The sequence below is a fragment of the Dama dama genome, chromosome 26, assembly GCF_033118175.1.
Source record: "Dama dama isolate Ldn47 chromosome 26, ASM3311817v1, whole genome shotgun sequence".
Classification (NCBI taxonomy): Eukaryota; Metazoa; Chordata; class Mammalia; order Artiodactyla; family Cervidae; genus Dama; species Dama dama.
Window position 1 is genome coordinate 42787487 of NC_083706.1, and position 54072 is coordinate 42841558.

Below are 54072 nucleotides of genomic sequence, written 5' to 3' on the forward strand. Positions count from 1 at the left end.
TTGTATAGAAATAAATTCAGGGCTTATTCCTGAATCTTTTTCCTAGAGAAGGTGCTGTCAGGAGCATCCTAATCTTCTCTTTCAAAGATGCTGCTCTTGACTTAGAACTGGGTTGCTTTGTTGCTAGTTCTTTGAAGGCATAATCATAGGTACTTGGATTTTGCCAATTATTTTGATTTTTAGTCATCATCATCAAGTATTAGCATTAAAAGGAAAATATACAGATCTATTTGTTTTCTGTAACTGGTTGAAGAAACATTTAGATGGATTCAAATGCAAAGGTTGGGGAGAAAACAGTTCTTGCAGAGAAGGGTTAGTGTAGTGTATGTCATGATAAGGTCAGGGAAGCTGTCCAGTCTGGTTGTGGGAGAGCCACAAATGCCCTGAGTTAAATAATAAGAAAACTGAGTCATCTGTTTATTTTGTGTACTTATTTATTTTGCATTTTGAAAATAAATTTGGCCAATTAAGGTTTCAAAAACAGTTTCACACATTTTCTCTCAAAATCACAGTGCAAGAAAATAATCTGAATGGATTCATCAGAAGTTATGCATAAATATTCTGCAGACTCTTGTGTTGCTGAAAGTTTTGATATATGTTATACTGAGGTGCAATCGGAGAAATAATACACTTGATTGTGTTCTGCAGAGAATAGTTCCAGTAAGACAGTGGGCAGAGAGCAATTTAATAGTACTGTATTTCACTTTTTTTTTCAGGGGGTGGGGCAAAAATGTGTGTGCACTCAAGTTGAAGATAAAATTTCCTTTAACACTGAGGATGAAAGTAATATTAAGAGGAAGTAGTACATGCGGATAGATCCCAAAGCTTTTTTACTGCACACTCTTTTGAAGGATGTCCTATGGGTAATCTCTTAAGTTAGAAAAACGATATGCTTTTTTACATGCTAGAGTATAAGTCTAGGGTAGATACCACACCTGTGTTTACAGGCTTAACATATCAGTCAGAAAAGATGTATTTTGAGTGTCTCCTACTTTGTTTTTGTTAAAATGTTTATAGAAAATGCTTATTTTATAGTTGGTTGTTATTGAGACTATATTTCTTCAAGGATTCCCTATACTTTAGGAATTTTTTTGTTGTTTAAAACCTATTATTGTAGGCACGTGGGTTTCAAACTTTTTCAGTTGTGGGTCTAAGAAATACATTTTATTTATTTATTTTTTTAGAAATACATTTTATTAAGTGCTACCTGGTACACACATAATGGTGTGGTACCAGGTGGCTCAGTGGTAAAGAATCCACCTGTCAACGCAGGACACCACTGGTTCAATCCCTGGGTTGGTAAGATCCCATGGAGAAGGAAATGGCAACCCACTCCAGTATTCTTGCTTGGCGAACCCCATGGACCGAGGAGCCTGGCATGCCACAGTCCGTAGGGTTGCAAAGAGTTGGGCATGACTTGGCGACTAAATAACAATGATACACATATTTGTAAAGAAACAGTTTTTAGGAAATAGTACTTGTTATTTTGAGTATATTTTCTCCTGCATTTTCTAACCATTAGATTTTTTGTAAAAAATAGCTAATTATGGTGCCTTAAATTGATTTCGTAAATCACAAATGGATCAGGGTCCACAGTTTGAAAAACACTAGTATTTTAGTTTTTAGTATTAGTTGCTGTTACAAATTGCCCCAAATCTTAGTGGTTTAAAATAGTAAACATTTGTGTATCTCTGAACTTCCGTGGGTCAGGAATCTGAGAGTAGCTTAGTTTAGGTAGTTCTGGGTCAGGGTCTTCAGGAGGTGTGTTTGTGTTTTGCTTTAATGTCAAGGTGTTGACTGAGGACCTGCTTCCGAGGTGGTCTCACTCGAGCGGGTTAGTGCTGGGTGGTTCTCAGTTCTCTGTGGGGCTGCTTGTCCTGTCGACATGGTGGTGGTTGGCTTCCCCCAGAGCCAGGGACCCAAGCAAGGAGGAAACCACATCAACCCTGCCACAGGCTCTTAGTTAAAATCAAGTCACTTGGTTCAGCCCACAGCCAAAGGGAAGGGTATCAAAGAACTTATGACATTTTAATAATTACCGCAGTTCTATATTAGGGGAAAATGGATGAATTAGGATGGAACCAGAGTTCTTGTTGAAGTCGGTCTATAAGTAATTATAAAGTCAGGCTTTTCTCTGAGGGCATCTAGTCTCCTTCCTCACTCTTAAAATTTGAGAAAAGAGGCTCAAAGAAGTTAAGTGATTAGCCAAGTCCATTCAGTCTAGGAAAACTAAACAGGTTTTCTCTGACTTTTGTCATGAGAAAATAATAATCTGTGTTGACAGAGGTGAGAAGATTGGCTGCCTTAAAAAAAATCTTGCCTAAAAAGGTTATAGTGTAGAACTTCTGTTCTCTAAGTTTTCCACCTTGAACCCTCATATGTGATTGTGGTTATATTTTCAATTTATTTGGCCTTTGAATAATGCTTGATGTCTTTTATGAATTTGCAGGCTCCTCATACCAGTACCCCCATCCCAGCTGATTTTAGAGGAAACAGAAAATTTACTTATTAAGTGAATTGGAACTCCTTTACTGTTAGCTCTTGTGTTACTGACTGTGAGACTGTGCTGTGTAACTCTCCCAGTTAGCACATTTCCAGGACCTAAAAGAATGTTCAGACTAAAGGATGATGAGGGTGTGCATGTAAAGAAGATTATACTATGTTTTTCTGCTGTGACGTTTTCTTGGAAACTTTGGGCCTAGAAAGCTTTGTTCTAAAACTGGTTTTGGCTTACTGGTACAGGAGTCAGGTGAGTCCCTGAGGTTGCTAGTGTGAGTGAAGCCAGGAGAAATTACCAAGGCTTGCATTGATTTTTTTTTTTTTTTAATCCATTAGGTTTTTCTAATACATGGGGATATAGTAAATCATCTTACACTTTTGCTCTGACAGAATTGGATAGTGGCTTTTTTCTCCTTGGACTGCTTTCCAGTTTGTGTTCCCAGGACACCTGATGGTTCGCTTCTGCCCTGCAGCACTGATGGCGCATACTTCTGTCACCACTCTTCTTGGTGTCTGTTTACCGGTGTTGTACCCCCAGTCACACTGCAGGATCCTTACAGGGAGTTCCTTCCATACATACAGCTGGTGCTCAAGTACCTGCAGAACTGAATTTGTAGTTGAAGGGACCCACGGTGATAATTTCTCCCACCAGAACTGAATGAAAAATGTTTATTGCAGAAAGCTTCTGGATATAGGTGGTACGTATGGCTGGTGTATATGTCAGTCGCCGGCTCTGTTCTTTAGATCCCTACAGTTCAGTGGGGAGAATACAGTCATATACTTAATACGCAAGGTGCAAGGTGCTCTGCTGGTGCTGAACCTGAATCTTAAAGGGCGAGTGGATGTCTCCAAGAGAAGATACGGTTTTGTGAGATGTATGGGGTTGTGCATTCTTCAGTATACATCTGCCTGAATTGTTTTATGGTTGGCAAGTTGCCATCGTATTTTGATAAGTTGCTTCTTAGCAAGAGCATGCATGCTCTTGGTATATTATTTCTCTAGAGCTTCGCTGTCCATTTCAATAACTCCTAGCTAAACGTGGCCATGTAGGTTAAGGTCACCATAACCACATGCGCTTCAATAGTCACATGGGGACAAAGGCTACCATATTGGACCACACAGATATTATTATTGAACATTTGTCACAGAAAGTTCTGTTGGACATTGCTGCTACAGAGTCATGTTCATCACGTTTACAGGAGAAAACTTAATAGCCACCTGACTTTGGGAGAGACAGTGATTGGTATTTATGAGTAGACAGAAGGGAGTATATGTTACTGTGGTTAAGAATATATAGACTTTGGAGTCAGATCTGGGTTGGAATCCTACTCTGTCCCTTATGCTGCTTGGCCTTTGTTGTGTTATGCATTTAATGTCTGAGCCTTAGTTTTTTGTTTTGTTAAAATAGGGATGATATACAGGATTGTGTGAGTGTAAAAAAAATGTCTGTAAGGGGACTTTGCACAATGCCTTATTAATAAGTGATAGGACCAGTAATAAGTTTTTAAATAATCACTGATTTGAAAAAATTTTGAGTTATGTTACAGTAAAAGTAACTTTTTGCCCCCCTTTTGGTGTACAGGTCTGTGAAGTTTGTGTATGTCTACGTTTGTGTAAAAACAATCAGGATACAGGAGAGTTCTCTCTTTTGGAAACTCCCCACACAGTCCTTCTACATGCTAACCTCCTCCAATCTTCCTCCTCCCTGGCAGCACTGATTTCTCCTTCATCACTCTTTTGTCTTTTTCTAGTATGTTATATAAATGGAATCATGTAATATGTAGTCTTTTGAGACTGATTTCAGCCAGCTGCATGAGTCATAAAAAGTTGTAACATGTATTAATAGTACAACTGATTTTTAAAGATGTTGGTTTTGGTTTTGAAATGTTTCTTTTAAAAAAAAATGCGAGTCTGAATTTTTGCTTATAGAATTGTTGTCTGACTGGAGTTTTTATGTTTGAAAGTGAAATGATGAAATTTATAGGGAAAAACTGCTGTCCCAGTTGGTGACAACTGTATGTGTATCATCTTGTTTATGGAGGTGGTTGTTCAGGGGAAGTTTTTTTAAAGATCGGTAGAGTTGCAGCACAGTCCTAATTTGAGAAAAAGTGGCTGTTAAAACATCATTAATTTACAAAATGTGGTGTGGAAGGTAGGTAACAGCTGGCTGCTTTGCCCAGGCCTTCCCCAGCTTAAGGCTGAAAGCCTGGCTGCCTCCCAGAATCCCCCAGGGCCAGGGAACACAGGATCTAAAAGGGTCACATGAAGAAAATTTGAGGTTTACAGCTCCGATTTCATTAGTGAACCATCAGGTGTTTGATACTAACTTACGCCCTACAGCAGGCATGTGGGGTCTTGGCTTCCCCACTGGGGATCAGACCTGTGTGGGAGGACCGCCAGGGAAGTCCCAGCTCTGAACTTTTCTGTTAGTGGTGTTTTAAAAAACTGTTGACAAGCAGATTTGCAAGTCTCATGTATAGGAGCTACATTAAAAGTCAGATTTTATACTTACCCACAGTCTTCTGTTTGGAGTTTTTCAATTCACATAGTGAGGTCTAAATCTGAAGTAAAATTTGAAGTTCTTCTGTTTATGTAGCTGTTGTGTTCCCCTTTCTTAGTTTTTCATACCATCTCTTCTGTAGATTCATAGGTTAAGCAGATTGCTTAGTTGTTACCTGCTGGCTTCATGGAAGTGGAAGTAGGGCCCTTAATGTCTTACCACTGTATATGGGACTGGGTGAATTTGTGAAAGGACTATCTTTGTAAGCTTTGCAGTCTTGCATGCATGCTTTCCAGCCTGTTGTTATAAGGGGATGTTGAAACATTTTGTTTTTAAGGAAATGTTTAAATCTGTTTTAAGTAAATGTTTTGTTTCAAATTGTGCAAAAGGAATAAAAATGTGGCCTTTGAAAAGTTCTGTTTTGTTAAGCCTCTGGGAGGAAAGCTCCCCTGAGGAAAGGGGATTTGGAATAGTGACCTTATCTATTCCTTAAAAAATGGCAATTCAGAAGCAATGGAGGGAGTCAAAAGTAAAAACAGATTTGGATTGGAAGTATTCATAAAACCTTCCTCTATTTCTCATCTTTAACCACCTTCTCCCAACACACATCTCTCTTTCACACACACACTTGATAAAGGCAGGAGATAGCATGAGAAAATGGGTTGGATTGGAGAAAGAATGAAGTCTTCTGAGATTCGGTTACTTAAAATCTGTCTATAAACCTGAGTAGAAATTTATAACTAGGCTCTAACTTTGTGGCTCTGAGTTGAGCAAGCCTTAGGATTTCTTCCTTGGAGTTGTAAAAAAAAAAAATTTCCCAGCAGCAACCTGGTTCTGATTGTGGAACACAGGAATCACTCATTGTGAAAACATGAGGACCCTATTTGGGAAAACTGCTCTTAAGGGGTAGACAACAATTAAAAATAATATGGTTAATTTTTGTCAGAAATTTAGAAATAATACCGCCTGGTCTATGTAAGATGTGTAGAGTTTAAAAGGTCTCTTTGGGCTTGCATTGAAGAGGCAGTTTATTTTAAACAGTGGAAATACCGCTTTATATTTAAATGAACCACTTTAGGTGGAGGCAGCATGCACTTAAGTCTTAGACAAGTTCCTTAACCAAGGATTCCAAGGAGGATGCTGGGGCTTTGATTCAGTCTTCATTTAATCTCAGAGTCTTATGTGGGTTTTCACGCAGATGTACTCACTGTTAGCTCTGTTACCCTATGAAGCAGTGCTGCTGGTACACCCATTTTACAGGTGAGGAAGAGGCCCAGACAGGCTCTGTGATTTGCCCAGCATGATACTCTACTAGGTGGTGTGGCGGAAGGATTCAAACCCGGGTGAGTCTTAACCACCGTGCTTTTGTGACAGAAATTTGGTACCATTTTGAGGAGTGCTTCTGGAGCCACTGACGAATATTATCAATATTTTTTAGGCTCTCAGTATTCTAGTATAATCTCATAGACATTTTGTTGTGAGAGAAGCTGTGATCTTCAAACACTGTTTTGCTTGTATTAAACCTAAAATAATTTAAAAACTTTGATAATAAGTTGACGCTTTTATCATAAATTTAAATACTTGAAAAGATATAATTTCTGACATGAATATTGATATTTTAAAAATACTATTATAAGTCATATAATAAAGTAATATACATAGATTATAACATCAATCCTTAATGTGTTAGTGGAATGTAATACCATAATGATGTCCATCATGATCCATTTAAACAGAAGTAAATGATTAAATGTTCCTTTTTCTTGAAAGACTATTTGTGTTATATTTCCTCCACAAAATATTACCCTAATTTTTATGCTTGAAGGTTTGTTATCTGGTTTTTTGTAACATATCTGTGTATACATTGAAGTGTTAAATTTTAATCTGCCATGACCATAATGCACTAAATGTTCCTGCTGTCTTTGTTGTTAACTAAAATTTTATTACATAGTTGACTGAAACAAATTGTACACATGGATACTTAAGGGAAAGTTTTTATTGGAAATGTCCTCTTAATGGGGGATGGAGGAGTGGATAACATGGTTTCCATTAAAGAAAGTTCTGTTGACCAGTATTTCAAATTGTCCTTGTTTGGCTTTTTCTTTCTTTCTTTCTTTCTTTTTTTCAGTGAAATCATGAGTTTATTTAAAACAATCATAAACAGTTTCTACATTCTGTCTTTTCCTCCCAGTGTCTGTCTCTCTCTGTGGTTACAGTGAAATGGAAATGAATCTCTTTATAAGACTTAACATTTGAAACAAATCATTTTAGTATTTTGCATTTCGATTGAAACAAGAAAGAGTATAGAGATAACCCAGTCAATGTTTTTTCAAAAACACCTTGTTTGACTTTCTAAAGAATTTTTAAATGCAGGTTGACGATGATGGTTTAATCACTAAGTCCTGTCCAGACTCCTGCAGTACCAGGGACTGTAGCCCACTAGGCTCCTCTGTCCATGGCATTTCCCAGGCAAGAATACTGGAGTGGGTTGCCATCTCCTTATTTACAGAATCTTTCCTGACCCAGGATCGAACCCACGTCTCCTGCACTGCAGGTGGATTCTTTACTGCTGAGCCACCAGGGAAGTCCTTAAATGCAGGTTAAATATACTTAAAGGTTTTAAAATATAGTGGATCAAATTAAAATGAAGATGGGTGAGATGCATTCTGTACATTGTGAGATGGGAAAATGGAGAGCAGGCTCAATAAACTGCAAAGGTGCAACATTTTTATGAAAGTACTTATGTGTGGAACTTGATCTAGAAAGCAGTTCTTGAACTATCTATGCCCACATGTTGCTTGGAAAGTCCTTGGGTACCCCTGGCATAGGCACCTGGTGGTACTCAAGACTGATACCTGCAGCATGCTGAGACACACCAGCATGGGCAACTCCACATTGCTCCAGCAAATACACATCACTCATCAGTGAGGGGACAGACACGCGTATGTTCCCTTGGCTGCATATGTGTAGCAGTAAGCTGTAAAGTGACAGTGTCCCAAGTTAGAACATTAATACTCTGGAGATGTATATAACATGAAAAAAACATGAAATTCATGTGGTGGAGAGGGTAGTAGGGCAGGGGGAATATGCATAAAAATAAGCTGAAGATAAAAAAGACTATCAAATCAAGAGAGCATATAAATATTAAAATCTTTGTACCTGGTATTTTAAATCCCCCTGAAGTGTGAGAAAAAGTTCCTCTGTGGGAAGGATATTTTGACTTGACTTGGTAGTGAAAGGATGGAAAGTATGGATTAATGAAAAAAGCCAGTGAGCAGACTCATTATGCCACATAAAAACAGGATACAAAGTTAATTTCTGCCATTAAAGCCTATCTCCTACATTTCAGAACTGGAGTTTTTGTTATGTTTTCTTAGGGCCAAGATTGGGACTCCCTGGGGGTAGGTTAGGAGCAATGCCCAAATTTCCCAGATACCGAGATTATCCAAAGTTCTTTAAAATATAAAATGAACATTATCCTTTCAAATTACCAGTGTTATAGACCCAGATGCTGGGTTCTTCATAGTTTTTATTCAAGCAGCAATACTAGAAACTGAAAAAGATCATTGTAACAATTCCTTGATTTAAGAAAAATACCTATTAAAAGATATCTCAGCAGATGAACACTTAATGTTTGATTGTAGAACTCATCTCTTGCAACAATACTTTTTTCCTTTGGTCATCACTTAATCAGAAAAAAGACTCGTCCCAGTTCAAACAGTACCTTACAAATAAAAAGAAGTATTATGACAAATCACTGGTACAAACTTAAGATGACTTTTCAGATTGTGATTAATGAAAAATGCTCCTGAAGTAAGAACAACTTCTGTCTATCCCACTGGGCAAGCGGCACATCTGAGGCTTAAGCGCTCGCTGCTGAGCTGTACATTACACATTTACCAGAACTCTCTAAATGCCATCTCTTAGAATGAGGGAATTTCCTGGCAATCCAGTGGTTACAATTTGGCACTTTCACTGCCGTGGCCCATTTTCACTCCCTGGTCAGGGAACTAAGATCCCACAAGCCACACAGCATGGCCAGATAAAATGGGGAACTTTTACAAAAGTCATACTTTAATGCATTTTCAAAATACTACCACAGTCACTTGTAACTTGCCTCACTTGCAAACAGACTTAAGTATTTAGGACAGTCATGTTCTTTCCTGCTATTATCTTCTGTCAAGTTACCATCATAAAAGTTGTAATTTACCTCTATGGTAATAAGGATGACAATCATCCATTCCAGGCGGAGTGCCCTCTTCTCAGTCAGGTGATTTCGCATCAGATCTGTTAGCTCCATGCAGTGCTGAAGCTTTTCATTCATGACCTGCAGCAGGAAACATCTCAGAAAGTACCCTGTGTATTTAAACGAACTCACTGAACAGTTGCCTGCTTCACATTTCCGAGTTTCAAACAGGTATGTGGTGAGAAATCGTCCCTTGAATTCCTGCACCTCAGCTCTCTCTCCAAAGGCAACCTGCCAGTGCTACCTGTCTCCTTTCTGTGAATCCACTGGGACATTTTGTAATTTACAGATGTGACTGCAAAAAATACTTGGCATACCAAAGCTCTTATATTCGTAATATTTTGATGGAAAATCTGAAAGTTTTTGAGCCCTAGTTTTTCATCACTGCTCTTGGTAAATTTTAAGCAGTTAATAAAAGCAAACTTGAAATACGATTCTTTTACTATGGCCTTAAGATGGCAAAAACAATGATTACCCTCTACAATACTAAAACTGTTCTCAAGTCCCACTGTCAAAAATTCCCAAACACAAAACTTGACCTGCTACACATCACCGCTAGATGGCACTGCTCTTAACGCTTAAGTGCAGAGGCTCTAGGTTCTGCCTTCTGGTGTCCCTGGATGGTTGAGGGGGGTTTGTAGAAAACAGAATCTTGTATTAAAGACTTACTTTATTACTTACTGTATTAAGTAAGTAATGCTTACTTAATACTTCTGTATTAAGACTTGTCAGTCTGACCACTGACAAGGTATACTTCCTTAATCTCTCTATCTCACTTTTCCTTTGGAAATTACAGTCTGGAAGACAAATGTTTAACAATAGATTCTGCATTCCCCTCGATAATTTCTGAGCTATGTATGCTGAGCGTGCAGGTATGGTCGGTGGAAATTTGAGACAAACCACAGATGCATGTCTGGGTTGACTGAAATGTGCCAGTGCACCATATTTACCATGATTCTGCACAGAACATTAAACTGTGAGCGCGAGCCCCAGAGAAGGAAATGGCAACCCACTCCAGTGTTCTTGCCTGGAAAATTCCATGGAAAGCGGAGCCTGGTGAGCTACAGCCCATGGGGTCACAGAGAGGAGGACGCAGCAGCACTGTGACAGTGAACACCTGGAACCACGCTGGTAACACGTGTTTCCAGACTCCTCCGGCACCCCGCAGTTACCAAGTTGTATACATGTTTAGAACAGTGCCTCCTCCTTCCTCTTCCTATTGCTACTGACTGTCTGATCTTGGTCTATAAATATGCTCAGCCTTAAGCTTGCTTCTCTTTTCAAAATGCTGACCCAACCCTCTTCTATTTTCCTTCAACTCTGACTAAAGACATTTTCTTCCTCTACTTCCTCAGCACCCAATTTAGCCCTTAGAAGTTGTAGATATTACCTCAACTCCCCTGAAACTTCCAGATGTCTCGTCAGTAACTTTAACACCCTTTCTTGGTTAGATTACAAGACCTCAATTAACTCAAGTGTTTGACAACACCTGGAAACACACTTCCTTCTGGCTTTTCTCGTCTAGTGACCAAATTCTGCCTCCGACATCCTTCTTTTCTGAGACTTCTCAGACCTCCCCTTAAATGTGGATGACATTTCCCAGAGTCCTGATCTTGTCCCTCCTGCCTTCCATCTCTGCACTCTGCACGATCGTGCCCAGATGGTCTGTGGAGACGTCTCCTGGACTTGGGTCGTTTCCATCCCACCACCACTGCTTCTGTGATACACATGAGCCAACTGCATTCAAGTCAAAGACTCAGAAATTCTGTTTATTTCAGAAGAAAACTATCATTAACAAAAAACGGAAAATCTGCATGATGTGAAATGGTGTTGGCTACACAGAGTTGAGCCTGATGCTTGGGAAAGTGTGAGTTTACACATCATAGGGCCAGTCACGAGCCATGAAAGCCAAAATAGAGAGTTTCTCTTCAACACGGAACAGAAGTGTTACTTGCTTCCATGCTTCCATGTTATTTCAGGGTCCACATGTTACCTAAGTTCATCTCTTATACAAGTGTATGTATCCCACATTTTAAGAAAGACTGATTGAAGAAAAACTTTTTTGATAAGTCCCAAATGTAAGTGGTTAATCCCGATTTCTCTTCTGCCCAAATTTCTTGCTTTACTGTTACTTATTTCTTTGGATGCTGGAGACAAACATCTTTATTAAAGATATCACCAAAATTTTGGCAAACATTTCAAAACCTGTTTGTAAACACAATGCTTCCCTTTTAAACTGCTCTGCCCGAATTTCTGTCTATAAAACACCATCTTATCGGTTTCCTTCTTGTGTCTTAAATTTAGCATTTCTCAAACTCCGAGTTTTTAAAAAGTAGCATGAACTCTTTTCATTTTGACTGCACCAGGTCTTTGTGGCAGCGCTCAGACGTGCTTCAGTTTCAGCGTGCGCACAGCCTTCTCTTGTTGGCAGAACACGGGCTCAGGTGCTGTATCTCGTGGGCTTACTTGCCCTGCAACATGTAGGATCTTAGCTCCCCGACCAGGAATCAAACCCGTGTCCCCTGCAGAGGAAGCTCAGTCTTAACCACTGGACCTCTAGGGAAGTCCTTTAGCTTCTAAAGAAAAATTAAAGTGGACTTCCGGGGACTGCTGGTAATATGGGAGGAATGGTTTGTCCCCTCAAATTCATGCTGAAGCCTTAACCTCCAGTGTGATGGCATCCAGAGATGAGGTCTTTGTCATTATCTTTAGATGGAGTTTAAATTAACATCCTTGTAAGAAGAGGCAGACACACTAGACTGTGCTCTCTCCTTGCCTCGAGAAACTACACTGGGAAGGTGGGAAGGGGGTTCTTACCAGCAACCAAACCTGCACACATCACTAGACCAGTACGAGGTGGTGCGTGAACTGCTGCCCCTAAGAAAGTGTGTTAGTCGCTCAGTTGTGTCTGACTCTGCAACCCCAACGACTGTAGCCCTCCAGGCTCCTCTGTCCATGGAATTCTCCAGGCAAGAACACTGGAGTGGGTTGCCATTCCCTTCTCCAGGGGATCTTCCCAACCCAGGGATCAAACCTGGGTCTCCCTCATTGCAGGCAGATTCTTTACCATCTAAGCCACCAGGGAAGCCCCCAAGGAATGCGAACAAGGTACTGCAGAAGCAGAGAGGCAGGTGGTGCCAGATTTAAGCACACTTTTATTTTTATTTATTTATTTTTTACTCTTTTATTTTTATTCTTCAGGACACTACCCGAATTATCTTCCACTTGTTTATAGCACTGATTAAGTGCAATGCATACATTCTCCTGGATACTTGGTTAAGAATTCAGAAATCAGCATTATAGCTTCATAGAGCTCGCATAAAAATTTTTTTCTTAAAAATACCATGGAATGGACATGTTCTGGGACTTTCCCAGTAGTGGGACTGAGGGGACCCTGCCCACCTGCTCCTGGGCTGCAGAGTCGACTTCCCTACACTGGGCATGGAGGAAGCCTAGCCACTCGGAGGAGTGCTGTCCCCGGTAAGCCCCACCATGTGCCCTCTTAGCACATCCACTGCGGCTGCTTGGTGAAGACTCAGTGGCACTTTCTCCAGGGTTCCCCTTCCTACGTGGCTCTCTGATCATCTTCCAGCTAGTTGATTTCGTCACTTCACATCTATGTTCATGATTGATCCTGTGTTGACATTTCTCATCTTCAGCTGTGACTTTCACGTTGAATGTAGTGTTCATCCCAAGTTCCTAAAAGACATTCCTGTCTTTCTGCTTCTCCTCCTCTGGGCCACACACGCAGGATGTTTCCTGCTCAAACCACCTTCATTGTTAGTGACTGTGATCCTAGGCTCTTTTCCTGTACTCCTGTCCACAAGGGACATGCGAAGGACACTGAAGGCATCACTAGCAAAGGATACCAAGATGTGAGGAAGGAAACAGAAAGAAGGGCTGCGGGTAGGATGTCTGAGTTCACACTTGCCATGCAGCTGGTTTACCTTAGTTATTGCTCAGCAACTGTTACTGACCCAACTCAGCACTACAGGCTGGTTATCAAAAAAGGTCTACATTTGCTTGATGGCAATAATCTGTACACTTCATCCCAACAGTCAGGGTTCCACCAAACATCTTCATTCCAAGAGAAAAAGGGGAGACATCCAAGAGCCGTAACTCTTGAGCACTTTCAAATTTGTCCCCAGTAAGTATGGCTTCTGAGCAAGGTTGATGCTTTTGTTTAATGGCATTAAAGAATTCTCACAAGAGGCTTTATTTCCAAATTTTCCTTGAGGCATAATTTACATACAATAAAGCGCCCTTGTCTCCATTCTAAGTGTATACATTTTGAAGACTTCTGACAGATATACAACCATGGAAGTATTGAAACGACATTTCCATCACCCCAAGTCCCTGTGCCCCTTTGAAATCTACAGCTCCAGGGAACCACTGATCTATTTTCTATAACTACAGGTTAGCCTTTCTAGAATTTCCTATAAATATAGTAGCATGTATTCTGTTGTGTCTAGATTTTTCTCACTCAGCATAATGATCCTGATATTCATCCATGCTGTTGCATGGATCGGTAATTGTTTTTTAACTGCTGAGTGGTATTCCACTGTATGGCTATCCCGCAGTTTCTTTATCCATTCCTATTATCCACTCCTATCCATTCCTATCCACCTATTAGTGGCCATTTGATTGTTTTCAGTTTTTGGCTATTATGACTAAAGCTCCTATGAAGATGCAGGTACAAATCAATGTGAGCACATATGTTTTCATTTCTCGTGAATAAATACTCAGGAGCAAATCACTGGATCATACAGTAACACAACAATTAAATTTCTGAGGAACTGCTGGGCTGTTTTGGAAAGTGGTTGTACCAAAGTATATTCTCACAAGTCACATATGAAACTTCCACTTGCTCCACATCCCTCTTGACACATGGGATCATCAGTCCTTTTAATTTTAGTCATTCTAATGTGTGTGTAGTGACAAGGCACTGTACATTTAATTTGCACTTCCCTAACAGACAATAACATCGAGCATCTTCTCACAATCATTTGACCATTCACATATGTTGTGAGATGTCAGTTCAAATCTTTTTTGCCCATTTAAAAACCCAAGTTGTCTTTTTGAGTGGGAAGAATTCTGGACAAGTCTTTTGTCAGGCTATATATTGAGAATATTTCCTTCTAGCCTGTGGGAGGAAATATTCTCAATATATTTGTGATCTGCCTTTTCATATTATTTTTTAATTAAAAAAGTATTTATTTATTTGGCTGCACCTGGACTTAGCTGGGGCATTGGGGATTATCAGTCTTCATTGAGGCAAGAGGGATTTTCAGTTGCAGCATGCAAACTCTAGTTGTAGCATGTGGAGTCGAGTTCCCTGACCAGGGATCCAACCCAGACCCCCTGCATGGGCAGCATGGAGTCTTAGCCACTGGACCACCAGGGAAGTCCCTGCCCTTTCATATTCTAAACAGTGTCTTTCGAAGACCAGTAGTTTTAGTTTTGATGAAGTTCAACTTATCAAATTCTTTCTGTAAGGGTCATGATTTTTTTTTTTTTTTTTGGTCCTAACAAATCTTTGCCTTCCCCAAGGTCATGAGGCCTTTTCCCCTATATTTTCTTACTGAGCTTTTATAATTTTACCTTTCATATTTAAAGGTCTCTAATTCATTTAGAAATGGTGTGAAGACAAAACTAGGGCTCATTTTTTTTTTTACAATGGCTATCCAATTGTTCTAGCACCATTTATTGAAAAGATTAGGAAAAAAAGAGAAGATAGCCTCAAAGACTCATTGGAGTATAACTAAAGATCTGAGATTCATGTCACAGAGATAGAGCAGATTTCCCCTCAGAAATCATGAAGGCCAGAAGAAAGTGGGACAGTAATTTTTAGGTGTTGAAAGAAAAGAATTGTCACTTGGAATCCTTCATCTAGGGAAAAAAAGATGCTTCAGGAATGAAGGGGAAGTCTAGATATTCTCAGATGAAGGAAAACTAAAGAGATTATGCTTTCACAGACTTACCCTGAAAGAATGGCTATAGAATGTTCTTGGAATAGAAAGCAAACAATAGAAAAAGAAATCTTAGAACATCATTGAAGGAAAAAAAGGAACAAAGGAAAGAATAAAATATGGGTAAATATGAGAGAATTTCCTTCTCCTCTTGAGTCTTCTGAATTATGCTGATGGTCGAAGCAAAAGCTAACACATTGATGAAGTTCTCAAAGTGGAGAGCAGAGGGATATACACGTCCTACAGTTTCCCTACTTGATTTAATCTGGTGAAATGTCGAAAAGGGTGGATTGTGATAAAGGTATGCATAATGGATTACCTAGAGAAACTACCAATTATCTATGCAGAGAGATATACTAAAAAATGATACAGATGAATCAAAATGGAATCCCCTCCAAATGTCTAGGTAGCTCATAGGAAGGCAGGGGTTGATACAGACAATGACTTGGAGGGATCTCAAGGGTGTTACACTCATTGAAAAAAGCCCATTTTAAAAGACACACAGTGCGGTTCTATTTATATAACAATCCCAAAATGACAAAATTACAGAGCTGGGGAATAGATTAGTCACTGCCCAGGGTTAGGGATGGTGGGGGAGGGACGGTCGTGTTACTATAAGGGGACAAGCACAAGGAAGATCTTTGTGGTGACAGGACAGACCTGTATCCAGACCTTGTGGTTACCTGGATCTACACGTGATTAAATGTCACAGAACTACACGCACACACGATACCAGCGTCCAGTGTGTTTTCTCCTCTCTCCCCCATGTGGTTTACCTCCGTCATGACCACCTCCACCCACATCCATCATTCCATCAGTTGCCTCTCTCAACTCTGCCTCCATGCTTCTCAACGCTCTTGTGACTGTTCTCTTGCTACTGTACCCTCCACGTTGTCTCAAACGTGGCTCCTCCCCCTCCCCCCAACCTTTCTACGTCTGCCATCTTTCTACCTGTTGCCCAGAAAGCACCAGTCATCCTTACTCTTCTCTCTCCCTGCCCTCCCCATGACAACCACTTCATCTGTCTTAAAGGATTCTTTTAAAAGTTTCATTCTTATTCTCGCTGTTGCCAGTAAAGTTCTGGACCTCACAAACTCTTGCTTGAAACTTGATGAGAAATTTCCTACTGGACTACTAGGCCTCCAGACCCTCACCAATCTCATCAAGCCTCTAGAGTAAAATTCAGAATATCCTTTGACGTGAAAGCTGAAAACTGTCTGTACGCAGGACAACGAGAGCGGGAAATCTAGAGATCTGTCTAGAAGTCAAAAGAGACATTTCTCCAAAAGCAGTTAAACATGTTTACTTAATTGAAAAATTCTCTTCACACTGGCATACAACTTAGAGGTGACATTGTGTCTTTCTCAGTAGAAGTGCAAAATACATACCTTGACTCTACGAGTGATGCTGAGGAACCGACAAGTTTTATCATAAAGCTCTTCCAGATTTTCTCTGTCCCAGTAGAAATCAGGGGTGATCAAGAAGTCTGAACTCAAGTTTATACGGTGTCTTAAAAAAAGGAAAATGATAACTTTTCATTTTCATCTTAAACTAAAAAAATCATGGTCTCTCTTTTCTTTCTTTTTTGAAGATATTTATTCATTGATTGGAGTGTAGTTAATTTACAATGTTGTGTTAGTTCCAAGTGTGCAGCAAAGTGATTCAGTTATACACATATAGATACATATATCTATATCTCTCTATATATATGTATATTCTCTTCCAGCACTTCTCCATTATAGGTTATTACAAGATATTGCGCATAGTTCCTAGGCTACACAGTAGGACCTTGTTGTTTACCTGTTTTATATACAGCAGCGTGTCTATGTTAGTCCCAAACTCCTAATTTATCTCCCCTCATCCTCACTGGTAACCATGAGTTTGTTTTCTATGTCTGTGAGTTTATTTCTGTTTTGTAAATATGTTTAATTTCTTACTTATATGGTGTTTTATAAAAACAGTTTTGAATGCTGATTCTTATAATACTTCTGAGAAACATGTAAACAAAAAAATTTCAAAATCTGCAACCAAATTATTTCAATATTTACACTGGCAGTCATGAAGTAGACAAAAGAAAGCCCAATGTGAAAAATTTTGAAGCTTTTTTTTTTCATTCAAGTTGGTTACAATATACACGCAAGTATCTGTGTGTGTGGATAGGTATTCACACGACTACAGGTTTCCTCAGTATCCTTCCAGTGTTTAATCAAACACTGGATAAACAAATCCTCTATTTCTACCCTTTTACATATGAAGCCTGAGCTTGTTTTTAAAAGAAAATTTACATTGTAGAAGTAACACATACTCTTCCACCATAAAAAAGAAAAACCCCGGAGAAGAATCCATAAAACACTGGTAAGGCCCTTTACCCTAACACCACAACTCAACTCCTTTAGGCCCTGACAACACTGCTGTTGTCCTTCCAGATCTGATTCTCTGCACACACACACGTGTGTGTGTGTGTGCACGCGCGCACACATGTGCACACACACCTACATGTCTGATAGTATGTATACATATCAATATACATATGAATATTTATGTTGTTTGTCTACAAGTGGGATCATACCACATCTGTAATTTATGACTTAATTTCTCACCTGATATAACCTGCCACATTTCTACTTCTATATCTCTTCATAGACTCACCACATTCCTTTGAATAACACATAAGCACTCTTATTGTAAAGAGAAGAAAACTTAGGATAAGAACAGTAAGGCTCTATAGAAACTATTCACAAACCTAAACATATTTAGTCCTAATTTCTGAGTTTTGATATAGTAATTCCCTGTATGGAATTCTGCTCACATCATTAAGAGCAGAGGAGAAAGAAGTCTCTGTATCCCACTTCTTCACAAGCTCGAGGCTTTAGATGGGCTGTAGGATGCTCCTGACATAGGGGTGTTTATTTTTGTTGGTGCCCTGAGCTGGGGTCCCTGAGCTATGAAAAAGGCACGGGTGATGGAATGCTGGCCCACTTCTCCTCACCAGGCCACGTATTAATATCTAAGGAAAATGTGGAACAACAACCCTTAGGTACACTACGGACAACAAACCCCAGTCACTCATCCCACATGCAGAAGGGCCGAAGCACCGAGAATGCTGCCTGGTGAGAAAAACACCAAGATTCAGGATGTTTCACGCCATAAACCCTGGGAAAACTACAAGAATAAAATACACTGAAGGCCTTTTAATTTAACTTAATTTAAAATGATGCACTATTATATTTAATCAGTTTTAAGACACTGTTTTTCCCATTTTTAACATCTCTGAAAACGGAGGCATCTTTAAAAGTGATGAAGTCTTACAGGTGGCAGTTGTGACTCAGCTGTCATTGCCTTAGACAACTTTCCCTCAGGTTTGCCTTTTCACGTATGCCTGGGAATACATAAAATGTGATAAATCTACATCTAAATAAGACTAAAAGAGCTATTTCAGGAAGCGCAAAATTAAAATTGTGATTAAAAAAGCATTGTCTCATATGCTAGCTGGTGGCATTTTCACTTTCCTATGGCATCTTATGGTGTCTCAGAGTCAGTGAAAGATGATACATCACTTTTCTGTAGCAATTAGGTCTATTTAGAGTTATGATGCAGTGACAGAGCTGTACTGAGAATTCCCATTGTTCAAATTCTAGAATGTGTCTTTCCGCCTTCAGAGAACACCGACAGTGCTCTCTGATGGGGCTTTATTGTAGATTAATTGTGGTCTCTCTTGCACAGGCAGAATTTCTTCCAGTAAAGTCCTAACACAGCCCAGCTGCTTCTAATGGGTCAGAGTTCTTCATGCTTATAACGAATGAAATAAAAACAGCTGCAGTTTCCATTAAGGTACAAATGCTTGCTCTTTACTGTACAGGGGTATTTTCTGCTGATTGTTAAATATACAAGGTATATCATTTACAGAGAAAATTTTACCTTAGGGCAAAGAGTTCACCCATTTTCTGCATAACTTCTTCATGAGATAGTTTCACTTTCTTCCCAGCTTTTAAAGCCTATTTGGGAGGGGAAGAAATAGATACATACATACACACGTGTCCCTTCTCACTAGCATGTTCTATGATGTACATTCCTAATCTCTTACTGAAAAACCAGGGGCTCTTTTCCCAAGTATAACTATTCCTCCATAGTAAAAACAAAGTTAATTACAGTAGGCATGATTTTTAACATATGTAGTTTGAAATTCTGATATAACTATAGACGCATTTTTCATGCTATTACTTTTCTCAGAACTTGTCAAAACATTTTTTTCTTTAATCAAGAAAAGTGGTCACAATTTTCTTGACAGGAAACATTTCACTTTACTTCCTTTCAATTCAGTTACATGAAAAATATTATACCATTAGAGAAAGCTAATTTGAGTTTCGGCTTCCCAGGTGGCTCAGTGGTGAAGAATCTGCCTGCTAATGCAGGAGACACAGGTTCGATTCCTGGGTTGGGAAGGTCCTCTGGAGGAGGAAATGGCTACCCACTCCAGTATTCCTGCCTGAAAAATTCCACGGATCGAGGAGCCTGGTAGGCAACAAGTCCATGAAGTCACAAAAAGTGGGACATGACTGAGCAACTAATAAACACACAGAATTTGAATTTTAAGCTTTAAAAGGTTTCTTACTTTATCATTTTATATGTAACTGGATTTTTTTTCTGCTTAAATTCAGTGTAGCTTTCTTACCATTCATTACTACTTTCTTGTACTTCTAAATTCATCATTATAGTGTGAAATTTATATTTTTCCCCAATAGAACTCAATCCTTGAAAACAAGCATAACAGTGGTATAATTACCTCCGGAATCGACTGAATAGATTCAACAAATTTATCCAGTGATGCTTCCCAGATAGCAAGTTTCACTAGAGAAAAATGATTAATGATGGAACATTTATCATCACAATTATATTTCTACAAAATGCAAAACTGCACAGCACCTTCACTGCCATTTAACAATATGTTTAAGAAACAGATGTCCAAAAAATATGAAACTGACATTTTAGAACAGTTACTTATTATGTTACAAAAGAGGGCACTAAGTAGAAAGAGCTAGAAGAAAGTGAGTCAGTTTCCAAGGTCTGCTGGCAGATCAAAGCTACACTGGGTAAAATCCCTGATTTTCTCATACTGTATCCCAGAAGCCCAGAGGATGAGCTATGCCCTGGAATGAAGGGTGGCTCTGTAGCTGGGGCAGGAACCAGACTCTCCTGGCCTTCCCTTCCACTCCTCTGGGCAGCGGGTACAGCTCAGAAGTCCCAAAGCCTCCTGGGTGGTATGCACAGCCCACCCGAGCCGCTTGGTGTAGACTGGTGGCAGGAACCTTTCTTGGAGAACTTCCGCAGTTTCACACAGGTGTATGAATCTTTCCGGAAAAACTGAGAGCCACTGTGACCCTCTGTCCCATTATTGTGAAAAACCAGGGTGTACTTTTCTACAAAGAGGCCTATGCCCAATCACATGAGGCTGGGCTTTCTCTGCCTGATTAGAGACAGTCTAAGACCAGCAATCTCAGACAGAAGCGGAGAGAACAAAGGGAGTGATGATAACAACAACAATAATAATATAAAAGCATTCTTGGACAGATAAGCTTTATCAATACAGTTAATAAGGAATGCATAACTGTAGCATGGACACTGTATTTTATACTCTATACTATGTATACATATTCTTTTGGAATAAAAAAAAGAAAAAGGAATTATAAGGCTGTGAAGTACTCTGTGAAAACAAGACAAAGTCCACTAAATTCTTTAACTTCCTGGACGAAATGAACACTATGTGATACCTTCTCTGAATAAGTAGTAGTAACTTACCTGAGAGGCAAAGGGCATTTGAGAAAGCAAATTTCTCCAGAATGGCGTCATCTAAATCCAGCTCTGAATTTAACCGGATTTCCCCTCTGTGAAGTTTTGACTGCCCCCTAAGGAAAAAAGAAAAAGCATCTTCTAAATCTTGAAAAGTACTTTCTCTCTTCTGAAAAAGTCACCCTATAATCTTTCTAGAGGTCATTTTGGCAACTTGTATCGAGAGTCTCACAAATGTTCTCATACCCTATGATCCAAGTAATTCCACTTCTAGGAATTTATCCTAAGGAAATACTGAAAGATGCAAAGAAAGATCTGTGTACAGAAAACCTTTTATGGTCAAATGTTTAATAGTAAGAAATCAGGAACCAAACTGAGTGTGCAAGGAGAACAGTTCATCTACAGGAATTCGGCACAAAAGTAAACAAGCATGTTTTGAAAGGATATTTAGTAGAAAAGGGAAAATGGTTATAATAATTTGCTAAGTGAAGAAATGCTGAATATATAACTATACACAGTATAATCTAAAATCACCCTAATATGGTAGGGATGGGGAGGGAGACTGGGCAGTTATGAAAAATTAAGATGTATATGTAGACAATTCTGGAATGACTGGGGAGGCAGGAAGGGAGGGAATTTGGGGATATAAGCATCATAAGCAAAGAGGAAAAGGACAGGCTAAACCTTCATGAGAGATGTGAGACCACGAGACAGACAAAAGGGGCTGGATGAGGAGGGTGGGAGGGGGCAGAATCCACTCTAACAGCCTCACGTGGGGGAACAACAGAAGATACGAGAAAGAGGGCAGGGCTGATGAGACGCTTTATGAAGGAGCTCGGCCCGTACAGAGTGAGACAGCAGGCACCCGCGTCACATGCAGGACTCACACGCCCACTGCGCTGGTGGAGGCGAGGATGGTCTTTTCTGATGAAACCAAACCTCTGACTCCAGGATCCAGGGTCAAGCACTGGAATCTCTAGAGGCTGTGAGATGGGTGTGCGTGTGTGCACACCTACAGGCGGGTGCAGGACAATGCCTAGTAAGTCACAGTGCGGCCTGGAGGCAGGCTATGGCAGGGCAACTGATGGGAAATGTGACCACAGGGCCGTGGGCTTCATGATGGATAAAACGAGTAACAACTCCTGGCTCCTCATCTGTCATGTCCCCGGCTCACACCATCACTTTCTTCTGCACCCACCGTGGGCCCGGGTCCTCACTCGTGAGTCAGGTGCCTAGCGTCTCTGAAGCTCACCCGAAAGCTGGTTCGCCGCAATCCCGGCGACTGTGTTGGATAAAATGATACAGGAAAGCTCAATGCTGGCGATTAGCACTGAGCTCTTAGCCCATCTACTGGTTCTATAGCGGGCGTCTCTTCCAAATTTCCCTAAAGCTCTGATTGCATCACTTCCTTTCTCAACACCAAGACTTTCCCCGCCCCTCACATTCCACTAGGTAGGTACCTCCTTGAGAATAAAGACCTTTTAATCCTGTTCCCACTGCCTGCTCTCTCCACCTTAACATCTCTCCTCATTTTTGTGCCCTTGCTGGGACAGGGAAATCAGTCAGGATGCTGCCTAACCATACCTCTGACCCGAGCAGGTCAGCAGGCCCCCACTTCCTGCAGGCACCTCCATTCCTGAGTGGTTCCCTTAGAGCACCCCCTCATTATACTTAATACTTTTTATACTCAAAGTCAACGGGAAAAAAGCAAAAAGGATTTACTTAAGAAAAAAACATTACTAGAATAATTTGACAGATTCATTGTGACGAAGGCTCACTACTTTTTACTGATTTCGGCTATTTAGGAAATATTATTTTGGGGTTATACTACCTACTTGTTTTAATTTATGGGTAGCCTGAGAAGTTGAAAAATTGTCTGTCCACTAATATTAATTGCTTTGGCTTTCTGTTTGTACTAATAGCTTTTTTTCTTAAAATGTGTCTCCAAATTCATAAAGACTTGATCTTCTCTACTGCTTTCCCTAGTTATTTCAAGTGCCTGTTTTGTAAATTTGATAAAAAGGTGCTTACTCTGTTTTTGTGTAGTTAAGCTCTTCATTTTCCCAGTGAACCAATGCAATTTCATAGGGCTGAATTTCATGTTTTTCTAGAACTTGCATCACATGCTTCATCTAGAAGAAAAGGAAGATTAACCTGAAATTATCCTGACCCCCTCAGTGATGGTTATAACATTTTAAAAATTACATTTAATGATGTTTGTTTTGTTCTTCAGGTTTTAAGGAAAAAGCAAACTCATGGTGATGCTAAACGAACCGGAAGGATGATACATCCATTTGTTTTTAGATTTGGAAAACACAGGGGAGCTTACAGAGGAAAACAGAAACAACCACTCTCCCACCACCCAGAGAAAACCACAGTAACATTATGGCTTGTTTTCCTTAAACAGTGAGACACAAACAAAATGTTTAAGTTAAACACTTGTAAAAATTTAAACAACACAGAATTATAGAAAGTGACAATCTCTCTATTCTCCTGCATTCCTAATCCCTGAAGGTAATCATGATTAAACTTGGTGCATATCCTTCCAGACATCCCCTTACATGTAAATATATGTATGTTTAGTTTGCTTTTTTATATAGATGGGATGGTACTGTACATACAAAAATTTTCAATGCTCTTCTCCTTAACGGCGGAACCACAACTGATTTAACCATTCTAAACGTCCATTCGTGGGGGACTTTTTTCTCCTCTCCACTAACGCAATGTCACATGCACCAGCCTGATGCATGTATCTTCAGGGCCTGTGGAAGTATTTCTTCAGGATTTGTTAGATCAAAAGACACAGACGCTTGTAACTGTGGCATGCAGGATGTTCACTCTTTACTATGTGGCACACGGGATCGACAGTTGCAGCACATGGAATCTTTCTCTTTTTAGTTGTGGCAGGCGGGATTTCCAATTTTAGAATCCAAAGATTTACGAAAGATTTACGATTCTTAAAAAAATTACTGAGTATTGTCAGCCTTTTACATCTTTGCAACTTCAAGTAGCCAATTTGGGTTACATTTTTCTTATATCCATTGCTCGTCTCTTTCCTTTTCTCCAGGAAACCACTCCTCAGTCTCTTTCCTCCCACCCCCATGTGTGTGTGTACCTCCTTCTAGTAAAGCTGGGATTGTATGAGGCACCCTTTTAGCACAGCTCTGGTATATCAGCTACAGTTTGTAACCTGCTCTTTTAATTTAACTGTATCATGTGCTGTGCTGGGCTTAGTCGCTCAGTCTTGTCCAACTCTTGGAGACCCCACGGACTGTAGCCTGCCAGGCTCTTCTGTCCATGGGGATTCTCCAGGCAAGAATACAGGGGTGGGTTGCCATGCCCTCCTCCAGGGGATCTTTCCAACCCAGGGATCGAACTCAGGTCTCCTGAGCTGCAGGTGGATTCTTTACCATCTGAGCCACCAGGGAAACCCACCAGGCAATCCCCAGAATGAGATTTTCCCCCACATGGCTTTTAAGAGCTAGATTCTACCCTATGGATAGTAGATTCTATTCTACAGATCCACTTAGCAAGCGTTCTCTTATTATGTGTTTTGGTTATTTCTCATTTTTGCTATTGTAAATAATGTGTTGATGAACATTTCTATATGTCATTCATCACATATAATGTGATTATTTTCTTTGGATAACTTTCTAGATGTAAAATTGCTGAGTTAAATACAAAGTTTTGATGGGTATTAACAAACTGCCCCTGAAAAGACTGTATCAAACAAATCCTGACTGGGATAATAAATAAATGCCAGTGAGTGAAAATGTTCTAGAAAACTTGATCTTGATCTAAAACAAAACTCAGTGCAGCCAGCTTCCACGTAACTGTGTGAACACTGCTCATTTTGCAGGTTATCATGTGAGAAGTACACTCCCCTCCATCTGCAGTGTCGCTAGGATTCTTCTCATTCCCCACAAACCAGTGTGCGCCCAGAGAATGGAAGACGTAGGCAACCCGTAGTCAAAATGACAATTTTGGAAGATGACAGTGCTAGGATCAACATCACATAAAGCTGAGCAAAGCAACTGAAGATTACCTGTCATTGTATCATCCAATGGCTCAGGTTATTGAGGGCTAATTAACAATTTATTCTCAGAAAACTAAGTTTTAATACTTTCGCACTTTGTTTATACTTACAGTTTGGTCTTTCACATTCCAGAACACAGCAGCTCCTTCCCTGATTTAAAAGAATAAACTTAGTTAAAGGTGGAATACATTCTTCAGGGCCACACACAGAGCCATGCTTTAGGTAGCTTCTAGAATGTATCTAGGATGCCCATTTAAAAAAATATGATTTATTATGGATTTGACATGATGGCCCCTGGATGGATATGATAAACAAAAGCTATTTTTTGAACTTTTGATTAAAAAACTTCACCCCTCAAAAATTCATAGATTTCTCAAGTGGTGTGCAGAGTAACTATTATTGTAATACTACATAATTTCATGCATCTAGGTTGTTTTTGATACCCTGATTCAATTTTTTTTTTAAATTCTAAATTCTTTATTTTTTCTCGGGGTATAGTTGATTAACAAACAATGCTGGGATAGTTTCAGGTGGACAGCAAAGGGACACAGCCAGACACATACATCAGTAACATTTTATGGAAAAACCCCAAAGAACTTCTTGGCCAACCCAATACAAAGAACTTCTTGGCCAACTTCTTGGCAATCTGAGTTCTAAGAGTTACGCAGGATCTACGTGGGTGCACGCTGGAGGGACACCGTTTGTACAAGACTAGCAAAGCCAAACGAGAAAATGAGAGCAGGAGATGCAGCGGAGGAAACACCCCAGCTCCGGGAGAAGGTGTGAGGCAGGCACGCGATGTCGCAGAACACAGAGCGAGCGGTGTGAGCGGCTGTGGATGAGGGCGGGCAGGGGGCACTCAGGTCAAAGGTGGCAAGAGACGACCCTGGAAGGAACTTCGTGCTGTGATGAGGAGTTTGGACAAATTCTGCGGAATTTGAAGCAGGGTAGTGTGGTGATCAGAATTACCTGCTGCCAAATTACCCTGCCTACAGACAGACAGACAGACAGACAGACAGACAGGTGGGGTAAGAAGACAGGCAGTGAGTGTGCTGCAGAAGGCGAGGGTAGGGTCTCAGGACGCGGACGGGAGAGGTACTGAAGCAGCCGGAGCACTGGCTCAGAGAAGCACCTCTGGGCAGACGCGAGGTCCCCGGAACTATGCGGTGTGGTGCTCGAGCCCTGTGTGAGAAACGTGACTAACAGGCGCCTCAAACAGGCCTGGTCCAGAGCCGCGGTGAGCGGAAGACACAGGCCAGGTTCCACAGACTCAGTAAGAAGAGGAGACTTTAAATCTCATCAATTGTGGACGGGTTACATGTTGAAATGGTTAATAGTTTTGATATGTTGGATTATATAAAATACACCAGTAAAATTAATTTCAGGTACTATATGATGCTATTATTAGTGCTGTTCAAAATTAACCCATTTTTTTTTTAAATTAAAGATGTGGCTATTAAACAATGTATCATTACATATGTGGCTTGCACTTGTGGCCTGCATTGTATTTCTACTGGATGCTGCTGATCTAGGGGACCTCAGAAATGCAAATTCCTCACTCGAGTCAAAAGGGATGTGATTCTACTCAGATTAAATGCTTTACTCGATTATGAATCATCCACAGGAGCAAAGACAGGGCTACAGTCATCAGCGACTGTAAGAAGTAAGACCACAGAAGCTTCACCAAAGTCTGTATTCTCACGGATGCTCCGTGTGCTTCTGTCCTGCCACTTATCAGCCCCCTGACGGTGGGTAATTCACTTCAATCCCTCTGACCCTTGGTTTCCTCAGCTGCAAAATGGTGGGGGGTGGGGGAGACCCTCTTCAAGTGTTGTGAGGATAACATTAGATGATTTTAAATGGTTTCTACTATCATCACCATGCCTAGTCAGCTGCTCTAGAGTATTTGGTGTTAAAACAACCTTTAGAGAAAAGGAATGCATGTATGTGAGCCAGGGTCCCAGGCTGAAGTCTCTGGAGAGGTAAGGTGGTCTGAAACTTTCGCTGAAGAGTTTCAGAGGGAGAAGAAAGAAAAGGAAGAAAAAGACAAGGAAGACAAGACAGCAGGCCAGGTAGCATGTATACCTGAGAAGGGGCCCTGAAGGTGAACGGGAAATACCATGCTTACATGTTCTCAGATTTATAAATAAAGATGAGCACACGCCAAGTTACCCGAGGGGGCCTCTGTTGATGGCCTCAACCTGAGCCTCCTTCAGCCTCTTGCTTGCAGGCAGGCCAGAACGCGGGGGAGGCCACCAGTTCCCTCCATCCCTGCCTTCTGCAGCGCTCCATTATGTCCAGCAGTGGTTCCTGACTTTAGCCTTGTCCAAGGCTCTCTTCTGACAACATGTTAAGTGCACCCTTTACTCTCATGAATCATGCATGGTATAAATGACTTGCAGAGATGATACACAGATGACACAGTGCTGAAAGTTAACTTAGAACACAAGGAATGAAAAATCCCTGATATTTCCCCTGGGGCAGGGGGGGGATTCTTTACTTTATAAGAGGATTTACCAGCGGATGCCTAAAACTGGCAAACTCTCCTCTTCAAATCACAGCCAAAGGATAAATTTTAATCACAAATCCTGAACACATTTACTGCTAAGAGATGAGGTATACCTGCACCTTTAAGGACCACATTACCTGGCCACACAGCCCACCTCCCACTGCGGTTGCTCTCCTGTCTTACCTGAAGAAGAATATTGTTCCAGGATCACCTTCTTTTGCAGAATTTTCCACACCCATCACCAGAATGTTTGCAGCATCTGTGATAAAAGAGCAAAAAGCTATGTTGCAAGGTGACACAAGGTTTAAGGGCCACCTTTAACAAAGGGCTTGTGAGCATTTCTTCACATACCATCAAGTGCTCTGCAACAGTCACACTTTCTACTAAGGTTTCCAAAAGTATTTAACATGATAAAATGAGAAGACCACAGGAAATTACTTGAACAAAATATTCAACAACCTGTGACACTATTATTAGAGCCATTTAAAACTCATTCTTGCCCATTTTGATTCAGTAATCACTAGTCCAGTTGATAATTATTAAAGTCTCAGCTTCAGTACAACTATGGTTCAAGAATTTGGGAGCGGGGTGAAGGAGGGATGGATTGGGAGCCTGGGGTTAGCAGATGCAAACTATGCTATAGAGAAGGGATAAACAACAAGGTCCTACCGAATGACACAGGGAACTATGTCCAATATCCTACGATAAACCATAATAGAAAAAAGAATATAAAATGGAATCACTTTGCTCTACAGCTGAAATTAACACACTGGAAATCAATTGTACTTCAATTAAAAAAGAACTACTTTTTATAAATAATTTAAAATAAAAGCTGAGGAGCCATTAATATATTCTCTTCCTTTAACTATAATTTTATTAATAATATAGTTTTAATATTCTCAAACTGCTCATTCTGCTGAATTTTAAATTATATTGTAGAAAGTGTGGAAAACAGAAAACGCACAGAGACGAAGATACTGGCCATTTCAAAACATATCTGATTTCAAAGTCAATCATGAGAACTACCATAGCAGTCATCAGTAGCTATTAAAATATTGTAACATTTTAAATATTAAATATGTAAATATTCACTAATAAGTAGTTACTTTGTATATTTAGTAGTATTTATTATAAATATATAAATATTCTATCATAAATTATAAACACGTTAATCTATCAATTAATAAACATACTAATATTAATATGCAAATTGCTGTATAATTTCTTAGCCTAAACTTAAGATCCTCAAATCTTTAGAGTTCCTGATGGAGGTCGGCGAATGGAGGATTCAGGTAGAGACCGAATCCTAAACCCCCTTCTTTGGTGCACTCACACTTCCCTGAGTACTGATGCTACATCGATGGATGGAGGGCAAGGCTCACACGTACAGTGGAGACCACCACAAATGAAACAGGCGAGATCCAGGGCAGTAGAATGGTGTGAGAAGCCAAGTCTGTGATGCAGAGGATCACACTGCTAACTGTCTCTGCAATCAGCCAAGAAGACCCCAGGGCAAGTTTTCATCTCGGGGGGCCCTGGACACAGCTGTTTTTCTAAGTCAATTACATTTCTTTCTGCCACCAAATAGTCTGGTCAGATCATCAAGGCCAAAAAGCACCATGACATTTCAACTGTTTCTTACAGGGTCAGTGACTTTCAAAAATTTTCTCTGTAGCAGCAAGGTTTTCCACCTACTATTTTTGCTACTTTGAGGTCAATTCATGAATCTTTCTAAGTGTTCCAAGTCACTTATTTTTTCATGTATTTCTCAAGAAGTGTTCCTCACACTACCCTACAACCCTCAGTTTAATTCTCCTTTTAAATACTGTGTTTATCTTTTAACTAATTCTATTAGTTTTAAAGTGTTGGATTCTACTGGAAAATTTTTCTTTAAAGACTCTCTTCAATATTTCTATCAATTTTATGGTTCTTCTGTAATACTATTAATTTTTTTTTTTTTACTAATAACTTTTAAATGTGACAGAAATGAAGTGGCATGGCCTTTGATCATCCCAAGTAAGAGTGATCCTATAAAGAAAGCTAAATTAAACCATAATGATTTTAATCTGAGAACTAAGTTCTCTGTAAATGCATTTTCTTATCTTTGTCATTTGCATACAGAGATTTAACACCCCTTTTATGATACAATTGTTTACACTGAAACTGAAACCTGAACAAATGTGTATTTCAGACAGTTATCACAGGAAAATTACTTTCTAATACATTTTAACATACTTGGCCCCTGGTTCAAGGAGATGTACCTCGAGGCAAGCTAGTCACTTCGACGTATCCATGGGACGTCAGATCTTGAGAGAGGCTTCCAAGATGGTACTCATCTGCGGTTGCAAACGCAGTGCATTGCATCAGGTCCTGCACCAGGGAGAGGAGCATGACATGGGTTACGAAGAGGCGCCTGACAAGGCTGTCCCATTACAGGGAGGACTCTGTGCTGCAAAGTCGGCAGGTGAGACTTTTCTCCAAACATCTCGAAGGTTCGGACAAAGGATGTGAGAAAGATGGAGAACAAGACATCACAGGGAGGCAGATTTCAGCTCAACTTATGCAAGAACTTTCTCCTGCTAGTCAAAAAGATGAGATGGCCTAGATGAAAACGGAACCAACCCTACCGGTTGTGCTTCAAGCGCAGACTGAACAAAAGACAGAGAGAGGATTAAGGGGTTGTACGGGCGCCGGGATGAAATGCTATTTAAAGTCTGTTCAACCTTGAGTTTCCACGGCTCTTTCTCCCAGCAGCATTATTATTTAAGGTCATTTGGTAATCTGCCACTAGCCTTGAACAGGCAAGAGATTAGTCTGTATCTACAAAGGAATTACAGATTTTTCTACTCTGGTTAATTTCACTCTTGTTGAAAGTTCTCCAAATCTGAGGAGTCCAGGTTTGGAGGCGAGTGCTTTGGCTTCTGCACTAGGAGGCTCACTTGTGTGTACATGTATGTATTTATGCTGTGTGTACAGAACACACATGGCAAGCATATGGCCCAGCACACAGTCTTTTTGTCAAACTGTAGGTCACAAGCTATCAGTGAGTCCTGATGTTGATTCAGTTGGCCCAAACCAGCTTAAAAAAAAAATAAACAGAATGAAATCGAAAATATTAGAGTCCATAATTCATAGTAAGGGTAGCTTTTATTTTATGATGTTTTCTGTCACATATATGTCTATGTAGGTACGCTGGGTTACTACATAGAATGTAAAATAAATTCCTCACCATTGAATGTGGTCAATAAAATTCAAAAGCTATGGGCAGAGGTGCTCAGAGGTCAGGCACAGAATTAATTAAAAAACAAAAAAAAACAAACTCAGAATAACGTTGTTCTGAAGTTTACACAAGCTGATGAATGTCAACTGCTCAGAACCATGCAAGCGCAAATGTTCAACATTTATTACAGCTGTTATTACAGCACAGATATATGTTTGTGTTAGTCGCTCAGTTGTGTCCAACTCTTTGCAACTTCAAGGGCTGTAGCCCCGCCAGGCTCCTCTGTCCATGGGATTCTCCAGGCAAGAATACTGTAGTGGGTTGCATTCGCTTCTCCACGTCATCTTCCTGACCCAGGGATCGAACTTGGGGCTTCTACATTGCAGGCAGATTCTTTACCGTCTGAGCCACCAGGGACATATATGCTTAAACCATCAAAATGCAAGGGGGTTAAAAAGTCTATCAAGTAGTTTACATCTGGATTTTCATTTGTTCATAATTTTATATTTTAGTATCCACCTGTCAGAACATTTGTGAGTCTACTGTCTTTGGTACATATAGTGCTTTGGCCCAATGTTAGTCAAAAGAGTTTTATGAGTCACTAAATCAAAATTTATTCCTAAGATTTACTCATCTTGGCTCCTAATTTCTTTCCCTTTCTGTTAAATTCCTAGTATGCAATTTAAGAAAAGTAGCACATACATTCCTTCCTTCCTCCTCCTTTTGTTACCTAACTCCTGGCCCCTTCTCAAGAAATGACTTCACCCTGCTATGCCTGTTCTTCCATCCGTTCTAACGTGTGGTTTAAAAAGCACCAGAAGAATACACGGAGGACCTGAAAAACCTAAAATCAGTAAACTATCCACTCAGAAGCAAAACACTGTTCTTATTGATTTTCACTCAATTAGGGGAAAAAAGCTGAAATTGTTGCCAAACGTGAGATAAGTGGATGTGGGACCCTCCTATTGCACACATCTGATAAGCCTGATTCCCAATCATAACAGAGGTTAAGAATGCACTCATTGACAAAAACACATGGATTCACACGGTCAGATGAAAGCTGCTTACTGGAGTACAGAAACAGGTTCTGTGCTTAAGGTTTATTTTTTTAATTTTTATTTTTTTATGCTTAAGGTTTAGAACGGCGGGCGCTAGTTGTTCTTTTAAGGCTCCGTGGAGTTAAGAGGAGCTGGCAGGATATGAGATTAAGGTGGCTGAAAGAAAGGAATCCAGGTAAGAGGCCTCAGGCAAGGCCACATCAGGTAAGCTCTACTCTGCAAAACCTAACAAACTCCAGTTTGCTACGCAAAATCCCAGGGCATCCGGCTGGACGTCAGAGTTCCTTCTGGGGCTGCTAGAGCTGACGTGCTTAGTTTAGGCTGCAGTGGGAAGAGCAGGATGCATGAAGAAGACAGGAGATAAGGAGAACATCAACAGCTAGTCCAGTGGAGGGTCTTTCCATTACTGCACTGGAAATGGCACTGGCTGGCTGTCTCTAGCATCAGAGCCTTACGCTGGCAGCGGGGAGAACTACCCAACTTAAGAGTCACCCACATAGTGTTTTCAAGGTCTCAACAAACTATCAACAACAAACTGCCATTTGACACAAAACCCAGACTTCTAGCATCTTTTGCACCTGGCGGTAACTGACCAGGGTCAAGGAGGGGGCCAGGTTCTTTGGCTGACACTGTTCCCCCCACTCCCTTCTGTCTCTCGCCTGCTTCACCATCACGTATGTTTTTGATCAGGCCCATCTGTGCTAAAAAAAAAAAAAAAAAACAAACCAAACTTACACTGTTTCACATTCTCAGAAATGGCATAAGTCAAAGCATTCAATCACTACTTCCATGAGAAAATATGTGCTGAGCTCCAAAGAGTCAGGTTATAAATTCTGAAACGCAGTCTGTTTTTCCTTAGTCATTCCAAGAATGTTCTGAAGATGGTCACCTTTCCTTCTCTCGCCATCTCCTATTTAGTTTGGCTCAAAGTCCCAGCCAGTGTCGAGCGGCGTGTCGCTCAGCCTACGTTACATAACCTCTATGGCTCGCCATACTACTTTCCGTATCCTCCTTAAACATCTGGGACTTGAGCTGGTTTAAGTTACGAATCTTCTATGAATAAACGGTTCTACAAGGTTTACCAATTTGACCTGTTAGACATCTCTTTGGGGAGTTTTATTTCCTTTGCTTTTTGATTTCAAGACTGTATTTAAATCCATTTGGGAAAGGGAAAGAGTGTGTCATCTTCCCATTAACTCCTGCCCCACCCCCAACTCCCATCATTTAAAGATGTTTTTATTCTGCAAGAAGCTTTCACTTTCAGACATGTCTTTTTCTGGATTTTTTAAAATAATGAATCATTCTTTTTTGGGCATTAAATGCAAATATTAATATATAGCAATCTTCAGGTTCTAGGATGGGGCTCAACAACTTGTTCTTAAATAAATGTGTCAAACCAACCTAAAATTGTTCTTGGATTTACGACTTAAATTTAGGCCTTTCTATTTTAAAATGTTAAACAAACAAAATACAAACCAAAGCCAAGAAAACCACTGTGTGTGTACTATGTTTCATTTTTCTGGTCACAGAAAACATATTCCAGCAGATGGGGCTAGAAATTTATATATGATTCTTGTTTTAGAATATCACACACTCTGATGGAATACTTTTCTTGAAAAAGAAAGTTTATTTTTATTCACATTCTTTTACTGAAAAAAAAAAAAATTAAGGTTTTTTTTTTTTTTTTGGTAATCTTACTTCTGTATTACTGGGCGGGGGGGATGTATGTTTTCCTGTTATGTACAAATTATAGGTGATCGCTTCTCAGCCTTTTGGCTCAGATCAAGTAGAGGTTACATGTCAAAGCTATAAAACAGATACATTTTACATTACTACTATAAGGCTTCTTATGGCTTTCTTTGGTGGCTCAGATGGTAAAGAATCCACCTGCAACGTGGGAGACCTGATTTTGATCCCTGGGTTGGGAAGATCCCCTGGAGGAGGGCATGGCAACTCACTCCAGTATTCTTGCCTGGAGAATCCCCATGGACAGAGGAGCCTGGCAGGCCACAGTTCACAGCCTTGCAAAGAGTTGGACATGCCTGGGCAACTAAGCGCAGGACAGCATAGTACAAGGCTTCAGATTTTAAGCTTTTTGACTACAACCCATGGTGAGGCGTACATCCCAAAGCAGCCCTTCACATACAGACCATACATACGCCCCCACGCCGATAACCGACACGAAAGCATCAAAGAACGGTATATACCTTTATCATGAGCGACGCACTGATGCTATCGCATTACACAAGCAAACCGAAGGGGGAAAAGAAACTAACAACCCACTAGTTAATTTCACCACACGCTGTGGTGCTAGCCTGAAGGCCGCTACTGGGGGTCCCACCGTCCTCCCCAGCCAGCGTCCACGCTGCTCAGAGTGGCCCTCATCCTCAGGCATCGTCGTCCTCCAAGACAGGACAGACCGCCCAGGAGCACTGTCCCTGTCATGATAAATGATGAGCCAACGGGATGGAGGCTGGATATCTCAACAGGGCAGGATCTCTGCAAACGGGACCAGGTGAAGCGCTGACTCCGACACAGGTGAGCAGGCTCACGCAGTCCATTTCAGGAAGAGGGTAAGTTCAGGTACACAGATGGGAAATGAGACAAAGTGTGTCTCTTTCTGGTATAAAGTAGAGTCCTTTCCTGACTCAGCTCAGAGTGGAGGTAAGGGCTCCACCCCTACAGGGGACTGGCCAGCTCCGTGATGCCCACAAGGAAATGGAGGGGCCCGCTACTTGGGGCAGACAAAAGCTAGTCTTCAGCCCTCGGCATCTATTACCTACGGCTTATGTTCACCTGTGAGATCATTAGAAAATAATGGTCCCAAATCACAGTCCCTCAGATCACTTTAGAAAATCTCTTAGAAATAGAAAAGATTTTCTATCATTTTCCTGTGCTTCCAGAGAAAAGACATACTGCTTCTGTTTTTGCAAAATTCAAACTGAAGTCACAGCTACTATGTTACATAACATGTCCTACCTCAGGACCCAGGAAACAAATGATGCCTTAAATTTGGTGATGGAAAAAAAGTTATTTCTTGCAAGACATTCTTATGTTTTTCTTTTTTTCTTGTAAGACAACATGAAATGTACAACCCAGGAGGATTCCTGGTTTTTCCTTAATCACTGGGCTCCTCAGAACTAAATGTTCAACTAGATTATCCATATCAAGTATCTGATAATATTTCTTTCCCTGTTCATGTCAACTGCTTGCTCTATTTTAAATGTAATGCTTTTATTACCTCATTGGAAACATTAAATTTTTAAAATTTACTTCAAATCCTTTCCTGGAAGCAGAAAAAAAATTCTAAAAAGAAAAATAAAAAACGGAATTTAGGAAAATTGCTTTCAAGTCCATGGACAACCCAAAGAAATAACGCCTCTGACAATTTACAACCAAAAACTATTAAAAAAAAAAGTGACATCTCTGACTTTGCCAACCTTTCTTGATCCTGCTCTGGGTTGCCAGATATAACAAAAGAAAAAAGGGACTTGATCCTCCTTTTTCGATCTGCTATAATTCAGGTTTCTACACTTAATTTTCTTTCAGTTACTTAAATGCTAAATTTCCCGGATGATCACATAAGTGAAACAATTTAATTAAAAACTCAAGAGCTACAAAGAAAGGGGTGAAAGTAGAATGAATCCAAAACTCTCATCCTTTATATCCTGGGTTTGAAAGAAACAAAACAAAAATGTAAACAAAGCTAGAATACAAAATAAAAGTTATTAACCAGTCCTGGTGGCTCAGATGGTAAAGAAGTTGCCTGCAATGCAGGAGACCAGGTTTGATCCCTGGGTCGGGAAGATCCCATGTCAAAGGGAATGGCAACCCACTCCAATATCCTTGCCTGGGATAGCCCATGGACAGAGGAGCCTGGCAGGCTATAGTTCACAGAGTCACGAAGAGTCAGACACGACTGAGTGACAAACACTAATCAGGCTCTAACTTCACAACCTGAGGATATGACAAGAAGGCCTGTACACTTTTTTAAAGAAGTCAACCTCACAGTAAAAAAAACAAAAAAAACCCCCACCAAATTAAATGCTCAGGGTCTACTTCTCAAAATCGAAATTTTAACCTGTTTCGACCCTAACCTGTTTTCTGGTAGATTCAGAATGTCTCATTAAATTTTAAATATTCGACACTCCTATTTTTAATGTTGATGACTACAGACATCAAAGATTCCTTTGCTTCTCTTCCATCCTTTTCAGTTTAATAAACATTTATTAAGTATAAGGCATAGTTTTAAGTATTATGCAAGATACACAGGTTAATGAAGGGCTTGATCTTCACCTTAAATATTTACCATTTAGTGGGGAAAAGCAAATTGTAGAGAAATTCCCATAAACCTCATAACAGGGGATAAAAATACCCCCTTCAACCTTCAAAGGATAAAAAGCAAAGACCTTCACTCTGCTTTTTCAATTCTAACTTGCCATGTCCTTTTGCCACCCACTCCCATGCAGTCATCAGCAGCTTACAAATGCTTACCTGTCTACACAGTTCACTTAAAAATTTTTTTCTTAAACTTAATATAGAATTTCTACAGTTTGACTTTTTTTAAGTGGGGGCTTTTTAAGAGCAGTATTCCTAAAGTGAACTTAATACCAGTCTTTTCCAAAATTTCCTTAGGCCACTAACTAATCCTTTTATAAGCTACATTTTTATATTTAATTGCCTCTATTTTGCCTTTATACATATTGTGAGTTCGTGCTCAGTTGCTCAGTCACGTCCGACTCTTTGCGACCCCATGGACTGCAGCCCGCCTGGTTTCTCGGTCCATGGAATGTGCCAGGCAAGAATGCTGGAGTGGGTTGCCATTTCCTCCTCCGGGGAATTGTCCCAACCCAGGGATCAAACCCCTGTCGCCTGCACTGGCAGGAGGGTTCTTTACCACTGAGCCACCTAGGAAGCCCTTTATATGTACCACTAATTCCTATAATTACGATGCTGATTCCTTTTGGAGGTAACAGGTTGTACTATTAGGCTTCAAAGACCCTGAAGGCAGCATTGAGCAGGTGCCCTCCTATGCTGGCAGGGAGGCTGCCCTGGGACACACAGGGGTTTGGGGTGATCGTCAGGGAACAGAGGTGCCACCACCACCCGTGCTTTTACCTCGTTCACAGGCAGAACTGGAAGATTGGTCCTAGATGGCTGCCTGGTCCTCGAAGCTTTCAGTGGTCTCTTGATTTTCGGAAAGTCTTGTTTAGAAACTGCTTCCGTGGACACAGATGAGGAATGTCTCTTTAATATTTTTATAAACCACTTAGAACCTAGCAGATTTGGCTTGTGAGTCACTTTCCTGTGAGTACTGACGGAGTTCTTGGTTGGAAGGTGAGCTTCTTCATCTTGGCAACGCACAGCGTTGAATGCAGGGAATACATTTGTATTTGACATTTTCTGGTTCATCCGCAGGACCTGAGACTTATTCCAACCACCAGTTGCTGCATCAGGAAAGAACAAATCCAAGTTCTGATTTCTTGTCAGGGCTGTGCGTGCTGCAGTCTCAAATTCCTTAAGTGGTTTTAACATTCGATGAATAAGTCTTTGGCACTGACATGCTTTTGACAAAATATGGTGAGATCCAGCCAGGGCTCTGAGAAGTCTGGCTGACATTACCATAACCCAAGCTAAAAGACAAGAATTCAAAGTTCAAGTTGAGAAAAAAAAAAAAAAACTTAAAAAAATACATATGAGATGAATGCATAAAGAAGTTGTGGTACATATACACAATGGACTATTACTCAGCCGTAAAAAGGAATGCATTTGAATCAGTTCTAATGGGGTCGATCAACCTAGAGCCTATTATACGGAGTGAAGTAAGTCAGAAAGAGAAAGATAAACATCATATACTAACACATATATATGGAATCTAGAAAGATGGTACTGATGAATTTATTTGCAGGGCAGCAATAGATAAACAGACATACAGAACAGACTTACGGACATGGGGGGAGGGGAGGAGTAACATGGAAACTTACATTACCATATGTAAGAAAGACAGCCAATGGGAATTGGCTATAGGACTCAGGGAACTCAAACAGGGACTCTGTATCAACCTAGAGGAGTGGGATGGGGAGGGATATGGGAGGGAGTTTCAAGAGGGAGGGGACATACATATATCTATGGTTTACTCATGTTGATGTTTGACAGAAAACAACAAAATTCTGTAAAGCAATTATCCTTCAATTTAAAAAATGAATAAATTAAAAAAATACGTATAATGTTTTCCTGGGTAACAGGTATATTTCTGTAAAACAATTTGCAAAACAGATACATCTAACTGAAGCCTGTTGTTGTTAGTCACTCAGCCATGTCTGACTCTTTGTGACCCCACGGACTGTAGCCTGCCAGGCTCCTCTGCCCATGAGATTCTCCAGGCAAGAATACTGGAGTGGGTAGCCATTTCCTCCTCCAACTGAAGCCTAGTAAAAGGTTAAAAAAAATAAATTTTAATGTTTCCATCACCTGTAGTCAACTTTTGGCCTTCTTCCTGGAAGGTTACAAGGACATGAAAAGGACCTCAAAAAAAAAAAAAGAAAAAAAAAGAGTAATGATGATCTCTTCATTTACTTCACTAGCATATCAACTATTTAAAATGAAATTAGTACTTCTAAACCCCTTTATTCAAAATGTATTCAGGGACTTCCCTGGCTGTCCAGTGGTTAAGACTGCCCTTCCACTACAGAGGGCATGGGTCCAATTCCTGGTCAGGAAACTAAGATCCCCAATGTCAAGGCCAAAAAAAAAATTATTCAGCCTTTAAAATAAGATAAGCAATGAGCTGGGACCAGGGATACATCCATGGAAGAATAGGGTTCCTGCCATCAATCTAATGGTCTCCTGAAGGAGACAGGCGTGTGCAAATGCCTCATTATAACCGAGTGGTGCAGCCCTAGGCCCCACCAAAGAACTACAACAGAAGGTTCCGAAGTCTACGTGTAGAGTCAGGAAAGGCTCCCAGAAAGATTCAAGCTGATTCTTGAAGGGGAACATGATTTTCAGGGTGGGGCTGGGCATGGCAGTAGGGCGAAAGGTTGTTAAGATACACACCCCCCCCCCAATAGAAATGCTATGCGTAAATAATCTCCCCTCTTATTTACAGTTTAAAACATTTGTTCTTTAAAAGGAAGCCTGGAGGGACTTCCCTGGCCATCCAGTGGTTAATACTCCACGCTTCCAGTGGAAGGGGGCACAGGCTGGATCCCTAGTTGGGGCACTAAGATCCCACATGCCCCACAGCAGGCAAAAAAAAAGTAAGTAAGTTTGTAGTAGGAAATCAATAACAATTGTTTAACAAAGTAACATGCTAGGGGCTGGAAATACAGGTATATAACAACAATCTCAGTATTCACCATCTAGTGGGGGAAACAGTATACTATGATGAGTACATTACAGAGTTATGTACCAATTGCTCTTGGGTGCAGAGAAAGGAATTTCTGGCTGAGGGTGGATGGGGCTTATCAGAGGTGACATTTGAACCAGGTTTCAAAAGGGCAGAGGGATCAACAAGTCCCCCGCCTCCCCCTCACCCCAGGTACACAGTTCACCTGACAAACAGGGTGTAGCTCCAGGGGAGGCAGAAGTGGCTGGATCCTAAGTACTGATCCTAACGAGTTTCCACCAACAGGGAGAAGGCAGAGCTTTTCACAAGAGACACACATCGTCAGATACGTGTCTAAGAAACATATCTGTGGTTAAAACGTAGAGGAGGAACTGATGGAGACTAAGACATTGCTTCCTGAGTACTTGGTACCCAGCAAATCCTCTGCTTCACCTCACAACAGTCCTGGGAGGTACTTCACAGGGGAAACGGAAGCTCAGTGGGGTGGATTGCTTATAGTCTGCGATGCAGAGCTGGAAGGAAGTCCCAGGCCTTTCCAGTTCCAAAGACAACACTGAAACCACTGCATATATGTTATCTCCCTTTAAAAGGATGAGGACAAAAAAAAAATAAAATAAAATAGAATAAAAAAATGAGGACAAGGATGAGTCCCTGTGATATTTGGGAGGCAGAACCTGCAGCTTTTAAAATATCTTCAGAAAAGCAGTTTTATTCCCTGTCTTCACCGCCTCTTCTCTGATATCCCTGAACCCGCTCCCATCGGGCTTTCATTCCTATCACTTCACCAAAACCCATTTGTCAAGGCCAGCAATGACCCCTGCATCAGACACTTCTCAGCCTTCGTTTTCGCTCACTGACCAGCAACGTGGGATACAGCGGACCACTCCACCCTCCCTCACTCACCACTTTCATGCTCACTGGGTGCACCTGTCTCTCCTGCTGGTTTCCGACCCCAAGAATGTAACGCACCAAAGCTCAGTATTTGGGCCACATTTCTTCTCTATTCCCAGCTCCCGTTGATCTCCTCCAAACTCACAGTTTGATGTAGTTACCTACACACTGATAAATAGCAAATATTTATCCCTAAACTACTCTGACAAGCATGAAAACTGTAACAGGCTCAACACTGAGCTTCTGAAACCTTTCTACAAATCCTCCTCTTCCCAGAGTCTCCCCGACTCCTGAAACAGCAACTACATCCTTATCTTTGCTAATGCTCCTCACCTGCAGGCCACCTGGGCACTTCTCTTCCTTCTCCATAACCAGTCTGTCAGCAAGTCCCACTGGCTTGGGTCCGACTGGTCCTCAACAACCCGGCCACCACCCTGGTCCACGCTGCTGTTTTGCCCAGGGATTACTGTCACAGCATCCGCACTGGGTTCCCAGCTTCTGTTCTTCACATTCTTCTGAACATCACAACCAAATATACTAATTTACTAAGTCAGATTCCATCTTCCCTCTTCGTAAAGTTCAGTGATGGCCTCACACTTCACTTGAACTAAAAGTCGAAGACCTTAACGTGGACAGCATGGTCCTCCCTTCTCTGGCCTTTATCACCACTCTCATGTCTCCTACAGCTTTCCCCCCTCACTCCTTTTGCTCCAGTCACTCTGGCATCTGGATCTGTGCATTTACTACCCTTATACTCTTCTCCCAGGTGTCTGTAAACCTATTTATTCCCTCACCTCCTTCAGACCTCTGCTCAAATGCCTCCTAGGCAGTGACGTCTTCCTGGACCACTTCATTCAAAATGCACACCAGGGACTTCCCTGGTGGTCCAGTGGTTAAGGATCCATCTTGCAATACAGGGCACTTGGGTTTGATTCCTGGTAAGGGAACTAAGATCCCACATGCTGCAGGGAAAAGAAGCTGGGGAGCCCAAACAAAGACCCAGCATAGCCAAAAAGAATCATTAAAAAAAAAAAAAAAACAACGGACAGCAGCACTAGCTTCCTCCACTTTTTATTTCTCCACTGCATTTAACATCAGTTACCAATACTTCATGTTCTTACTTTATTAACTCACACAAGTTATGAACTGAGTTCCTACCATGTGCCAGACATTGTTCTACTTGCTAACACAGCTAAAAATAGACAAAAATCCCTGTCTTTTGAAACTTACATCACAGTGGGGATGACAGATAATACATGCGGTAAACCACTAACATATACAGTAAATAGCCACAACGCTATAAAATACAGTCTTAATGCTATAAAATACAGTAAGTAGTCACAATGCTATAACGGGAAGAAACAGAAAAGGAAAGGAGATTTTTGTCTCTCTCTCCTGTAGCATATAAGCTCCTTGAGGATAAAGAGTTGCCTTCTGTTCAGTTGTGTCTACTGTGACCAGAGTGCCCAGCACACAATACGTATTCAACTCATATTTTCTGAATGAAATACAAGGCGGCTACTCGGTTCTTGGATGCATTTCCTACTTCTAAGAACACATCAACTAAGAAAACTGTATCAACTAGGCTACAATTCAATGGATAAGAGGCGCTAATCTGGGAGCATGCCTTCCAACTCCTTAAGCTGCTCAAAACCATCTTTGCAGTTACCGCTGTGCACTGGCTCAAAAAAAACGATTCAAGATGTATTATGGATGGAATGCTTTTGACTCCCAGTTAAGTCGACCAAAGATCACCGTAACAGGCAGGGGACCTCCGCGGTCCCGGTGAAACATGTGACCTAAGAGAATCAGGGCGGCGGGCAGCAAAGGCGGGCACCGCTGTGCAGGACCATACAAGCTCGGAGAACAAGGCAGTGCACTAACCTCTCGGCCGGACAGAAGAGGGATGCGCAAAGCGCGCGAGCTTCCGCTGACCGAGCAGCAGCGCAGCCCGGCGCGCTCCCCACAGGCGGTCCCAATCCCGACCGGCGCCCCAGCAAGCGCCCGGCACTGCGCAAGCGCAAAGGGCTCCAGGCCCCCGCGGAGCGTGAGTCGCCCTGCCCACGTGACCGCAGGACCACGTGACCCGTGCCGCCGCGACCCGAGCCGCTCCCTGGTCCCTGAGACGTCCCGGTCCCTGCTTGCTTCCGCCTTCCGCCCGCTTCCTGATTCCGCTCCTCTCGTCGCCCTCAGCTGTCCCCGCCTTCGTCCCCGGAAGATATCTCCGGGTCCTCGAGCCGGCCATTGTTTGTCTCTTCTACAAGCACCAAATAAAGTTTCCTCATTCAAAAGTGTTCTTTTAAACCCACCTCCCTGGCTTTCTCGGCTCCTCCCTCGCGCCGGCACCGCCTCCCCTCCTGCGGCGGGTGAGACCCGAGTGTAGGAGTCGGGAGCGCGGAAGGTGATGGCGGGGCCTCCGGCATCTCTGTCGGCGCGGGACGTAGGGTTCGTGTCGCTTTCCTCGGCCACTCTCTCAGCTCCTTTCCCTCCTCCCCGCTTCTGCGGAAAGCTGGGCCTCGTGGGGAACCTGTGGGTGCCGGGGAGGGAAGCGGAGGCGGGCTGGAGGCGCCTGCTCCTCCGCCGCCCGCGAGTTCCAGCCCGCCGCCCGGCTCCGCTTCCCCGGGGGCCACGGCTAGGTTTCTAACGGCTCGCGGGGAGGCGAGGGCTAAGCGGCCGCTCGTCGGGCTCCAGGCTCGGACTGTCTTTGCTGCTTCCTCCCTGTGGTGTGATTCGTGGCTTTTTGCCTTGCCTACACGGGAACGGACTGCGAATCCCGACTGGAAATCCCCGTTTACCCCTACCTGTCTCTACAAGTGATGGTTCGAGGGTGTTGGTTGTCTTGCATTAATTTGTATCGAACAGTTAATGCGTCTTTAAAGTGGTTCGATACTGTTTATTATTATTTTTTAACTCACGCATGACTGTCATGAGTGTGTTAGGCCCCCTTTCAGAGTGTTGCAGCGCGTGACTCTTAACCCTATTTAATTAATAAACCTACTTTTTGAGGGGGATGCTTAAAGCTCTCTGCAAAAGTTAGGGATCTGAGATCTATAGAGAAATGTGTTTCTTCTATCGTTAATCGGATTAATTTGTAATCCCACTGTAAGTACCTGTACCGTCTTACTTTTTAAAAAGTCATAGATTCCATACAAATATATGTTAGTACAAATTGGAAGGCCCAATTTACATTTGAGATGTGTCCTTACTGAAAAATATTGCAAAACACAAGAACGCTTGGAAAAAATTGACCGTACCAGCAATGGATTGAGGTCAGAGAAGCACCTTAGGCCCTGAATTTAAGCTTGTACTCACCTTCAGGCAAATATAGGGAGTGTCTGCATCCTTAAATTTTGAGTCCTAGGTATATCTGCCTTCATCCAAGTCCCTGGACCTGAGACGTTACTCTTGGAGTTGTAAACCTATGAGCAAATTTAGTAGCTAGAAAAATAGCAATATTTTCTAGTTAAGTGGTTTCCCTGGTGGCTCAGATGGTGAAGAATCCGCCTGCAATGCAGGAGACCTGGGTTTGATCCCTGAATTGGGAAGATCCCATGGAGAAGGGAATGGCACCCACTGCAGTATTCTTGCCTGAAGAAGTCCATGGACAGAGGAGCCTACAGTCAATGGGGTCGCAGAGTCAGACACGACTGAGTGACTTAACTAGTTAAGTAGAATCTCAAAGAACTGTCACTTTTTGTATCTGCTGCCATGGAAAATTCAAGTGTCAATTGATTTAGTATTCTTTCTGTTTTTCCAAGGAATTAGTAGTAATTGTTAAAAGTTAAATTCTGTTCAGAGCAGTTACTATTCCCTGGTGGCTCAGATGGTAAAGAGTCTGCCTGCAATGCGAGAGACCCAGGTTCAATCCCTGGGTGGGGAAGATCCCATGGAGAAGGAAATGGCAACCAGCTCTAGTATTCTTGCCTGGAAAATCCCATGGACAGAAGAGCTGGCAGACTATAGTCCATGGAGTCGCAAAGAGTCGGACATGAGTGAAGCAACTTCATTTCATTTCTTGCATATTAAAACCTGTTCACTGTAAAAGCCACAGAATCAGAAAGCATTTTTGCAATTTTTTTCCTTTAAGCTTTATGGTTCATGTTTGAGGAAGGCTCTTGAAGAACTACTGAGGGCATATAATCCTATTTTTGAAAACTGGAGTAAGATACTTGAGTTTTTACGAGTGTGATTATCCCAAATTTAAGTTAGCATAGGAGATTTGGGCAGAAGTATTCCAACTGTCTTTGTTTTTACATTGTCTCTGGTGATCTGAAGATATAAATGAACTGATAAGTTGATTTGTGCTTTCTATTTAAAAACTTCACAGTGCTAAAGTTTTTTTTTTCCCCTATCTGAACCATGTATTTCCTTAAACTAATAATACATACAATGATAATCAGTAAATCTTGATTTTTGTATGGCTAAAATCAAGAGTATCTTTAATTTTTGATTCGAGTATACACAGATTTTTCCTCATCTCCAGCTTTCTTCATTCTCTGACACTTCTAGAAAATCTCATTTTCTGGTTGGGAAAGCAAGATGGTAACTTGCCTTAATTTTGCTTAGGGTTAGAGAGGATGGAAGGAGTTACTGGGGAGGGAAAGAAGGCAGCAAGAAAAACCTTTGAAAAGAATTAATGTTGGCTGAGAATATAGACAAAGAGAAGCAGGGTTGTAAATGTCTTTCTCTACATATTTCTTCACTGTAAAGTGTTTCAGGCAGTTTTACATCCATTGCCTCACCTTTCTAGGTAGGAAAGTTCATTTAGTAAATAATAAACCTAGGAGGAAAGCCTGTTTGACTTTTAGGATAATTCTGCTTCTGTCTTATCACTTTGTTAGACTAATTTCTGGTTAAGGAGAAGAAGAGGAATACAATAAGAAGGGTAAGAATGATTAAACACTCCAGGGAATAGTCTGAGATTTCAGGCACAAAGCTTGCGTGGTTTTTATGAGACACCTGAGAGGTTTTCCAGGCTTCCCTGGTGGCTCAGATGGCAAAGAATCTGCCTGCAATATGGGAGACCCAGGTTCTATCCCTGGGTGGGTATGGTCCCCTGGAGAAGGGAATGGCTTAATCACTCCAGTATTCTTGCCTGGAGAATCCCATGGGCAGAGCCTACAGTTCATGGGGTTGCAAAGAATCAGACAGAGCTGAGCGACTAACACTCTCAGAGAGGTTTTCGGATTTTCTTGAGTTACTCTAGGAGTTGGGCAATGCTGGTTTACTTTACAGGAGTTGTTTGCAAAGGAATTTAAATTTAGATGAGGTGTTCCAAAAACTGAAAGATGACAATCTTCTAGTGTGAATGCTACTGAATAATCTGCTCTGTGTGTGACTCTTTTCTAGATCATTTGCGTATCTTACAGTTAAAGACAGATCACCCCAGATCTTAACCAAAGCTATTGATACATTGCATCGACATAAAAGTGAATTTTTTGAGAAACATGGAGAGGTAAGAATTGTGTTTTTACTTAATTCTTTTGTGGTTAAGTCTAACAAACACAATAAGCAGTTTTCTGTGTGTGGTAATGGTCATTTCACCTGGAGATAAGTTCATAACATGAAACTTTAAAAAAAGGCAGACTAGGTAAGGCAAGATAATGTCGATATGAGATCTGTTTGTGTTCTTTGATTTTTCAACTTAAGAATTCTAAATTTAAATGTTTATACGTTTGTGAAAGACATAAAATGTAGTTTTGAAATGTTTTATTTTTTCCTTCTTAAATTTAGATCCATAGAAATTTGTTACCCCAGAGGAATTATGTATATATGTTATATGTGTGTACATATGTATTTTTATAGCTATAGATAAGATAATTACATATAAATTAATTGTAATGTAGACTGTTCATACATGTGTGTATATATGCTATATATATAAGCAACCCCCCCTCCCATGTTTTTGCAGAAAGGCCTGGAAGCTGAAAAGAAAGCAATTTCTCTTCTTTCTAAATTACGGAACGAATTGCAAACAGATAAGCCAATTGTTCCTTTGGTTGAAAAGTTTGTTGATACTGACATATGGAATCAGTACCTAGAATATCAACAGAGTCTTTTAAATGAAAGCGATGGGAAACCAAGGTGGTTTCTCTCACCATGGCTATTTGTAGAATGCTACATGTATCGTAGAATTCATGAAGCAATTATCCAAAGGTAAGTTTGTAACCATCAAATAACAAATGTAGATAATTTATGCTTTCTTTAAAATTATAAAATGGTAAGTTTTAAAATAAAAGCCAAATGAAGCCTGAATTCAGTTCAGCAGATATTAATGGTGCTATTAGATATTTCTGCAAACGTTATTGTTGTAATTAATTATTGACAGTTATTATCCACTTGCTTAGAATAGAACCTAAGATTAAATATCTGAAGTAGGAACTAATTAAAAGTTCTTATAAGAGCTTACTTATTTGCAGAATACAACAAATTGTTCTTAATAAGCAAAAAAATGTTAATTTGAAATAATTGTTTATATAAAAAATCAAGACAGGACAAAGTAAGCATATGTTTTGTTTTTTAAAATAGATAATATGTTAATTAGTTTGCTAAAAGAAGTCAACAGAACAGTGAGTCATTGCATTGTTCTGATGCACTATCTTAATTTTCCGCTCTTGTTTTTAATGGCTAGATTAGAAAACGACTCAAAAAGTTAAACACATGTTCCAGAATAACTTTTTTATAGAGTTGCTTATACTAATTAATTTTTTCCTAGGAAAATTCTGATAGAGAACTGCCTTACAGAGCAGAAGAAAATGTAATGTGGATCATTCTTTTAGCTCACAGGTTACAGAAATACAGGTTTGCTGAATAAGAGGACTCCTTTGGTATCCATTCGTCAGCATAGCATAGGATACTTGAAGGCACTTAATTAAACCAGCACTGAAAGTAAAATAAAAAGATTACTTAGGGAAACATGCATAAACTTGAGTCTATTTATTATTTTTTTCTGTTTTAATCTTTATAAATTATTATAAGGTCGCAGTTTTTTTAGTATTTGCTGAATAAGTAGGTTTTAGGTCTTGTGCTTTAAAAGCAGAATACACTCACTAAAAATATAGCATATTACCTGGCACACAGACCCAAGCAAAAGACTAGCAAACGCTAGGCACTATCATGTATTGAATACCAGCTCAGTTCTGTTATTTTGCAACCCAGTGACATATAGGTGTTATGGTTTCCATTTTACAGTGGAGGAAACTGAGGCTCAGAGAGATTAGTATCTTTTCCGAGGCTGCATGGTGAGTAACTGGTAGAACCAGTATTGGAGCCCGGTCTGTGTCAGATAAGCCCCCTCCTCAAACAAATAGTGCATTTGGATATCTTTCCAGGACTAAAGTTAGTCTGATGTTCTGGGTGATGGTTTCATAACTCTGGAAAATATCCATGGTATCAGACAAAGCTGCTGAAGTGTTGAAACACTGAGTGGCACCCTGAACAGGCTTAGAGGAATTCGGATGTTAGAAAAATGAAAGGAGTGCTGTTTCTGAGTTCTGGAGGTGGATCTAGTTCAGAGTGAAAGATCTAGGACAGAAGCTTACAAGCACAGCTGCTTGTCACTCAGTTGGGCAAAGGTTTTTTGGTTTGTTTTTAAATATGCAGATTTTGAAATTGTTACGTTGAATCCTAATGGTGTAATTTGTCCATGGTGGGGCCTGCACATTGGTTTTTCTTTCCATGCCCCAGGGAGATTCTGCCCAGCCTGTGCTGGTGCCCATTGGTCCAGGAACAGCTTGATAACAGGGAGAGAGGCAACATTCAGCCTGAAGTTCCGGGAACGAGAGTATTAGTGAGTCAGCGGTGTGGAACTGTCCTAAGGGGATCTCTTTGGCAAATACTTGAAGATTTGGGTATTTGTCTGATACTCAGATTATAGGTAGTACAAAGAAGGGCTGTCCTACAGAGGAACTAGCACTGAAGAAGTTGTTTTTTTAATCGAAGTATAGTGGTTTATAATACTGTGTTAGTTTCAGGTGTATAGCAAAGTGATTCAGATATATCTCTGTGTGTGTGTGTGTGTGTGTGTGTGTGTTTGTGTATACACACATAGATTATTTCCCATTATAAGTTATTATAAGATATTGAATACAGTTCACTGTGCTATACTGTAAATCCTTGTTGCTTATCTATCTTATGTATAGTAGTTGTATCTGTTAATCCCATACTCCTAATTTATTCCTACCCTTGAAGTAGTTTTTAAGTGTCCAACTTGTTAGGTTTCTTATATGAAGAATTCCTATCCTGGGTCAGTGACCCGTCCAGAGTGACCAAAGAACTATCTTTCTAGCTTCTCCAGGATCCCAAAGCACACATAGGGGCTGCCCAGGTGTCACTAGTGGTAAAGAACCCACCTGCCTATGAAGGAGACGTAAGAGATGAAGGTTTGATCCCTGGGGCGGGAAGATCCCCTGGAGGAGGAAATATCAACCCATTCCAGTATTCTTGCCTAGAGCATCCCATGGACAGAGGAGCCTGGCGGGCTATAATCCGTAGGGTCAAAAACAGTACAGACGCCGCAGAAGCAACTTAGCACACATGCGCACAAAGCCCACGTTAGCTTTAAGATATGTTTCTGATGACTTTGCCCCTCATACTGAAACATATTTTGAATTTTCTTTGTCAAGATGTATATTTTGGGTTTTTTAGAGTTAAGTGGTTGAATAGTCTGCAAATTAAGATTCAAAGTTTTAGCCGTATATAAAATTTAAATATGCTTCAGATACTGAAAAATGAAAATATGGAGAAAATGGCATACATTTCCAAGCTTTTATTAAAGTGTGATATACATGCTGAACAGTGCACATTTCTTAAGTGTTCAGCAGTCTTCACCGGAACATGTTGTGTCCCTAGTGGCCAGATCAAAAGGCAGAACTTTCGGACCCCACACACCGCCTTTGGATCCACAAACATTAACCACATATTCTTGGTGAACATCTGTGTGTTTTTCTGCTGGGTATATACTTAGGAGTGAACCCCTGGGTCAAGTGTGTACACATATACAGCTCTAGTAGATTGTAAAATGGCAAACATTTTACAATCTCTGAAATCGTTTGTAGCTATGTGAGTTTGCTCTCTTAAAATATAAGGAACAGGTCTCAAGGGATTCCCCTGGCAGCCCGCTGGTTAAGACCCTGCCCTCCATTGCAGGGCCCGGGTTCAGTTCCTGGTTGGGGAGCGGAAATCCCACATGCTGTGCCACAAGGCCAGACAAGGGTCTGCAGATGTGTCTGTAAAGGGCCAGTCGGTCAGTGCTGTAGGCTCTGGGGACTCATGGTCTCTGTTGCTACTCCTCAGCTTTAGCAGTCTGCCAAAGCAGCCACAGGCAGTATGTAAGTGAACGTGGTTGTGTTCTGATAAAGCAACAGAGTTATGGACCCTGAAATTTGAATTTTGTGTATCACAAAATCTTTTTAAATTTTTTTTCCAACTGTTCAAAACTGTGCAAGCCATTCTGAGCTTGCAGATCATGTAAAACAGACGGTGGGCCAGAGAGGGCCTGCAAGCTGCAGTTTGCTGACCCCTGCAGTGGAACCCATGCATCCAAATACATTTATCCCTTTCTCACCTTGAGAGACTGATTCATTTCAGCAATGCTGCCATTGCTAAAAAAGTCTTTTAGTTCTTTGAAACTTCTTTCAGAGCCAGTTGACAAACCTCAAAATGAGATTAGTCTCATTATTATTTAGTCACTCCTCATTTTTGACCAAAAATGTTATATTCCATTTGATTTACATGCTTCATTTTACTGAAATTGCTTTGAGTGACTTTTGGCTGTTTCCGAAAACAAATTAACTCCAAAGCATGAAAATACTCATCGCTGACAGTACATTTAATAACAGGTTCTGAGGAAAATTCCCAAAGAGGCATTCCAAAAGTGCTTTGAGCGATGGCAGCATTCTTGGACTAAGGGTGTAGCTTTCCAGGCTGACTCACTGACTGGGGGGAGGCAGCCATCACTGGGGTGTGTAAATTCTGGTATGTTTTTGGTTTTGATCTTAATCAATCCCATTGCATCTGCCATATTGCCTTTTTATCCTAAGATAGGAGACCCCTGGAAAAAGTAGCTAATTTTGAAGATCAGATGATCTGAATGTCTTTACATTTGATTCTGTAAAGTCTGTTATGCTAGTATGTATTTTTACATTTTTCTTAGGCCAATATTATCTGATCTCTCATTGGACAACATGAATATGTAGCCACAGAACATACATCACCATTGGTCAAAGTCAACTTGGGAGTAAAAGTTGCTAAAAAATTGGAAATCTACACATAAATGATCAAAATTTGTTATTAGAATAAGATTTACATTAGTGCTGTCTGCTTTATAGCAAGTAGTCATTGGGTTCCTGTAATATTCTGTGTTTGACTTGTATTCATTTATTCTGTTTATATCCATATGTTTGTTATTTGGAGCCTGAACCACACTGAGCACCTGAAAAAATGTTTGTGAAACTAAAGCAATTGTCATGAAATTCTGTTTCTCTTTACCCTTTGTCCTAAAAACCCACCAGATAAATAATTATGGATACAGTCCCCATAATTATTTAATACTTCCAGTATATTTGACAACTAATTAAAATGAGTTTGGGTATTTATTTTTGCATAATTTATTTAATTTTATTTAGTTAGTGTAAATTGATTATTTTTATGTAACTTGTCTGTGTTATACCTAATAAAAATCACCACTGATTTTTTGGATGGGTTGCTACCATTCTCTTTAAAAAACTGCAATTACTCAAATGTTTAAAAAAAGGTACAGAGTTATAGAAATGTTTCACTTATTTTTTTTTCCCTACTTTAGTCCACCAATCGATGACTTTGATATATTTAAAGAATTGAAAGACCAAAATTTCTTTGAATCTCAGGAATCTGTCATTGCCTTATGTACTCACCTGCAAGAGTTGAGGAAAACTGTTGAAGACCTAGATGAAAATCAACTGAAAAATGAATTTTTTAAAATTCTTCAGGTAAATATAATAATTATTCTCCTGAGTCTGTCTGTCTATTTAAACAGTTGAAAAGTAAACTGGTATGCATTTAACAGCAGAGAGACACTGGGGGGGAAGAGGCTTCAGGAAATGAGGAGCAGAAAGGAGAGGGGCTGCAGGGACCCCCATAGAAGCCAGGGTGCCCTGGAGCAAAGGCAAGGACTTTGGTTTTTACTCATGCTGAAATGAGAAGCTGTTAGAAGGTTTTAATCGGAGGAGTAGCATAACATGACTTAGGTGAAGGATTACTTGTGCAAACAGACTGAAGGCCCAAGCGTAGAAATAGGTAGCTCTGTTACTGAAACGACTCAGGCCTGGACTGAGCCGGTAGCATCAGAGGCGGTACAGGTCACCAGATTCTGGATATACTTTGAAAGTAGAGGCCACAGCTTTTTTATGCAGCATTATTAGAGAAAATGTAGCTTGGATGGACATTTTATATTGAGTTTCGTAGAAATGAATTTTATGAACATTTTTTAGCAACCCCTCCTCCCATTACATCCTACATAATAGAGTTTTTTTTATTAGTTATTCAAAAGAAGTGTACATGTATTGTGCTTTTTCTTTTTCAGATTTCACTGTGGGGAAATAAGTGTGATCTGTCTCTATCAGGTGGGGAACATATTTCTCAGAAGACCAATATAATGAATTCATTAGAAGACCTAAAACCTTTCATTTTAGTGAACGACATGGATCGTCTTTGGTCATTGCTAAGCAATTACAAGAAAACAAGAGAAAAAGAATCTGTTACTCGAGTGGATATTGTTCTGGATAATTCTGGGTTTGAACTTATTACAGACTTAGTATTAGCTGAATTCTTGTTGTCCTCCAAACTGGCTACTAAGATCCATTTTTATGGGAAAACGATTCCATGGTTTGTTTCTGATACTACTCTACACGATTTTAATTGGATAATCAAACAACTAAAGCATTCTAATAATAAGTGGGTGTCCCAGTGTGGGGTTGACTGGGAAGACCATATTAAAACGGGCAGATGGGTTTACCTTGATCATATATTTTGGACTCTGCCTCATGATTTCAGTACCATGTCTCAGGTCGCTCCTGACTTACATGCTGCACTACAAAAGGCACATTTAATTTTCTTCAAGGGTGACTTGAATTATAGGAAGCTGACAGGTGACAGAAGATGGGAGTTTACCATTCCATTTCACGAGGCATTGAGTGGCTTCCACCCTGCACCTCTGTGCAGCATTAGAACATTAAAGGCTGAGGTTCAGGTTGGTCTGCAGCCCGGGCAAGGTGAACAGCTCACAGCTTCTGAGCCCAACTGGCTGACCACTGGGAAATACGGAGTATTTCAGTTTGATGGTCCACTCTGACCTGGTGTAGGAACTTTAAGCTGTGTAGAAAGATCTGACCGACAGTCGGCAGCCCCAGCAAAGCTCTGGGAAACTTGGCTTCTTGGTGGTCATTTATACACTCTCCGATGCTTTCTCGTTTGAACGCTTTGCCCCACTACATTGTTTTGGGGCTAGGTGGATTACACTGGTTACAGATACTTAACTCTGATGTTGGAATTTCAGTAACTTATTTCAAGTCAAATGTATCATTTCAAATGATCTTAATGAACTTAATTGGGCAGAAATAGAAGTCAATTCTGCTTTAAAAGTATTTTTAAAAATACTATGCTGCATGGTATTTAATGTTCTAGGAGGCATGAAATTTTACTTGATTTTGGGCTCTCAGGGCTCAGTGACAATATAATATACATCTTAAACATGCTTTGTAAAGAGAGGCATTTCTTAACTGATATCTGAACACGTGAAAGTAAAACTTACCTCATAAGTTAATATAATTCTTAATTTTGTTACTGGATTTTCTTTCATTTCTATATCTATTATTTGCATGCATTTGTATTTTGATCTGTGGAAAGGGTGATTGGAAACTCAAAATTGAACAGAATAAATCAATTAGTACTTGAGGAAATGTAGTATCTTTACATTCTGTTTATGATACCCATAATCAGCAGAAATATCCTATTTTAACACATATGTGTTTTAAATGAACAGAATTGCTGTGCAGTCTTAAAAAAATGTGTTAGATATAAAAGATTCTTCTGTGTAGACTTTGTACTACCAACGAGTTAATTCACTTTTTATAATCTTGCGCATTTATTGGCGATCACAGTTATATTAAAGACTGTAAATTTCAGGTCAGTTTGTTTTGCAACTGAAATTGAAAATATATCTGGACATGTTTTCTTGCACCAGAATAATAAAATGAATTGTAAATTGTGTCAAAAGTCTCATTGGTTTTATCTTTCAGTGTGGGAAGGGCAAGAAGGGAAGATTAAAGATGAACTCTATAAAGTGTACCCCCAGTATACTACCCCCAGTACTCCTGTTAAGATTTAGTATTTTCACAGAGTTATGCCACCATGACCACAATCTACTTTCAGACCATTTTCATCTCGCCTAAAAGACAGGGCTCTGCCTAGAGTCTTCTCCCAGTCCCCCACCTGTTTCTGCCCCAGCAAGTTTGGCCTCTGTGTGTTTGGCATAGGTACAGAGGAGCATGGAGGAGGAGGCTGAGGCTCTGAGGTCAACTGAGGGTGAATTTTCCACTGAAGAGCTGAGTGATCTTGGAAAACACTCCCGAAATGGCATCTTCAATTGCTTCCACTGCTTAACGGTAACATATTGGTTAAGTATGAAGTAACTCCTGGATAAAGCAGTCTGTAAATTTTATGCAACACTTTTTCACCAAGATATAGATCCAGTATCTTACAGGTATATTACAAGACATAGATCCAGTATCTTGTAGGTATATTACAATAAAAATATGGAAGAAGGGCAGGTAAATAGGTAGAAAATGGTGGTTTTACCACACATGGGCCAGTGGTAGAGTCCATCTGCCAATGCAGGAGACAGGAAACAGGTTTGATCCCTGGGTCAGGAAGATTCCCCTGGAGCAGGAAATGGCAACCCATTCCAGTATTCTTACCTGGAAAATTCCATGGACAGAGAAGCCTGGCAGGCCCCAGTCCATGGGGTCGCATAG

General features: G+C 40.6%; 2 protein-coding genes across 3 annotated transcripts; one reads left to right on the forward strand and one right to left on the reverse strand.

Moving 5' to 3' along the window:
- Positions 1-8508: 8508 nt before the first annotated feature.
- Positions 8509-42209, reverse strand: RMND1 (required for meiotic nuclear division 1 homolog). Of its 2 annotated transcripts, XM_061130276.1 has the most exons (12): positions 41948-42209; positions 36943-37457; positions 29808-29916; positions 27730-27805; positions 25148-25187; positions 23033-23133; positions 21011-21117; positions 19998-20062; positions 19133-19209; positions 16603-16723; positions 9210-9326; positions 8509-8723 (listed from the first exon to the last, which is right to left on the reverse strand). In XM_061130276.1, the coding sequence occupies exons 2-12, from the start codon at positions 37447-37449 to the stop codon at positions 8682-8684; spliced, it is 1362 nt and encodes a 453-aa protein (XP_060986259.1). In that variant the 5' UTR covers positions 37450-37457; positions 41948-42209; the 3' UTR covers positions 8509-8681. The 2 variants fall into 2 exon arrangements, with proteins under 2 accessions (XP_060986259.1, XP_060986260.1); XM_061130277.1 differs by lacking the exon at positions 36943-37457 and having other exon boundaries at positions 41948-42081.
- Positions 42210-42351: 142 nt separating this feature from the next.
- ARMT1 (acidic residue methyltransferase 1) lies at positions 42352-53314 on the forward strand. The gene is made up of 5 exons (XM_061130033.1): positions 42352-42508; positions 45413-45518; positions 45975-46219; positions 50865-51030; positions 51624-53314. Exons 1-5 carry the CDS (start codon positions 42468-42470, stop codon positions 52389-52391), a joined length of 1326 nt encoding a protein of 441 aa, XP_060986016.1. The 5' UTR covers positions 42352-42467; the 3' UTR covers positions 52392-53314.
- The last annotated feature ends 758 nt before the right edge of the window (positions 53315-54072 follow it).

Coding starts and splice junctions, on each gene's coding strand:
- ARMT1 (XM_061130033.1), top strand. CDS start 42,468: ATGGCGGGGCCTCCGGCATCTCTGTCGGCGCGGGACGTAGG. Junction 42,509..45,412: donor CTGTCGGCGCGGGACGTAGG/GTTCGTGTCGCT, acceptor ACTCTTTTCTAG/ATCATTTGCGTATCTTACAG. Junction 45,519..45,974: donor TTTTTGAGAAACATGGAGAG/GTAAGAATTGTG, acceptor ATGTTTTTGCAG/AAAGGCCTGGAAGCTGAAAA.
- RMND1 (XM_061130276.1), bottom strand. CDS start 37,449: ATGGTAATGTCAGCCAGACTTCTCAGAGCCCTGGCTGGATCTCACCAT. Junction 16,724..19,132: donor GGTGAACTCTTTGCCCTAAG/GTAAAATTTTCT, acceptor CCTTTTTTTAAG/ACACCGTATAAACTTGAGTT. Junction 8,724..9,209: donor TCATCCTTATTACCATAGAG/GTAAATTACAAC, acceptor TTTATTTGTAAG/GTACTGTTTGAACTGGGACG.